The sequence below is a fragment of the Ornithorhynchus anatinus genome, unplaced genomic scaffold, assembly GCF_004115215.2.
Source record: "Ornithorhynchus anatinus isolate Pmale09 unplaced genomic scaffold, mOrnAna1.pri.v4 scaffold_93_arrow_ctg1, whole genome shotgun sequence".
Classification (NCBI taxonomy): Eukaryota; Metazoa; Chordata; class Mammalia; order Monotremata; family Ornithorhynchidae; genus Ornithorhynchus; species Ornithorhynchus anatinus.
The window spans coordinates 2,058,513-2,111,105 of NW_024396943.1; the positions used below are offsets into that span (position 1 = coordinate 2,058,513).

Below are 52,593 nucleotides of genomic sequence, written 5' to 3' on the forward strand. Positions count from 1 at the left end.
TCCTCCATAGTGGGCCCCGACTTTCTGCTCAAGAGGGTGATGGCACAAGAAAGAGCTGCAATAAGAATTAATGTTACCATCATTTGGGCTGCTAATTCAACCCAAAGTCCTTATTGTCTGACTGACCAAGGAAAACCCAATTGTGATAACTGTTCCAAGCACCAAGCCACAACCCTGCCATTTCTCCTAGTAGTAGCAGCAGCCACAGCAGCAGGCAACAGGACCCCTTTTTGAGCTCCCATTTGGTGTGGGGCACTGTATGTACTAAATGCTTGGGAAATATGGATTAACAAAGTGTCACATTCCTTGCTCACAAAGAGCTTACATCCTGATGGAGGAGACAAAGATAAAAAATATTTACAATGGGGTGGGTCAACACATAATTGAGTACATATATATGTGAGAGCTAAGGAGGATGTAAATAAGTGCTAGGGTTGGCTAAGGGGACGTTGTGGTTCAGGGTGTGGGGAAATGAACTGGAGAAAGCTTTTTGGAGGAGGTAGGATTTTAGGAGGGCTTTGAATATGAGGAGAGCTGTTTGAACAAATAAAACCACTTCTACAAATCTCTGCTGAGGCTTGTAAAAAAAAAATTAGTTCAGCAAGTGTTTGGAGCCTGGACTGAATCAGAAATTATAATACTGTAGGAAAAGCTTTGACTCTACCTTCCATGAAACAGATAGGACTGATTAAAAACTTCTAGAAAAAATAGTAAATTAAACAAAGCAATCTTCATGCTCAGAAAAATATCAATCCATTGTATTTATTGAGCACTCACTCTGTGCCCAGCATTGCACTAAGCATTTGGGAAAGTACAATATAACAGAGTTGGTAGACATGGTCCCTGCCCACAAGGAGCTTACAGTCTAGATGGGGAGATGGACATTAAAATTAATTACAGATATGTACTAAGTGCTGTGGGGCCGAGGGTGGGGTGATTAAAGGGTACAAATCCAAGAGAAAGGCATAAAGGACAGCAAAATAAAAATTATCAAAAGAATAATACAGGTTAAAAAAAAATAACTTTTAATGTGCATCAAGGAAACTTGAGTTCAGCAGTGCTACCTTAATAGTATTTTACAGATACAGCACATCCTGAAGGCCATTTCAGTTTCATTCAAACTGTTTTGCTTCTACAGTTTGAAAGTTGCTGAGGTCTGTGTCACTCCACTGTAAATATAGGTATTATTAAAAATGATAAATTGTCTTGTGATTATTTTGATAGCCTCTTGAGCAGCAGCTCCTGTGGGGAAGAAAAATAATATTTTCAAGAAGGAAAATAAATAATACACCTCAACTGATGTGATATATTACAATAATAATGATGATATTTATTAAGCACTCATTTTGTGTCAAGCCGTGGGGTAGACACAAAACAATCAGATAGGACACAGATCCATTCCCACACAGTGCTCACAGACTAAGAGGGAGGGAGAGCATGTATCAACCTCTCTGAACCTTAGTTTTCTCATTTATAAAATGGAGATAAGTAACTTGCTTAAAGTCACACAGCAGCCCTAGAGGAGATCTTGAACACAAATTGCCACCTCGCTTTTGAAGCTCAACAGTTTTCAGTAGTCCCAAACTGTACAGTGTATTTATATCGGCTTACATATTTCATGTTTTCCCCCCTTCAAAGCCCTACTGAAGGCACACGTCCTCCAAAAGGTCTTCCCAGACTAAACCCCCTTTTCCTCAGCTCCCCCTCCCTTCCGCGTCACCTCGACTTGCTCCCTTTGCTCTTCCCTCACTCTCCCCACCCCACAGCACTTATGTATCTATCTATAATTCTATTTATTTATATTGATGCCTGTTTACTTGTTATGATCTGTCTCCCCCCCTCTAGATTGTAAGCCTGTTGTGGGCAGGGATTGTCTCTCTTTATTGCTGTATTGTACTCTCCAAGTGCTGGTACAATGCTCTGCATACAGTAAGCACTCGATAAATACGACTGAATGAATAAATGAATTAATGTTTTTCAAGGGACTGTTTAAATAGGATATAAGCTAATTACTCCAGCCAGAATCAATGGTATTTACTGAACACTTATTATGTGCAGAGCATTGTATTAGGCACTTGGGAACATACATTAGAGTTGGTAGATACCAAAGAGCTTACAATCTAGTGGGAGAGGCAGAAATTAAAGTTAAGTTACAAAGAGAGGAAGCAGCAGAGTATAAGCAGCATGGTCTAGTGACAAGCACAGGCTTGGGAGTCAGAGGACGTGGGCTTAATCCCTGCTCTGCCACTTGTCTGCTGTATGACCTTGGGCAAGTCCCTTCACTTCTCTGTGCTTCAGTTACCTCATCTGTAAAATGGGGATTAAAACTGTGAGCCCCACGTAGGACAAGGACTATGTCCAACCTGATGACCTTGTATCTACCATAGTGCTTATAATAATAATAATGTTGGTATTTGTTAAACGCTTACTATGTACAGAGCACTGTTCTAAGTGCTGGGGGAGATACAGGGTAATCAGGTTGTCCCACATGAGGCTCACAGTCTTAATCCCCACTTTACAGATGAGGTAACTGAGGCACAGAGAAGTTAAGTGACTTGCCCACAGTCACTCAGATGACAAGTGGCAGATCTGGATTCGAACCCATGACCTCTGACTCCCAAGCCCATGCTCTTTCCACTGAGCCACGCTGCTTCTCTAATAATAATGTTGGTATTTGTTAAGTGCTTACTATGTGCAGAGCACTGTTCTAAGCGCTGGGGTAGATACAGGGTAATCAGGTTGTCCCACGTGAGGCTCACAGTCCTAATCCCCATTTTACAGATGAGGTAACTGAGGCCCAGAGAAGTGAAGTGACTTGCCCACAGTCCCACAGCTGACAAGTGGCAGAGTCAGCATTCGAACCCATCACCTCTGACTCCCAAGCCCGGGCTCTTTCCATTTAGCCACGCTTTGTACTCTTAACAGTACTTATACCAGTGCTTAACACAGAGTACGCACTTAATAAATACCATTATCATTATTATGTAAGGCCGTTCTGGGCAGGGAATATGTCTGTTTATTGTTATATTGTACTCTGCCAAGTGCTTAGTATGATGCTCTGCACACAGTAAGCACTCAATACATATGACTGAATAAATATAATTGAATAAGGGCTAGGGGTAGGGTACATAAGAAAGTGATTAAGGGGTACAGACCCAAGTGCAAAGATAACTCAAAAGGGAGAGCAAACTGAGTGAGGAAATGAGGGGTTAATCAGGGAAGGCTTTTTGGAGGAGATGTGATTTTAGTAGGGCTTGGAAGATGGAGAGAGTGGTGCACTGCTGGATATGAAAGGGGACAGAGTTCCAGGCAGGAGGGGTCGACAGCAAGAGAGACGAGATTGTGGTACAGTAAGTAGGTTGTAGCTGGAGGAATGAAATGTGCAGGCTGGGTTGAAGGGAGAGGAGGAGGTTAGGTAGGATGGGAAGAGCTGAGTTTCTGTTTGATTCAGAGGTGGCAGGAAAACTTCCAGACTGACTATCGTTGAAATTCTGCTAGCAAAACTAGATTATCTATCTGGGAGCGGGTACGTTTTATCCTTCAGAAACCAGGTAGACTCAACATCGGAATGGAGTAAAGGAATTCTGAGGAGTAGGAAACTACTCATAAATTCATTCATTCAATCATATTTATTTATTGAACGTTTCCTGTGTGCAAAGCCCACTGAGCCTCTCCTCCTCAGTTCTGGTAACCCTGTACAATACAGTGCCACTGAGCCCTTCAAATAAAAGCAAATACCGGTTCTCTAATAAAAGCAAAGGTCTTCCCCCATTAGACTGTAAGCTCCTGGGCAGCAAGGATCATGCTTTTTACATTTATTTTATCCTCCCCAAGTGTCAGGCCCAGGGCTCTGCACATAGTATGTGCTCAGTAAATACTGATCATGAAGAGAAGGGCTACTTATCACCCCAGATGTTGGATACCAAAGCAATTGATAAAATATTTTTTACACATTTATCTTGTTACTAAAAACAATTTACCGCACTTGTTTCAGGTCCCAAGTTAACTTCTAAATGACTACATCGGGCTCTCTGAACTCTTTAGTCCATTTCCCCATATTCTACCCTTTATTGCCTGAAAATGATGGTTTTGGTTCAATTCTGGTTTGCAGAAAAAAACTCCAAACATTCAGACAGGTTTTTTAGCTGGGGTTTAATTCAACCTTATGCTTCAGAGGACACCTTCCTTTAAAAATGGGAAGGTACCCTACATAACTTTACATGTACAAAAAGCAAAAAGTGTAAAATTTGAGTGGTTTTACTAATGTGACCAAGTTTCGAGCAGATAAAAGCGTAACCATAGTTTTATTCAAGTAAGTTTTAATGAAGAAAATGAATGCAGGAAAATACTGTAAAATTGGGCTATCTTTTTTTTTAAAAAAAACTTCCTATCTGAAGGGTTTAGTAGTTGGTCGGTATCAGATGGACACAATGATCTGCCAATATGGATCTGTACACTGGCAGAATCAAGGCACACTTGCCCAACTGTGTGAGGAAGCGGCTGTGCTCATGCATCCAGCATCGTCTCAAGGAATGACTACACACATGCGTCCTGGGCTGTCAGCCGTGGCGAGCGCTGCGAGTTGCCCTGAGAGCGGGGTCTGTAGGCATGCAGCCCACCTATGCTCCAGGAAAGCTGGGCGGGTCACCCTGGCAACACTACAATGACAAAAATGGGAACACTTGTACCCAAGGCAGCTGGCTGCACCTGCTGGCACCACATGCTTAGCCCACAAAACTCACCTCCCAGGAATGCAGCAATGGAATGAGGCTCAGCAGCTCCATAGCGACAACTGGACAATCAAAAGATTAAAAAAAAAGTTAAATTCTCCATGTGCGCCACACAAGACCCAAATGAATAATCAATCTGTCCACTCAAGGAAATGCTTACAATTCATGGATATACTCATCCTTCACTACGATAGGTAGCTCATACTCCTGGAGAAATCCAATGAGGCAAGACTTCAATTTGCCAATATCCTCTTCGACTTGGTAATTATGCACTCCTAAAAACAAATATATATATATATATATATAAAAGCAGATCTCATTTCCACATCACCAAGCCTTTATTCCCAATGAACAACCTCTTACTATCTGGGCTAAGTGCGCTTAGGAGCCCTTCTGGCTGTCTCAGGGCTAACATACAGAAAGTGGTCTGCCGACAGGAGAATGGGCCTCAATCAATCAATGCTGTTTATTGAGCGCTTACTGTGTGCAGAGCACTGGACTAAGTGCTTGGGAGAGTACAATATGACAGAGTTGGTCAACATGATCCCTGCCCACAAGGCATTTACAGTCTTACAGAGGTGAAAGAAACAACTTGGCCCAGACCACAATAAAGCTGTCTGTGGGGAAAACTCCACCTGGTTCTTTAGCTTGTTGAGGGTCTAGCCCGTTGCTCCACCCCAGCTTCATTTGCAAATGATAAAATATTGGATTCATTATGTGAGCCACAGCTTTGGGCTCTGAGTGAATTTGGAATGGGTCTCTGAAAGGTCCTCCCATAAAGGTCCTGGGACTTCTCAAAATGTATAATAATGTTATTTGTTAAGCCGCTTACTATGTGCAGAGCACTGTTCTAAGCACTGGGGGAGATACAGGGTAATCAGGTTGTCCCATGTGAGGCTCGCAGTCTTCATCCCCATTTTACAGATGAGGTACCTGAGGCACAGAGAAGTGAAGTGACTTGCCCACAGTCACCCAGCTGACAAGTGGCAGAGTCGGGATTCGAACCCATGACCTCTGACTCCCAAGCCCATGTTCTTTCAAAACAATAAGCCATGCTGCTTCTCAGAGATGACGAGGGAGGTCATTCAGGTCAGAAGCAGGATGTGTATGTGAGAAGCAGCGTGGCTTAGTGGAAAGAGCATGGGTTTGGGAGTCAGAGGTCCTGGGTTCTAATCCTGACTCCACCACTTGTCAGCTCTGTGACTTTAGGCAAGTCACTTAACTTCTCTGTGCCTCAGTTACTTCATGTGTAAAATGGGGATTAAGAATGTGAGCCCCATGTGGGACAACCTGATTACCTTGTATCTACCCCAGCACTTAGAATAGTGTTTGGCACATAGTAAGCGCTTAACAAATACCATCATTATTATTATTATTATTATTATGTGGGCGAGGTCAGCGGCCACATAGATGAGATCAAGGTACAGTGATTAGGTTAGCATTAGAGGAGTGAAGTGTGAGGGCCAGGTTGCAGTAGAGTAGCGAAGTGAGGTAGGAGTGGGAAAGGTAATTGACTGCTTTAAAGGCCATGATGAGGGGTTTCTGTTTTATGTGGATGTGAATGGGCAACTGGAGGTTCTTGATTAGTGGGGAAACATGGCCTGAATTTTTCTGTAGAAAAATGATCAGGGCACCAGAGTGAAGTATGGACTGGAGTGGGGAGAGACAGGAGGCAGGAAGGTAAAGCAAGGACATTAATCAAAGTGCGATAAGATAAGTTCTTGGAATAAAATGGTAGCAGTTTGAATGGAGAGGAAAGGGCAGATGTTAGCAATGTTGTGACGGTCAAACCAACAGGATTTAGTAATGGACTATGTGGGTTGAATGAGAAAGAGGAGTCAGGGATAACGCCAAGAAGAGGAAATCAGGATTTAAGGATGGTCTCTTGGAGGAGATGTTCTTCTAATAAGGTTTTGAAGGTGGAGAGAGTAATCATTTGCCTGATATGAAGAGGGAGGATGTTCTAGACCAGTGGCAGGATCTGGTTAAGAGGCCGGTGGCAAGACAGGTGAGATCAAGGAAGAGTGAGTAGGTTGGCATTAGAGGAGCAAAGTGTATGTGCCAGGTTGTAGTAGGAAAGCAAGAAAAGGCAAGGTAAATAAGTGCTTTAAAGCCAATGGTAAGAGTTTGTTTCTCTGGGAATCAGAAGGACCTGGGTTCTAATCCCAACTCCACAACTTGTCTGCTATGTGACCTCAGGCAAGTTAGTCACTTTTTCTGTGCCATAGTTACCTATCTATAAAATGGGGATGATGATGATGATGGTAATTATTAAGCGCTTACTATGTGCCAAGCACTATTCTAGGCGCTGGGGTAGACACGAGGTAATCAAGTTGTCCCAGGTGGGGCTCACAGTTTTAATCCCCATTTTACAGATGAGGTAACTGAGGCATAGAGAAGTTAAGAGACTTGCCCAAAGTCACCCAGCTGACAAGTGGTGGAGCCGAGATTAGAAGCCACGACCTCTGACTCCCAAGCCCGTGCTCTTTCCACTAAGCCGTGCACAATAACCCGTTCTGCTGGTGGTAAAACACACCTATTTCCTTTCCTCCCAGTCCTAAAGTCTGATGAAATCCTGGTAGCCCCACTCTGACCTCCTGCTGAGGAAGGGGGTAGCAGTGATGTTCAACAACACCCTTGGGGTCTGAGCAGCCCCGCTGAGGAAGGCAGGCAGTCGGCTGGTCGGTCGGTCAGTATTTAGGCCAAAATGGCATGGGGCCAGAAAAGAAAAGATACCTGGTCACAGGGTGGAAGAGAGTGTCACTCAACAACACTCACTCAGAGGGATGCAATCGCACCATCAGCAGTGTCATCTCCAAACCCAAAAGACAGCTGTATATGTGTGTGGGTGTGTGTATACATATGTAAATAAATTGTCATGTAAAAAATTCTTAATTCAAATATGCAACAAACATTTACCTGGAAATCGACCATGTTGTTTTTGGAATCTGTCAACAGCTCTGAGCATCAAGTACAGTACTATCTCACTATCTGGATTATCCATGTTGGAAACTGAAATAAGAAAGCATATGCAGATTTCCTTTCAGTAATTTTACCACCATAAACATATCCTAAATGGGAAAATGGGCATTGAGGGTTTGTTCTTAAAAATAAGATGACCTTTTTACACAATCATCATCATCTTCATCAATGACATTTGAGTGCTTACTTTGGGCAGAGCACTCTACTAAGCCACTTGTGAGAGCACAGTACAACAGAGTTAGTAGACACGTTCCTTGCCCACGCAAGTTTACAGTGTAGAGGGGGAGAGAGACACCGAATGCTAATTTATCATCCACTTTATTTCACACTCCAATTACAAAAAAGGAACTTTTCTAACATTAACTGTACTTAAAAAATCTAAATCACTGAAGTACTTAAATGTTGGGAGTAAACTTCATTGACTGACATTCAATCCTGTAATGTCCAATAGCTTTTCAATCAATGTTATTTATTGAGTGCTTACTGTGTGTTCTGGTTCTAAACCCTCTTCTCCCCGCTTTTCCTCTGCTCCTCCCCCTCTCCCATCCCATCAGCACTGTACTCGTCTGCTCAACTGTACATATCTTCATTACCCTATTTATTTTGTTAATGAGATGTACATCACCTTGATTCTATTTATTTGCTATTGTTTTAATGCGATGTTCTTCCCCTTGATTCTATTTATTGCCATTGTTCTTGTCTGTCTCCCCCGATTAGACTGTAAGCCCATCAAAGGGCAGGGACTGTCTCTGTTACCCATTTGTACATTCCAAGTGCTTAGTACAGTGCTCTGCACATAGTAAGCGCTTAATAAATACTATTCATTCATTCAATAGTATTTATTGAGCGCTTACTATGTGCAGAGCACTGTACTAAGCGCTTGGGATGAACAAGTCGGCAACAGATAGAGACAGTCCCTGCCGTTTGACGGGCTTACAGTCTAATCGGGGGAGACGGACAGACAAGAACAATGGCACTAAACAGCGTCAAGGGGAAGAACATCTCGTAAAAACAATGGCAACTAAATAGAATCAAGGCGATGTACAATTCATTAACAATTGTATTCATTAAAAATACTATTGAATGAATGAATGAATAAATACTAAGCTCTTGGGAGAGTATCAATTAATGGCATTTATTGAGTGCCCACTATGTGCAGGGCACTGTACTAAGCACCTGAGAGAGTACAGTGCAACAGAGTTAGCAGATACGTTCTTTGCCCACGAGCCTATAGTTTCTATGGGAAGACAGACATCAATATAAATAAATAATTGGTAATACATAACTTAAAGAATACAGTACACTTAGTAGACATAACCCCTGTCCTTGAGAAGCTTACAATCTAGTGAGGGATTCCAACATTAAAAAGAATTACAGGTAGAAATAGAGTATGAGGACATCAAACAATCAATAATTTATTGAGGCTTTACTTTGCGCAGAGCACTGTACTAAGTGTTTGGAAGAATACAATACAGTTGGTAGACAGAATCCCTGTTCTCCCGGACCTTACTATTTAGAGGGAGAAGACAGACATTAAAATAAATTATATAAAGGGGAAATGGCAGAATGTAAGGGTATACACATAAGTGGGCTGGGGTGAATATCAAGGGCTTATGGGCTACAGACCTGAATGCATAAAGAGAGGTGAGGGTGGGCAAGGTAAATGAGGGCTAAGTCAGGATATGTAGAAAAGTATTGTGGGGGTGGGAAGTGTATCAAAGTGCTTATACATGACACAGAAAGGAGGAAGATTAGATTGTAAACTCCTTGTGGGCAGGGAATGTGTCTATCAACTGTCAAACTATACTCTCTCAAGCACTTAGTACAGTTTTCTGCACATGATAAACACTCAAATACGACTGATGATAGGGTGGGGAGATTAGTCAAGGAAAGCTTCCTCAAGCAGATATGAGTTTTAATGGGCTTTGAAGAGGTGGAGAGTGGCAGCCTGTTGGATATGAAGAGGGAGGGTGTGGATAAGGGGTCGATGGAGGAGAGAGAGGAGATTGAGGCAAAGTATGTAGGTTGGTGTTAGAGGAGTGTGGGCTAGACTGAAGTAGGAGAAGAGCAAGAATAGGTAGTAGGCAGATGGTGAGGGGTTTGTTTGATGTGGAGTTGGATGGGCAACCACTGGAGAATTTTGAAGAATGGGGAGATGTGCACAAAATGATGTTTTTAGAAAAATGATCTTGGTGGCAGAGAGAAGCCTGGACTAGAGTGGGGAGAGGCTAGAGATGGCAGTTAGGTGGCTGATGCAGTAGTTGAGATGGGATATGACAATAATAATAATTGATGATAATTATGGTATTTGTTACATGCTTACTATGTGCCAAGCATTTTATTAAGTGCTGGGGGTAACTGACTGCTTGTGCAGGTTGAATGAGAGAGATGGGTTGAGGATAATGCCATGGTTGCAGATGTGGGAGATAGGTGTGTGTGTGTGGGGGGGGGGAATCCTTAGCCTTAGAGACTGCTGAACAAACATATAGGAGAAAAATGAGCATTTACAGCTTAAAGCACTATTGTCATGAGTTCCAGGAAATTTTGTTTGAGTTTGAGTCCTAATTTTAGAGCCCCTGACTACACATCAAAATTTGGCCTTGGCCAAGGTAAAGAAGGCAACAAAACCCTCAATCCCTTAGGGTGCTGTTGTCCCTAATTTTAGAGTTAACATGAGAACCTGCAATGATTATGTACTTACTAATTTCATCCTTGTTAACAGAGTCTAAGCCGTATTCCTCAGCCAGTGATCTACACCTCACCACTCGAAGAAATGCTGAGTTGCTACCTAAACAGAGGAAAAGAAATTATAGCAGTGGAAGTAATATGGACTGCTGTAGATTTATGACCTGTGTGAGCACGGCACTTTGGAACTGGGGAGACACTGCACCAATGGTTCAATGCTTCATTCTTGGGACGTAAATGGCTCAAAGAGTGATCAGAGTTGAACTCCTTAAGGTCTGGTACTGTAGGGCTGCAAAGAGTCACCTGAAATTGAGATTTATTCTTTATTCTAGAACTTAGGTATAACCGTTCCAATTTGCTTGTATCCGCCCCAGCACTGAGTACAGTGCCTGGCACATAGTAAGCGCTTAATAACTACCATAATTATTACACAGACAATGAAAAATGTTGACTTTACAAATATGAAATAGCGCTAGCATGGCCTAGTGGATAGAGCCCAGGCCTGTGAGTAAGAAGGACTTGGGTTCCAATCCTGGCTCCATCACCTGTCTGCTATGACCTTGGACAAGTCACTGTACTTCTCTGGGCCTTAGTTCCCTCATCTGTAAAACGGGGATGAAAATTATGAGCCCTATGTGTGACAGGGACTGTCCAACCCCATTATTTTGTATCTACCCCAGTGCTTAGAACAGCGTCTGGTACATAGTAAGTGCTTAACAAATACTATCATTATTATTACTATTATTATCTAGAGTTTGATTTATTTGGGGGGAGGCATTGATTATTCTTACGGTATTCATTAAGCACTTACTACATGTTGAGCACTGTTCTAAGCACTGGGGTATATACGAGTTAATCAGTTTGGACACAGTCCCTGTCCCACCCAGGGCTCAAAGTCTAAGGGGGGTGGGGGGAGAAACAGTCATGGAATGACTGTTGAGAAGCAGCATGGCTCAGTGGAAAGAGCCCGGGCTTGGGAGTCAGAGGTCATGGGTTCGAATCCCGGCTCTGCCACTTGGCAGCTGTGTGACTGTGGGCAAGTCACTTAACTTCTCTGTGCCACAGTTACCTCATCTGTAAAATGGAGATTAACTGTGAGCCTCACGTGGGACGACCTGATTACCCTGTATCTACCCCAGCGCTTAGAACAGTACTCTGCACATAGTAAGTGCTTAACAAATACCAACATAAAAAAAATGGAATCTCCATTTTACAGTTGAGGAAACTGAGGCACAGAAAAGTTAAGTGACTTGCCCAAGGTCACACAGCAAGCAATTGGCAGAGCCAGGAATAGAACCCAGGTCCTCTGACTCCCAAGCCCGTATTCCTTCCACTAGGCCATGCTAGTAAGGTTCTCTCAAATCAATGCAAATGCCAATCTAATGCTTCTATACAGCACTAGACAAATGAAAAAAGCACACTATGAAACACTTTAACCTCCTTCTAGTGTCCCAGGCAATACTGGGTGCATATTTGGTAAGAAAAAAAAATTACAGCCAAAGAGACTTACAGAGTAATTTTAATTCTTTCTGTGAAATGGATTCTGGTACCTGCAAAGAGAGAAACATAAGTTTTGTTCGAGGGTAAAAGTGACAAGTTAGTAGAAAATAAAATACCAAACTTGAATGTTGGCGGATTAGCCATTTCCCTGCCAATGATTACACATGCCTAAATTTTATTCATTTACAACCACATGACTTTAGTGAGTATCCAACTGAGGATAGACATATCCCAAACCTGGCAAAAAAACATCTGAAGAGAGGCTGAAATTGTTACAGTGTTCCATTAAATATGTCCAGGGTCCAAAAGCCCTCCTGACAATCTTGCCAACTCTGCTCAACCACATCCTAACTGGCCTCGAAATCTGCCAACACCCACCTTGCCAATGGCCTGAAGCAGCTGGGCAGCATGGTTGCCCACAGCTATGGCATCTTTTTTGGCCTTTTCACGGTACCTGGAAAAGGGGAGAAGGTGAGTTTTAAGTGATGCTCTGAAAAACGAAGACAAAAACCATTTTCATTCTCTCTCTCTCACTCACTCCCTCTCTCACTCCTTACTGCTTGTATGATGTTGAGTAGTTTTTCTGTTAACAGCCCCTCCTTTCTCCTAATCTGGGTCTAAACAGACAACCTGGAGGCTCCCAGCCACGATCAAAGGGCCTGCAAGGAATAGGTGCAGGCAGCTCCCTCCCAAGGGTACTGGCTCCCACTTCCCGGGGGCTAGTTGGTGGGGCTGCAGGTGGAGGTAGGTCAGATCTGGAACATCGAGGAGGATGGAGAATTCACTAGCTGAATGGAGTAGGAGATTGTGAATATCCCAAATTCTGGAGGAAACTAAAGAGTCCACCCTTCAGGAGGGCTGATGGCCACATGCCATCCTCCACTCCTGCTCCTCGGGGAAAAGAGGTCCTGCCCTTCAGAGAAAGAAGGCATTGTCTCTTCTTCCAGAAAAGAAGAAATGAAGACACCCAAAGTCAGAGGCCTGATGACTGCCACTAGTAAGTGGGAGAAATCTGCCCCGCATTGGCTGATTCTTTACTTGCAACTCACTGTGGGATGTGAGGGGATGTCCAAGTTCAATACAGCAAGAGGAGACTGGAAAGACCTAGCAAGCCTGATGGCTACTAGTCCAGGTTTCTGATCCACAGGGAAAAATGCTGCTCAGTCTCCCCCATGTCCCCACTTCCAAGTTTCCTAAGCATCCCCAAGACTGGTTTGATTTAAATGGCTCATAGAGGAAAAGTCCACTGGCAGTGAAACATCTCCTGCACCAACAGGACTTGGCAATACTCCAGGACTCAGGCAGGAGTGAGGTTTACAAAAACCTGCAATGTGATGTGCAAATTCAATTCAGAAACATGCGCCCCAGGTGATGGGATGCCAAAGCAGAAGAGATTCAGGGCTCTGCAGACCGCCACCAGACCCAGAACTTCTCCATGCCAAAGAAAAACCCTCTATGAAGAGAGAAGTAGGCTCAAGCCTCATTACAGGCAAGGACGGAATCCTGTAGAGATGGCAAGAACATTTCAATGTTCTTCTCCACGTGGCTTCTATTACTGAAGACGAAGCCCTGCCAAGCATAAAAAAACCTGGGCTCTTGGCCCAACTATTGAGGAGGTCACCATAGCAGTCAGAGCAAGGTAAAACGGCAAAGCACCAGGACCTGATGACGAACCTGCTGAGATCTCCAGGCAGGGAGGAGGCTCCCTGCTTACACATCTTATAAGCTCTTCCTCAACACAAGAGCCACTAAAGGGAACACCACAAGATCTCAGAGATGCCACCATCATCATTAGGAGGGCTTAGTGGAAAGAGTACAGGCCTGGGAGTCAGAGGACCCGGGTTCCAATCCCAGATGCCCCACTCATCTGCTGTGACCTTAGGCAAATTACTGTGCCTCATCTGTAAAATGGGGACTCAGTATCTGTTCTTCCTCCTACTTAAGACTGTGAGTCCCATGTGGGACAAGGACTAGGTCTGCCCCAATTAATGTACATCTACCCAGCACTGAGTACAACAGTGAGTGCTTAACAAATACTGCAATTATTAATATTTCCAGAAGAACGATAAAAGATGAAATCGCGGCAGCTATCAAGGCATCTCATACTCTCCCCTGCCAGCAAGACCCTTAGCCAGAGGACTCTTGGAGCAGCGTGGCCTACTGGGAAGAACATAGGCCTGGGAGTCAGGAGATTTGGGTTTCAATAATCTCAGCTTCGCCTCTTGCTGGTGGCGTGCCTTAGGCAAGTCACTTTACTTCACTGTGGCTCAGTTTCCTCCTCTGTTAATTGGGGATGAAATACCTGTTCTCCCTCTCTCTCTCTGATTGTGAGTCCTGTGTGTGGGGACAGGGACTGCCTCCAACTTGATTGCACTGCATCTATCCCAGTGCTTAGCACATTTCAAGTGCTTAACAGATACCTCCATCATCATCTTCATTATTTTTATTACTTCTACAACCTTTGGATTGGCTACTGAAAAATATAATGAACTAAATACCCCCAGAATCATCGTGCTATTTCAGATCGCAGTGTGACACTGTGGATATGATCTTTTCAGCTTCTCAGATCCAGGAAAAGTGCAGAGAGAGTAGCCCAAAATCCTCCACAGTGTTTTCAGAGACCTGGCAAAAGCACATGACACCATCAGAGGTTCTGGGCTCCAGAGTTTGCTTAATCAATCTGTCTGACCTGGAAAATTTCATTAAGATTCTGAGGCTCAAAGCCAGCCGGATCAGCATCTGGGGTGCCCTGTCTGATTGATTCCCCACTGCCGATGGTGTAAAACAGGGAGTGGCCACGTCCTCTTCAATTTACTTTATGCAGCCAAGCTGGGAGCTGCAATGAGGGACCAGGATGCAAGGTGTTAGAACTCACTTCCACTCCTCTGGAAGAGCTTCCAATTCAATAGACTTGGCATATCATGCGAGGTGCTAGAGTCAATCATTCAAGAATAGGTGAGTGCAGATGACTGTTCCCAAGAAGACTCATAAATGCCTGTAAACCACTTCCCCAAGTCAGGCAGGGATTACATGCTGATGATAAATAACGTGATGGATTGGCCTGCCCCCAGGAGTCATTCACACAACCAGATATTGATGAAGGCAAAAGAGAGTTAAATGCCGTCATATAATCCTATTTCCTCAGCAGCACTCTAATGAAAGTGATGACGAACAGGGAAGTAGAATATCGAATTAAAGAGACGGGCAAATCTTTTGTGAGACTGTCAAATAGGGTGGGATAGCAGCACGGCACCAGATTCCAGGCAAAACGAAACTTCTACAGAGCTGGAATGCTGTCCAACTTTCTCTGTGGTCATTAGACCTGGGCTCCCCCAAGATGCCACTTCTGCCTCCTTGAGCTGTTCCATCATCGTCACTTATGGGCTACGCTCCATCTCAAATGGCAGGGTATGATCACAAACCTCCAAGTTCTCAAATGAAATAGGGCTCCCAGCATTGAAGCTATGCTCTCTGCAGCCCAGCTGCGTTGGCAGGGACGTATAAGGGGAATGGATGCACTAGGGTACCCAGCAGCTGCTGCATGCTGAGCTGAGATGGGGAAACAGAGCATGGTATTTAAACACTGTAATTAAAGGAGAGCAGAGGAAACATTTTATGGAGATGGTAAAATAAGGCCGCAGGCATCGCTGTGGGTCAGCTGAACACTGGAAGTCAATTGCTGCACACAGTCCAGCCTGACTCACACACTGTCTGTCCAAGACTGGCATTTTTTAAGCCAAAGCTTTAAGGACTGAGAGAAAAGGCAACGAAAGCCAAGATAGCATCAGGAGCTGCAAACATCAAACATGACAGCACACGCAAAAGTCCCGCATTGGCCTTTTTAGTCACTCATGCTCCCACAGGTGAATTTCAAGGTTAGTGCAATTGGTGCATGACAGACCACTACATAGAGAGCTAGCTATAGTCTACATATACCTATATAGATTATCATCCTTATGCTAGTAGTTATATTCTACATAGGCCCCTATAGAATGTAGATAGCTCTATGTATTGCTGCTGGGTACCAAGCACTGAAGTAATAAGCACTTGGGAGTCCAGTAAACAGGAATGACTTGAGAGCTTTGGGAGCTAAGGTGAGAGAGGCCAGATTTCAGGTAGCTGGTTTGCCCATCTTCCCAAGTGAGAGAAAGAGCCCCTGCAGGGCAGACATCTTGGAAATCCAGGCCTAATTGCACAACTGGTACCAAGGAGAATATTTTGGACTCCTTTACAGCCCCATGACCTTCATGAAGAGGACTCCTAAACTGGGACAGAAACCATCTCACAGAGTTGGTGGGGGGGGGTAGGGAGAGATAGAAGATGGTAAAATGCAGGATGACAAGGCCAGGGATGAGAACTCTGGCCTAGGTTTGGCAGGGATGGATTCCAATTAAGCCCAAACCGAAATGGCAGAGGAGGGTGGGGACAGGGGGAAGCTGAGACCCTAGGATGGACTTGGGAAAGTTCTGCATGGACAGACAGGACAATGAAAAACAGAACGGACAATCCTAGGCTATTCCGAAATGTCGGCGCACAAGCATTATGTAAAAGGTGTGAGAAAATCCAATGGAGAAAGTAGTAGACAACAAAGGAATCAGCCGAAGACTACAGCTGAGGTGAAATTAAAACAGTGGACATGGCGAGGAACCGCTCATAATTGGGGGGTGCTTGGCTTCAAGGGAAAAAATTGGGTCAGGTAAATTAAGCAGGGAAATTGTGGGGGGAGAGGAGGCGGTGTCATGGGGAGGGGTATATTGCTGCCTTGCATGCTCAGAGGTCCAGGAAACAGAAGCCAGAGACCGGTGAAAGGGAAAACTGTAAAGAATTAGGGTGATACCAGTGGAGGAGCCTTAATAACCTGCAAACTGAGAGAAGGTGGACAAAGACTTCTTTGGTCAACTCACCAAAGCAGTTTCAGGCCAGGGTTTGTGGCGAGGGAGACCTGGAAAAACAATTTGTGGGCCACAGATTGCATTGAGGACAGCATTTCAGTCCTTCAACTCCCACCCCTCTCATATCCAACAGCGTGTCAACTCTCCCCTCCTTCAAAGCCTTATTGAAGGTACATCTCCTCCAAGCGTCCTTCCCCAACCAAGTCCTCATTTCCTCTACTTCCTATCCCTTCTGCTTTGCCCTTGCACTTGAATTTGTAGCCTTTATTCACCCCACCTTCAGCCCCAAAGCATTTATGCATATATCCAAAATGTAATGTCTGTCTCCCCCTCTAGACTGTAAGCTCCTTGTGGGCAGGGAACATAACTGCCAACTCTGTTATATTCTACTCTCCAAAGCACTTAATACAGTATTCTGCACACGGTAAACACTCAAATAGGATTGATTAGCACAGAAAGCAGGGGAATCAGATATCAACTCTTCTAAATGGGACCGACAGGTAGAAATCATTGAGTGTCCATCTACCCCGCCAGATGGTCAGCTCCTTGAAGGTGGGGATGTCAACCAACTCTGTTGCATTGTATTCTCCCAAACACTTAGTACAGTCCTCTGTACAGAAAAGGCACTCAATAGAGTGCAGTGACTGACATCCAAGAATCTAACAGTGGATGGAAACTCTAGAGGAACAGATCACATAATGGCGACAGTCAAGATACTACAGAAATGGAGAGGTGAAGTCAGCAAGACAAAGGAAACTAACTTTAGGAAAGCCATTTGATCAGACTTAAGGCATTGCTAGGATGTACCCAATGGGCAGAAGGCCTAAGAGGCAAAGGTGTCCAGAAGAGTGAGCTGGGCAGCCTCAGAAACCAACCCTCAGAAACTGAAAACACACCAAGGTGCTCTGAATCCATCTCACTTGATCCTTCCCAAAAATAATCATGTCAACAGTTGACCACACACTTGCAGATGACAGGTTGAAGGGCACACTAGAAGGGTGGGAAAATGGTGCCTAGTGAGCAGCGTTTGCTTAATTACATTTCACCCTCAGACTCTTAAGCAATTGGCAGATACTACTTGTCGAGTTGCTCCTGTTTTGGAGAGCTCACTGAAGACCGTGGTTCCCACCTGAACCAAAGGCAAAAAAACAAAGACTGGCAAACGCAAACCTACCAATAGCTGAACAGATACCCAAAACTGTCAAACAACCAATTTGCAACTGCCTTGAAGAGCCCAGACTCCAAGGAAAACAAGCAACATAGCTGACCAGACTTCCTTGTTGGATTGGAGTGGACAGGCCCTGGAAAGAAGGCAAAACCAACAGAAAGGGTTTTGGACCTTCGCCCCATGAGAGTGTGAGTTCCTTGTGGACAGGGAATATGTCACTTCATACTTCCCAAACACTTAGTACAGAGCACTGCACCAAGCAGGTGTGCAAGAGATTCGACTACAGGCCAGGAAAACAGTGCCTGAACTAATTTACGGCTGGTAGGTGGGAGCACAACTGCTGAGGGCTCAGACTCAAAAAGGAGTGGCGGGTGGTTCGGGCCCAGGAGGCAGGAAGAGGGGCAGACTCAAGTGGCATTTGACCGAGGAGAGCCCGACCAGGCCGAAGCCCCTGCTCTGAGCCTCAAGTGACGGACCTGTGCCTAGGCTGCGTCCTCATCCAGCCCGACAATAATAATAATAATGATGGTATTTGTTAAGTGCTTACTATGTGCCAAGCAGAAAAGGCACCACCTTCCTCCCGGCCCTCGGCAGTTCCCAGGAAGCCCAAGGTGGGAGAAGAGAAAAGCACAGGATGTGCCCCTGCTCTGACTGAAACCCCAGGGTGACCCTGCCTGCAGGTTTGGGAGTCACGGTCTTGGGTCCTGGGGCTGTTGACTCTTGGCTAGCTTTACTGCTGGCCCCGACACAGGTTTTGAGAACCTGAACGCCCATCACCCTCAGCTGCTGACATTTAGGAAGGGAGGAATAAACTGTAATGTGACGTAAGCTGCCTGGGAAAAATGCACAAAGAAATTCAATAGGGACAAGTTCACGGAAGGCCCCAATGGGCAAAAACAATAGCATCAATACAGATTGGGGAAAGACGGGCAAATAGGGCAGAAAGAGACCAGGGTGACAACTACTAGTTGAATGATTCAACAACATAATGCCACTAGAAAAAAAAAAAAAAGCAACGTGATCCAGGATTGAATGTAGGACATACAAGAGCCTGAAGGTCCTCGCTTCGCCCATCCCCCACATCGGTCAAATCTTTGACTTTGTCACTTGTGCAGAAGAACCAACGATGGCACCGATGATCTGCGCCATGCACTCGCCCTCGCTTGTCCCTGCCCAGCATGTTCCTGCTGGTGCACGGAATGGGCGGGCAGGACGGTAGCACCCGGCAATGTGCATACCACGGTTTTGACATACAGGCCTCGTGGGCAGCCAAAGTGACCGCAGTACAGTGCTGTGCTATTAGCGCCATGGCCCAGCAGGTGGTTGCCTTGGTAGCCACCACAGTCTTCGCTGCCCACACTGGCCAGCACATTTTCAGGATTCCTACTGGCCTCTTCCACCCCAATGAACACCAGAGGTAGTTCTTTGATCAGAAGCCTTCAACACTGATGGCCCAATCCCAGTGGACTTCCCTTCCTGTTTCGCCCCACTCTCTGCAGGGAGAAGTGAGTCAGGTTTGGTGAGGCTGGGGGAGGAAGTGCATTTAAAGAATTACCACTACTCTCACAAGAAGGTCTCTCTTTAAATCATTATCTTTGCCCGTGAAACCTTCTTAAATGTCAAATTATCTTTCATAATCAAAATTGTATTTGACTCACCTATCTGCTCGTAGCCATACAGAGCCCCTGAACCTATACCAAAGTGGAATCCACAGTTAGTTCTCCCAGCACGTGTGGTTGCATTGCACATTTTGGCTCGGATGCTGAGAGGAATTAGGGAACGTTCATCCGATAACATGCATCTGCCACGATGGCAACACGATGTGACGTTGGAAGAAACAGTTTGAGAAGGCACATGGCATCGGACGGGGTGGGGGTACTGAAACTTGAGTTTTCCGTAACAAGAGGCTCCTCTGAGTCTGAAGCAACTCTGTGTATTACAAGTAGTAAAAATAGTATTCATTAAGCGCTTACTGTGTGCAAAGCACTGTCCTAGGCACTGGGAAAGAATTCCTGAGCACTTGCTTCATGCTGAGCATGAGAGATGCCCACTCCACAGGGCCCCCAGGGATGATGACCCCCACAGCTGGGTGAGCTGGAGTCCCAGACCTGCTCATCCCAAGTCTCCAATAACACCAGAGAGGTGGCCTAGTGGAAAGACCACGGGCTTTGGGCATCAGAAGATCTGAGTTCTAATTATGGCTCCAACACCTGCTGTGTGGTCTTGGGCAGCCACTTCACTTCTCTGGGCCTCAGTCCCCTCGCCTTCAAAAGGGGATAAAATATCCATTCTCCCTCTCTTTCAGTCTGCAAGCCCATGTAGGAAAGGGACAGTGTCCAATCTGATTATTTTGCATGTACCCCAGTGTTTAACACCGAGTAAGGACTTAGGTAATCCCGTTATCACCATTTCCAGCTGGGGCTGAAAAGGCCCAAAATGGGGGTTGACTTATTAGCTCTTTGAAGCCTCTTCCTCCCCAACCCCCATCCCTAAGATAATAATAATAATGTTGGTATTTGTTAAATGCTTACTATGTGCAAAGCACTGTTCTAAGCGCTGGGGAGATACAAGGTGATCAGGTTGTCGCTCATGGGGCTCACAGTCTTCATCCCCATTTTACAGATGAGGTAACTGAGGACCAGTGAAGTTAAGTGACCTGCCCAAAGTCACACAGCTGACAAGTGGCAAAGCCTGGATTAGAACCCATGACCTCTGATTCCCAAGCCCGGACTCTTTCCACTGAGCCACGCTGCTTCTCTATCTATGATTCTATTTATCTATGTTGATGGTATTGATGCCTACTTGTTTTGTCTCCCCCTCTTAGACTGTGAACCCGTTGTTGAGCAGGGATTGTCTCTATCTGTTGCTGAATTGTACATTTCAAGCACTGCCCTCTTTTCACTCCCACACTCAATATGAAAAGTTTGTGCCTCTGCTGAGCACCAAATGCAGGGATGAATGAAAAGTGCTTCTGGTTTAAGTCACTGAACTTCCAAGCCAAGCATTGTTCTAAGCCCTGGGGTAAATACAAGGTAATCAGGTTGTCCCACGTGGGGCTCACAGTCTTAATCCCCATTTTACAGATGAGGTAACTGAGGCACAGAGAAGTCAAGTGACTTGCCCAAAGTCACCCAGCTAAGTGGCAGAGCCGGGATTAGAACCCACAACCTCTGACTCCCAAGCCTGTGCTCTTTCCACTAAGCCACGCTGCATCAAAAGGGCTACGGAGAACATTGAGGACCCAGGAAAGAGTACGAAAATAACTGAGGTAGTGGCAAGAGGTCCCATGAGGGAATCACAGATAATAATAATAATAATGTTGGTATTTGTTAAGCGCTTACTATGTGCCGAGCACTGTTCTAAGCACTGGGGTAGACACAGGGGAATCAGGTTGTCCCACGCGGGGCTCACAGTCTTAATCCCCATTTTACAGATGAGGGAACTGAGGCACAGAGAGGTTAAGTGACTTGCCCACAGTCACACAGCCGACAAGTGGCAGAGCTGGGATTCGAACTCATGAGCCCTGACTCCAAAGCCCATGCTCTTTCCACTGAGCCACGCTGCTTCTCTCAATTCTCAATTCACAGAGGAATTGAGGTTGTTGAGCCTGGGAAAGAGAAGGTCGAGGGTGAGCTATCTTCAAATCCAATAAAGGTTGTCATGAGACAGAGACTAGTGAGCTGTTCTCCGCATACCCAGAATGAACTTTAAACGAAAGCAGGAAAGAACTTGGATGGACTTACAGCAGAATGTCACATAATAAGCACTTAATAAATACTACTGAATGAATGAATGTCCAATCTGCCAGCTTGGTAGAACCCTGACCCCAGACAAGCGAGAGAGGATATGAAATCTCCCTCAGCACAAAAGTCTTTAAGAAGAGAAGGTACATGCTGCTCTTGAACGGTTCAGTCACTGAACAGCCCAGAGGCCAAAAGCGGCATGAAAGGGCTGCTTGCAGTTTTATCTGCCTCCCCCAATTACAGCGTGAGCTCCTAAGGGGCTGGGAATGTGTGTATGTTGTTTCTCCTGCTCTCTCACATGCACCTAGCACAGTGCTCTGCACACATAAGCACTCAATAAAGCAGCAAAATGGCTTAGTGGGTACAGCACAGGACTGGGAGTCAGAAGGACCCGGATTCTAATTCCAGCTCTGCCACACGTCTGTGTGACCTTGGGCAAGTCACTTAATTTCTCTGGGCCACAGTTCCCTCATCTGTAAAAAATGGGAATGAAGAGTGTGAGTTCAGTGTGGGATGGGGCTGTGTTCAACCTGATTAACTTGTATCTACCCCAATGCTTGGAATAGTGCCTGGCACATAGTAAGCACTTAAGAAATACCATAATAATAATAATAGTATCACTATTATCATCACTGATGGAATAAATGATTGATTGATTCAGCACTCTGCATCAATGTTGTGGAACGATCCACTGCTGCTGGTAAAGTGATCGGGCTCGTGAATTTGAAGAGAAATTATTAGGAAAGGCTCCACAAAGAGAAAATGAATCCTAAAGCTTAGATATTTTTAGTCTATATGCACCCTCACCAAAATACAAACAAAACATGATTTGGATTTGGTGCTACAAAATCTAAAGAGTTACCTGCCCTAAGATAACATTCACATGTAGGATGCAGGAAGTTCTCATCTGTGGCTCCCTCAAAGTGAAACAACTCTCAAGAGGAATCTCACCCCAATAGCTAAGAAAATAGTATATGGACATACATGTGAAGTTTCAAACAACTCCTTTCCTGTCTATTGTCACTGAATCTGCTTTATTCATTAATGCTTGACAACCTGTACTGTCTTTTCTCAAACTACTGCTGAGTCTTTCTTCCTAGAAATGGAGAACACATCCTACATTCTGCTCAGACACTGAGGGAAGAAAGGGCAGGTTATTCTTGTTATTATTGTCCCCTGCCTTGAAAAGGGGGAAATATTCTAGGAGAAGTTAACAGTTCCCATGGCCCCACACAGCTCCAGAACAGTTACTTACACATTTTGCAATTTGATAAATTTGTCAGAATCAGAGGTCATATCAGGAATTGTGCCTCGAACAGGTAAAGTTCCTTGACCTTCTTTAGTCACAAATTCCTTCACAGCTCGAGCTAAAATCCAAAAGGATGGAGTCTATAGGCAAAAATGACAAAAAAAAACAAAACCCCACACCATTAAAATTGACATTCTATTCTGAAACACATGATTTTGGGCAACAATGACTTCAACATAACAAGGTCAGGAAGATTTTGCAATTTTTATTACCTGCTTTGTAATATTTAAGCAATGATCATCATTAAATATGTCTTCAATACTGCTTGGAATCTGTAAAATAAGGGAGAATTCATTTCAATTTCACATGCAAGAATTCTTCTATGTTGAATGTCCTGAATTATTTCCACAAAGATGCAGTCTTGCAAGTATAATACTTTGTACAATCCTAATCTCTTTTATCCTTTTATTCAGAGGTGGGGGTGAGGGATGGGGAGGGGCCCAAAAAAGGAGAAAGTAATTCTACTTCCCCACCTTCCCCAGCACCAACTGGCCTGCAGTAGCTAAACATCGATCATTAGTGGTGTGCCTAAGGTTAAATCATATGTCATCTAATTTTTGCTAGTGAACCTTGAGGAGCTGAGATGAAATAGGAGGTTCATGCAAGATCAATTTTTTGGCCTTTGACAAGCTTCTCCACCTCAGTGACCCCAATTATAAATGCATATTGGTGTCTAGGTCCAGGACTCTCAAACACAACCTAGCAGGAAACACATTACATTCAGGGCTACTGCAACCTGAAGGGAGCTGAATTCATGGATTAGTTTTACTTCAGGAGAGTCCTGTTCACGAGCCAAGATTGTCACTGGCTGTCTAGACCGGAAAATATAATTTGATCCAGTTATCCTGGCAGTGTGCTGCTGCTAATAATAATAATGACAATTATTATTATTATTGTGGTATTGGTTAAGTTCTTACTATATGCCAAGCACTGAACTAAGCCCCGAAGTAGATACAGAATAAGCAGATCAGACACAGTCCCTATCCCACATGGGGCTCATGGTCCATGGGGAAGAGGGAACAGATCATCAATCCCCATTCTATGGATGAGGAAACTGAACTTCACAGAACAGTCACCCAGAGCCACACAGTAAGCAATTGGCAGAGGGGGATTATAACCCAGGACCTCTGGCGCCCAAGCCCATACTCTTTCCACTAGGACACACTGCTTCTCTACAAAGAGTGAGGCTGGACCAGGATCTAGGAACACATATCAAGGACACCACCAAATCCAAAGCACCTTTGCAGGCAGAATCTAGCATCAAGTTTCAATCCAAGGTAGAGAGGCAGTGTCTCTGAGCTTTTCCAATAAATAAATACATAAATACAAATAAATGAAAAGCACAATAAAAAACCCAAGACCTAAATTTGGTATTTAAAACCTTATCGAATTTGTCTTTGTGCTGGCCTGATCAGGCTGTTGGACCTTATTGAATTTGTCTCTGTGCTGGCCTGATCAGGCTGTTGGCGGGGAGGGAGGGAGGCACCCAGCCTGTGCAGACCATTGTATGGACCACCAGGACTGCAGGTCAGCCACACATTATCAGACAGAACAGCAAGAGAAGTGTCATTTTAAAACACAAACACGAGTAATGGTTTGGGGTAAATGGCGATTGAAAATTGGAATTTAGTCTAACATCTGTGACTTCACATTGACTAAGCAACTCCACTGGGACCCAACTCAATGGTGGGAGGGGCTAGAAGCCCTAATATATGGGCTCGAAGATCATGGCATGTGACAATCAAGTCACTGTGGCTTGGAAAGCTAAACTTTTTCAGCCTTGGGTCCCCACCACAGGAAATCCACACAGCCCTCAACCAATTTCTGACTACTTAAAAAACCAGGGTTCTAGCCAGAGCAGCATTTGCCGATGACCAGCCTATAATGAGCCTCCTTAGAACTGGGGTCCAGTCTGAAGACTCCAAATACCTAACAGCAACGAAGAGCCTTGAAAATTCAGTTTTCCTTGGTAAGCTCCTCGTGGGCAAGCAACAGGTCTGCCAACTCGGCTGGAATGTACTCTCATTCATTCAGTAGTATTTATTGAGTGCTTACTATGTGCAGAGCACTGTACTAAGCGCTTGGAATGTACAAATCGGCAACAGACACAGTCCCTGCCCACTGACGGTTTAGTCCAGTGGTCTGCATACAGTAAGTGCTCAATAAATACCACTGACTGACTATAAAATATAATCACTTCTGCTCCATTTTTATTACCTTAGTCGCACCCAATGCTGTGTTCACATTTTTGATAGCTTCTTCAAAGTTTTCTTCATCTTCTGGAATTCCATTTTCATTTCTTAGAATCCCTGTTTGGTACATAAGGAGAGGATTATTTCCTAGTCACCTTTTCTCTTTTCCTCCCATCTTGCATACTTCTAAGTTGATGTTTGAGGATTTTTCTGGGTCCCCTAAATGGAGATAACTAAATGCTCTATGGGGTCATGACACTGGAACTATTTACAGTCAAATTTGTACAAAAGATGATTTGTGGAAAATCATACTTCTTCCCATTGGGTAAGGTCATTAAAAGCTCCAAACTTTTAGGCAACTGTTTTTCTTTGCTTCAAGCCACAGCCCAGGCACAACAAGAAGGGGCTTAAGCACAGCTCTTTCCAATTAGCACCATCTGGGTCTACATATCCCGTGTACATTATTACCTTGTCTGATCAAATCTCTGAAGGCTTCTTTTTCTTTGTAGGTTTTAGGCATCTGGCCATTCTTCTACATGCATTGTTTGAAAGAAAAACCAAACACAAAATTATACAAACTCAAAATACCTCAGAAATCAGAACACAAATCTTCCCAAATTCTACAGCTCATGTAAGTGGCTTCATGGTAAACATGGGCCACTGTTTTTCAATAACCAAGAAATCATGGGATGAAACTGAAAGGATCATTTTTAATATAAGCAGGTCAAGTCTTCTGTCATCTACTCCCACATGTTTCCCCACCATTAGTCCTCAGAATTTACATTCATGCAGGCTCATCATCTCTTCTACTAGTACTTTTTGGGGGCTAATAATAATCATAATAATGATATTTGTTAAGTGCTTACTATGTGCCAAGCACTGTTCTAAGCCCTGGGGTAAATACAAGGTAATCAGGTTGTCCCACGTGGGGCTCACAGTCTTAATCCCCACTTTACAGATGAGGTAACTGAGGCACAGAGAAGTCAAGTGACTTGCCCAAAATCGCACAGCTAAGTGGCAGAGCTGGGATTAGAACTCACAACCTCTGACTTCCAAGCCTGTGCTCTTTCCACTAAGCCACGCTGCTTCTCTAATAATGATTAATGATGAATAATGACTAATAATAATGACTAATAATGATTACAGTAATGATATTTGTTAAGCACTGTACTAAGCTCTGGGGGAAATATAAGGTAGTCCGGTTCAACACAGTCCCTGCCCCAAAGGTTGCTCACAACTTTAAAGAGGTCAGAGAAAAGGAATTTAAATCCCCATTTTACAGTCAAAGAAACCAGAAAAGTGAAGTGAGTTGCACAAGGTCACTGAGCAGGTGGGTGCCAAAGGGGATTAGAACCCAGGTCCTCTGACTACCAGACCTCGATTGTTTTCACAGGGCCACAATGCTTCTCAAAAACCAAAATCCATCTCTTAAAAGGGACCATTGGATGAAAACACCAAAAGCAAAACCCCTTAAAAAAAAGAGAGAGGAAAATCCCATAGAACTTTATAAAATGCTTTCCAGTGAGTGGAAAAATATTACAATCACAAGTACAAAAGGACATACCTCTCTGGTCCACTGGTCAAGATACTTAGCTAAGATCACAATCCAAGGAGTGTGACTATGGTCCTAAAAGCAATGTAATAAACAAGTCATAAAGAAAAGTCCAGTAAAAACAAACAAGTCATTTTTCCCTGGTTCATTTGCATCCTACCCCAAACCTCCAAAATAATGCTAGCTTTCATGTGCATTTTTCTGAGTTCAAAGAGCTTCACAGGTATTTTTAAGAGACCATAGTTTGTGTGTAAAGTAGGTACTGCTAGGCATTTTTATCCCTATTTTCCAAAAGGGCCAATTGAAGTGGAATGGCAGAATGACCGTCCAGAGGGCACGTGTGAATCAGTGAGGAAAACACTAGAACTCTCTCAATTCCAGACACATCTTGGCCCCCCAGTCTAGTGCTCCAACAGCACCTTTCCCATTCCTCCTATAGCCCCTGGTGATCATCATTTGAATTCACATGACTTCCCAAGAGAGAACATGAAAGTTCATAGTATAATAATTACAGTACTTATCAAGTATTTAGTTACTAGGTGATATAACTGCAAAATTCACAAGACCTTGAAGGATAGATTCGAAACATGGAAACTGGGAAACTATGTTCTGTGTCCTATCCCTCACCTCCCCAACCCATCCCTCACTAAGGCTCTCAGTGTCACAATGCGTTTCACTGGGCCCAGGAAAGAGTCTGGAAGGCTCAGAGCAAACCATCAACATTACTGCAAACACAACTCGGGCAAGGTCCCGCTGGTGTCAGGACACACTGAAATTTCCCCTTAACCACTGGTGTCTGAGCCATGCTCACCCACATGGCAAAGAGTTAGAAAAGGGGCCTGACTGTATTTACCTGGGCCCAGTGTGCAAGTGATATTCTCTTCATATTCTCTCTCTCTCTCTCACAAACACACACACTCACACTAATAATAATAATTATGGTATTTGTTCAGTGCTTACTATGTGCCGGGCACTGGACTAAGTGCTGATGTGGAAACAAGCAAATCGGGTTGGACAGTCCCTGTCCCACATGGGGCTCACAGACTTGCTCAGGGTTATAAAGTAGACAAGTGGAGGAGCCAGGATTAGAACCCACGACCGACAGCAGCATCACCTTCAAACTAAACAAGAGTTCTGCTACTACAAAATCCCAGGTGTACTCTATTGCCCCTCTGGCAAACTTCAATGTACTCAACTGATGCAAACCACAGTCTCTCACAGCAAGCCGCCTTCCAGGAAGATTTAGCAATCCATCCCAAAATCCTTTTAAAAAATGATTAGTTTTAGTTTCTCTTAAGAGAGCAAAATAGAATAATAACACCAACCTTTCTATCCATAGAGTCCAAGTCATAAGACTGAATATGTTCTCTTAGCTCGGGAAATGGCTTATCCAGCCTTAGGTCTTCTAACGCGTTGTCTGGATGGGATTCTATTACTGTCAAATCAATACAGTATTTAAACATACAAAACAAGGGAGGAAAAACCTGTATGCACCACTACACCAGAGTGGTTGGCTTCTTAAGAGGATAGTCCTTTATTCCCCCCACATACAGCCTGAAATAAGTATGATCATGAGAAACTAAATCATCTTCTCTTATCATTAAGAATATGTGCATGCCCATAAGCTGTGACTAAACAAAGTTTAAAAACAAACTGCAGTTTAACAAGAGAAGCAACAACAAAATTTTAATTTTTAATCAAAATATTTTTCTGGGACCAAAGCATCTTCCAGGTTACTGTAAGTAAATGCTTACATTCCTAGGGAGCAGTGGTTAAGTTTAACCAAACCCTATAAACCCCAAAGATTTGTGTCAAAAACTCTGTGATGACCCAAAATGATGGCAATTATTAAATGCTTACTATGCACTAGGCATGGGGATACGGGAATACAAGGTTATCAGACACAGTCCCTGTCTCACAAGGGGCTTATATACGGTCTTATCACTATTTTATAGAGGAGGAAACTGAAGCCTAGAGAGGTTCAGTAACTTGTCCAAGGTCACACAGCAGGCTAATGATACAGATGGGACTAGAACCTGAGTCTCCTGACTCCCAGTCCCAAGCTCCCTCCTCCAGGCTATGCTGCTTCCTCAGGGTTTAATGTTGATAATATGGTTAAAAGACCTAAATTCTGGTAAATTCCTAAACATCAGAAAATGAAACTAGAGGAGTTGATTTTGTTTTTTACCTGGATGTTCTTTTATAACAATCCTCATATATCCAATTAGTCCATACGTCCTACAGACTAAAAAGGGGATGCAGGCATTCCACAGAATTTCAGCTAAATGCAGTAATGTACTGTAAAAGAAAACAAAATACGCCAACACTGAAAACCCAACAAATAATGCACGCTATAATGTTTAAGTTATTCATTCAGCTATCTCTAACCTTCCATTCTCTTTTTCCTCCTGACTGTAAATAATTTTGGGTCCATCTGCCCCCATTTACAGTATAACCACCTTGAGGGCAGGGACTGCCTTTTTCCTCTACCGAACTCTCCCAAGCACTCAACAGAGTGGTCTGGGCATAGAAGGTACTAAATGAATACCATTGATTGATTTTCAAAGTCCACTGAGTTCTCTTAGAATGCAGTTCTCCTGACAAACCCCATGATAAGGAAAACTCATGTTACCGCATGTACCGCCTTGACCAGCAACTTGCCCAGGTACACAACTGTTTCTCCTGACAACATATGTCCTATCCAAACATATATACCCCATGAGAAGACTATCCTCCAACTGCCTGATTCATTCAATAGTATTTGAGCGCTATGTGCAGAGCAGTGTACTAGGCGCTTGGAATGTACAAATCAGCAACAGATAGAGACAGTCCCTGCCCATTGGCGGGCTTACAGTCTAATCGGGGGAGACAGACAAAAACAATAGCAATAAATAGAATCAAGGGGATGTACATCTCATTAAAGAGAAGCAGCGTGGCTCAGTGGAAAGAGCATGGGCTTTGGAGTCAGAGGTCATGAGTTCGAATCCCAGCTCTGCCACTTGTCAGCTGTGTGACTGTGGGCAAGTCACTTAACTTCTCTGGGCCTCAGTTACCTCATCTGTAAAATGGGGATTAATATTGTGAGCCCCATGTGGGACAACCTGATTCCCCCGTGTCTCCCCCAGCGCTTAGAACAGTGCTCTGCACATAGTAAGCGCTTAACAAATACCAACATTATTATTATTATTATTAAAACAATAGCAATAAATAGAATTAAGGTGATGTACATCTCATTAACAAAATAAATAGGGTAATAAAAATATATACAATTGAGCGGACGAGCACAGTGCTGAGAGGAGGGGAAGGGTTGGCACTGTACCCAAAACACATAGTGAAAACACACATTACAGGAGACCTATCCATGACTCGAATGAAAGCTGTAATTGCTTCCACTAAACAAGGCCAGAATAATGTCCGCTCAATCAATCAATGGTGTATATTGACCGCTTACTCTGTGAAGACCACTGTACTAAGTGCTCGGAAGAGCAAATTGACATGGTCCTTGCCCTCAATGAGCTTCCAATCTAGTGGGAGAGATGGACATGAGAATGAATTGAAGGTAGCGGAAGCAATGAGTACAAGGATCTGTACATAAGTACTGCAGGAGTGGAGGTGGAGAGTAAGTACAAAGGGAGTAAAGACTCAAGAACATAGGTGACACAGTAGGGAGGGAAATAAGAGATTAGTCAAGGAAGACTTTCTGGAAGAGAAAGGCTTTTAGTAGGGCTCTGCCGGATGTCAAGGGTGAGGGCGTTCCAAGCAGGAGAAAAGGTTCCAGGCAGTGAAATGCTCTACTATTGAAAAAAGGCAACAGACTCAGAGATGGGAAGAAGCCACGTAGCCCAAGGGTAGACTGGGACAGTAAAAAGACAAACAGTGGCTTTTGGAAGGGGCTCTGGGCAATGTCTGTCTGGTTTCCTTGAACAAATCCTTCCCCTTTCCCTGGCTGTCACCATCAAGGACTTAGTGGCCATTCACAGGGCAGTTTATGACACACAGTATTGTGAAAATTTACCTTTCTGAAAGCTGAGTTGCAACCACAATGTTAAAACTACAGAAAAATGCAGGATCGTTGTCCAGAAGTTTTTCTGGGCTCTAAACAAAAGAGGGGAAAAAATTTCATTTCATATTCACATTTAGAAAAAGAGTTTTAAATGATTCTAGGGAAAACACAGCATTGCAGATAACCTAAAGTATAGTTAATTCATATAAATGACCCCCCTCAGGATTAAAATGCAAAATCCTAGAATTTATAACTCCAACAATTCCCCACTGCACAAATTTCCAAGTTTCAACTCTGCATGCCTAGAGTGATCTAGACAGCTTTGGAAATGGATAACTGGTAGACTTCGGAGCTGGTGCTATTCAAAGGGGTGTGTACCTCTTCCACAAAATTTCCGGAGACATCACTATTTAACTCTTGCAACAGTTCCATGACTGCCTGAGCCCGATTCTGTTTTGAAACATATAAAGCATCTGAGTTAGACAATATCCAGTTACAATGCTAATAATTTTAAATGCCATTTTCCTGCTTTATTCATCTTATTTGCAGTTTGCCTCCTGTAGAAACTCAGTCCTCCTCCTCCATTTCCCATCTCAGTGGAGGCCCCTACCATCCTCCCCATTCTAGGTTCTCAGAACCTTGGTGTAATCTACTCCTCACTATCTTTCAATTTTCATATTTGGCTTGTGCTAAATCCTGCCAGTTTTTCCTCCACGATATTTCTTGCCCGCCCACCTCCCCACCCAAATGGCCACCACCCTGGTCCCAGGTGCTCATTATCTCCTGACTACAGACTTCTCACTGGCAGTTCTCCCTGATTCTGCCTTCTCCCCATTTCAGTCTCTACTACACTATCCCATGTGGATCAATTTTCTAAATTGTCTTTGGCATGTGCTTCTCCATACTTCAAGTTATCCATCTCTCTCTGCATCAACCAGAAACTCTGGACCACTGGCTTCAAAGCTGTCCACCAGCAGATCTACTCTCATCACCTGCTCCTCCCACTTCACACTTTCTACATCTCAATGGGCCTCACTCTTGCCTCACCACATTCAACCCCGGGCTCACACTCTTCTCCATGCCTTGGACTCTCTCCTCCTCCAAATCCACCAGACCACAACTCTACCCAGCTTCAAAAACCCTCCTGCAATCCCACCTCCTCCTGGTGGGATTAAAGTCCACCACCCAAAATGATGTCATCTAAAAATCTACTTTCTATGTACACATGTACATAGAGGTATCCTTAGGACTCATGTATATGTCAATCTACATGGTCTACATTTATTCATTCAGTTATTCCTTAATCTATCTCTTCTTATTCTTGCTACTCTAGTTGCATCTTTACCTTTCTTTTGGCTCCCACTCATTGTAACCAATTTCTCTCTCTGGCTTCCCCATTATATTGTAAGCTCCTTGGGGACCTGGACCAAGCGTTTTACCTTTATTGTATTAGCCCAGGCTCTCAGTACAGTAGTCAACTCTATTGGGGCTCAGCAAACACTACTGAATGATATTCTTATGAGGCAACCCTTCCCCTATGAAGTTATTAATATGTCATTATGGAGCTGGGATCATCTCTCTTTAAATCCACATTTCAAACTGGCAATTGACCCAGTCATAGTATAAAAATTTAGAAACCTCTGCCACCACTGAGGGAACATACAGTGTATTTTAAAAAACAAATCTCCAAAACCCTACCAAGAGGTAATATGGAAATTTTTTGATTTTCAAATCTCTTTGCCCTCATTAATTTATAAATGTGCTGTGATTCCATTTTCTTCCTTTCAAACTAGTCCAAAGGTCCTAGAGAGTCAAAGGGTTTCAAACAATAGAAAATAGATAACTGGATATCACACTGATCAAAGACTGATATCTTACCTTGCCAATACTGCTTCTTTGAAGAAAAAAACTAAAGATGACAGATAAAGACAAACAATTAACCCCAAGAAGTTTCACTGTGGTACAAAATACAGTATATGTACTTGACAATTTAACTTTCACAAGGAAGGGATGGGAATCTTATCCCGAAACTACATATAATGGTAAGCCGACTGCCTCGGCCTCTTTTGAAGCAGCAGCAAGAGTGCTCGGGTCTCCTCAGATGTGCCCTGCAGGATCCCACTGACCCATGGGAGTGGACTGGACCCCACCGAGAGAAGACATGCTAATTAGTTCAGCATTTTCTTGAGGAAAATACCACCCTGAGGCTGTATTCTGCCAAACAGGATATGGGGTTGAAAGCAGGGTGATAGAGAAAAAGGGAAAGAGAGGGAAAGAGGTGACAGAAAAAAAGAGAGGAAAGCTGACCCAATAAATGTACAGACCCACAGAAATAGGTAAATGGGAATGCAAAGATAGACAGTGAGACAAAAAAAGGGCCCAAACAGATAAAAGGAACAAAACATATAGAACTAGGAGGACAGAAGAAAAGGAAGATAAGAGAAGGAAACAAGAGGAATGGGACATTAGTAAGAGGGGAAGAAGGGCAACAGTAAAAGAGAATTATGTGATTCATGTCTAAAACCAAACTTTTTACCTTTCCACCCAAACCCTGTCCTCCCCCAGACTTTTCCATTACCATGCACAACAACCCTTTCCGTCTCATAAGCCCGTAACCATGGTATTATCCCTCTCATTTAACCCGCACATTCAGTCTGTCACCAGATCCTGTCAGCAATACTTTAACATCTCTAAAATTCACCCCTTCCTCTCCACCCAAACTGCTAACACATTGATCCAAGCACTTACATCCCATCTTGACTACTGCAATGGCCTCTTCATTGACCTCCCTGCCTCCTGTCTCTCCCCTCTCCAGTCCCTACTTTGTTTTCCTGCCTGAATCATTGTTCTTAAAAAAAACAACTATTGTGGGCAGGGATTTTTCTCTAGTTGTTGCTGAATCGTACTTTCCAAGAGCTAAGTACAGTGCTCTGCTCACAGTAAGCGCTCAATAAATATGATTGAATGAACTCAGTCCACATCTCCCTCTCCTCAAAAACCTTCAATGGTTGTCCATCCACCTCAGCATCAATAAAAACTCCTTACTGTTGGCTTTAAAGCATTCATTTGGCTCTACCCCTATTTTCCTCCCTGATCTACTATGATCCAACACATAACACTTTGCTCTTCTAACACCAAGTCCCTCACTGAACCTCGATCTTCTCACTGCTAACCCCTTGCCCACGTCCTCCCTTTGACTTGGAGTTCCCTTCCCCTGCACATCTGACAGACCACCTCTCCCAATTTTCAAAGTCCTCCTAAAATTACATCTCTTCCAAGAGGCATACCCTAAGCCCTCACTTCTGCATCACCTATACATCTGGGTGTGTACCCCTTAAATCACTATGATAGTCATCCCTACCCTAGCCCCACAGCATTTATGGATATACTCTTCTACAACTTATTTTAATGTCTGTCTCCCTGCCAACCTAGTCCCTAAGCTCCTTGTGAGCACAGATTGTGTCTATCTATTGCATTGTACTCCCTCAAGTGCTTAGTAGAGTGCTCTGCACACAGTAAGCTTTCAATAAATACCACTGATTGATTGACTTCCTTTACTCCAGACGAGAGTGTGGATTTCTGCTGGTTCTTAAAGGAAGAAATTGCATTCCAAATTGAAACTTTTCCTTCATATTCCATCAATGGTATTTACTGAACACTTAGTGTGTGCACAGCAGGCTACTATGCACTTGGGAGGTAACAATACAACAAAGTTGGAAAACACATTGGCTGCCCGTAAGGGGCTTGCAGTCTAGTGGGAGAGACAGAAAACGAAATAAATTACAGCTAGGGGAAGCAACACAGTATGAAGAAATGGACACAAGTGTTTTGGGGATGGGGTGAGTACCAAAGTGTTTAAGATGTATGGATACAAGTGTTTGTGTGACACAGAAAAGAGGGAGAATAGGGTGGGGAAATTAGAGGTTAGTCAGTGCAAGCTTCCTGGAGGAGGTATAATTTTAGTAGGGCTTTGAAGATGAGGAGAGTGGTGGTCTGTCAGATGTGAAGGGGGAAGGAGTTCCAAGCAGGAGGGAGGGCATGAACAAAGGACCAATGGCAAAGGAGATGAGATTGAGACACAGTCAGCAGGTTGGTTATAGAGGAGTGAAGTGAATGAGCTGGGTTGTAGTGAAAGGATAGTGAATAAGGATAGCTAGTAGGGAAAGAGCTCAGACAAGAATTGCTTTGAAGCATTGATAGGTTGATTGTTTGGCAGAGGGAGAGCTGTTTTACTGGAGCAGATCCTCAAAACTAAATTATCCACCACATATGTTGGATATTAAAGTGGACTGGGCTCTAGCGGCCTTTGACTTGGCCCTTATGAAACAATTGATGCTTGTAAAAGCTTTCCTACCATTCCCCAATCTTATCTCCCAGAAATGAAGTTTAGATTTTCTTAGCAATTCAGCCAAGGCTGAAATCTACTGACCTTGAAAGCATCATGCAAAGCCATTTTTAAAACTCCAAGTTTCTTCAGATCTATACACACATCTAATTGTTTATCATTTACTAGACATTTTCACAACTGCCAAGATTTGGGATATCAGTGAAATTTAAATCTGAAACAAACATGTCTCTAAATATGTATTGCTTGGAAAAAATGAAACCTACTTATTTCCAACATCCTCTCCGCTGACTTGATTTCCATCAATAATTGTGTATGAGCCAATACCTTGGAGACAAAACAAGAGATGTCAAAACCATATACTTCTAATTTGAAATCTAAAACTAACCACATATAAAACTCACAACACACATTACCTGGCAAGATCAAGTTTTTAAGAATCTCCGTTCCTGTTGCTGTTGCATTTATCAGGCACACATGAGCAGATTCCAAAGCCTCTTGTCCATGATCACCCCACAACCTGTAAAAGAAGTAACAAGTAATAGTGGTGTAGTGGATAGAGCATGGGCCTGGCAGTCAGAAGATAGTGGGTGCTAATTCCTGGCTCCACCACTTGTCTGCTGTGAGACCTTGGGCAAGTCACTTTACTTCTCTGTGCTTCAGTTACCTCATCTGTAAAATGAGAATTGAGACTGTGAGCCCCAGGTGGGACAGGGACTGTGCCTAACCTGATTTGTTTTGTATACACCCCAGTGCTAAGTACAGTTCCTGGAACACAGTAAGCACTTAAATACCACAATTATTATTATTATCAAGCATCTACTGTGTGTACTAAGTGCTTGAGAGACAAAATAGGAGAAGACATAATACATGTCCTTTAAGTCCTTACAACTTAATGGCAGACAGACAGTAAAAAAACAGTTAGGAAGAAGAGGAGATTGGAAAGATGACTATTAAGATGAGTAAGTGCTTAAACTGCAGAGTACCTAAGGCAACAGGTACAAAAGTTCTTTGGGAGATTCTGAGCACATAAGTGCCGAGAAGATAGGTGAAAGGATATGACTAGGGAGAAGACCAATTCAGTAAGGAATGACCCCTGTAGCAGGCAGGATCTCAGGAGGGCTTTGAAGATGGGAAGAGCTGTGAACTAGTAGTTCTGACAGGGAAGGGGGAGAGTTCCAGGAAGGTGGAAGGGCATTCACACAGGTCAGAAGCAGGAGGAACACACTTTCAACAACTGAAAAAGCATCATAAGGTAAGCATAATTTAGGGAGCACACCCACTACTATTGATGGTATTTAATAAATGTTTACTCCATGCCAGGCACTGTGCTAAGAGCTGGGCTAGATACAAGATAATCAGATGAGACAGTCCTTGCCCCACACATGGCTCACAGTCTAAGAGAGAGGGAAAGCAAGGATCTTATCCCCATTTTACAGATGAGGAAATGGAGGCCCAGAGGTAAGTAATTTGCCAAAGGTCATCAAGAAGGTCAGCAGAGGAAAACGCACTAGAACCTTGGCTTCACTCACCACATCTCTCCTACAACCCAGTCTGCACACTTACCTCATCTGTCAAATGGGGATGAAGACTGTGAGCCCTATGTGGGACAATGTGATTACCTTGTACCTACCCCAGTGCTTAGAACAGTGCTTGGCACAAAGTTAGCACTTAACAAATACCAACATTATTATTATTACTGTTATTATTATTATTCTATCCTTTCCTGGTTCTCCTCATTTCTCTGGCCATTCATTCTCAGTCTCCTCTGTGGGCTTCTCCTCTGCTTCCCGCCCACTATGGGGGTCCCTAAAGGTTCAGTTCTGGGCCCCCTTCTATTCTCCATTTACACCCACTCCTTTGGAGAACTTATTCACTCCCATGGCTTCAACTACCACCTCTACGCAGATGATCCCCAAATCTATATCTCCAGCCCTGATCTCTTTCCTTTCTCCAGCCTTGCATCTCCTCCTGTCTTCAAGACACCTCTACTTGGATGTCTTCCCATCGCCTCAAACTTAACATGTCCAAAACAGAGTTCCTTATCTTCCCACACCAACCTTGTCCTCCCCCTGACCTTCCCATCACTGTATTCATTCATTCATTCATTCAATAGTATTTATTGAGCGCTTACTATGTGCAGAGCACTGTACTAAGCGCTTGGGATGAACAAGTCGGCAACAGATAGAGACAGTCCCTGCCGTTTGACGGGCTTACAGTCTAATCGGGGGAGACGGACAGACAAGAACAATGGCAATAAATAGAGTCGAGGGGAAGAACATCTCGTAAAAACAATGGCAACTAAATAGAATCAAGGCGATGTACAATTCATTAACAAAATAAATAGGGTAATGAAAATATATACAGTTGAGCGGACGAGTACAGTGCTGTGGGGATGGGAAGGGAGAGGTGGAGGAGCAGAGGGAAAAGGGGAAAAAGGGGGTTTAGCTGCGGAGAGGTACCACCTGTAGACGGCACCACCTCCTTCCTGTCTCATAAACCCATCTATACTCACTCCCTTGGTGAACTCATTCACTCCCATGGCTTCAACTATCCTCTCTACGCAGATGACACCCAAATCTACATCTCCTCCCCTGTTTTCTCCCCCTTCCTCCAGGCTCGTATCTCCTCCTGCCTTCAGAACATCTCCACCTGAAAGTCTGCCCACCACCTAAAACTAAGCATGTCCAAGATGCAGCTCCTTATCTTCCCTCCCAAAGCCTGCCCTCTCCCTGACTTCACTGTCACTGTGGATGGCACGAACATCCTTCCTGTCTCACAGGCCCGCAACCTTGGTGTCATCCTAGACTAAGCTCTCTCATTCACTCCACACATCCAAACCATCACCAAAACCTGCCAGTCTCACCTTCACAATATCGCTAAGATCCGCCCTTTTCTCTCCATCCAAACTGCTACCTTGCTGGTACAAGCTCTCATAATATCTGACTGGTTTATTGCATCAGCCTCCTCTCTGATCTCCCATCCTCCTGTCTCTTCCCACTCCAGCCTATTCTTCATTCCGCTGCCTGGATTATCTTTTTACAGAAACACTCTGGGCATGTCACTCCCCTCCTCAAAAACCTCCAGTGGTTGCCCATCAACCTTCGCATAAAACAAAAACTCCTCACTATTGGCTTCAAAGCTCTCCATCACCTGGCTCCCTCCTACCTCACCTCCCTTCTCTCCTTCTACAGCCCATCCCATACACTCCACTCCTCTGCCACTCACCTCCTCACAGTCCCTGTCCTGACGTCGACCCCTGGCCCGTGTCCTACCACTGACCTGGAATGCCCTCCCTCCTCACATCCAAACTGACTCTCTTGCCCTCTTCAAAGCCCTCCTGAGAGCTCACCTCCTCCAGGAGGCCTTCCCGGACTGAGCCCCCCTTTCCCTCTGCTCCCCCTCTCCTTCCCCTCCCCTCAGCACTGTGCTCATTTGTATATATTATTTATTACCCTATTTTGTTAATAAGGTGTATATCTCCTTACTTCTATTTATCTTGATGATGCTGTTTTGTTTTTGCTTTGTTCTGTTTTGCTTTGCTGTCTCCCCCGTTTAGACTGTGAGCCCGTCACTGGGCAGGGATTGTCTCTATCTGTTGCCGAACTGTACATTCCAAGCGCTTAGTACAGTGCTCTGCACATAGTAAGCGCTCAATAAATACTATTGAATAGAATAGAATTCCCCGATCCCAGCCTCACAGCACTTATGTATACATCTGTAATTTTATTTATTTGTATTGATTTGTCTCCCTCCATCAGACTGTGAGTTCACTGTGGGCAGAGAATGTCACTGTTAATTGTTACATTGTACTTTCCCAAACGCTTAGTACAATGCTCTGCACACAGTAAGCATTTAATAAATAATAATAATAATATTGGTATTTGTTAAGCGCTTACTATGTGCACGCCACTGTTCTAAGCGCTGGGGTAGATACAGGGTAATCAGGTTGTCCCACATGAGGCTCACAGTTAATCCCCATTTTACAGATGAGGTAACTGAGGCACAGAGAAGTGAAGTGACTTGCCCACAGTCACACAGCTGACAAGTGGCAGAGCCGGGAGTCGAACCCATGACCTCTGACTCCGAAGCCCAGGCTCTTTCCACTGAGCCACGCTGCTTCAGGTTGAATGAATAAATGGTGCTAACTTTCTCACTGTGCCTCGATCTTGCCTGGCTCGCCCAGCTCACATCCTGCCTCTGGCCTGGAACGCCCTCCCTCCTCTAATCCTTCAAAGCCCTACTGAAGGCATATCTAATCTAAGAGGCCTTCCCAGACTAAGCCCCACTTTTCCTCATCTCCCACTCCCTTCTGAGTCACCCTGACTTTGCTCTCTGCCGCCCACCCCCCATAGCCCCATAGCACTTATGTACATATCTGTAATTTTATTTGTCTTGATGTCTGTCTCCCCTACTCTAGACTGTAAGCCTGTTGTGGGCAGGGAATGTGATTGTTTATTGCTGTACTGCACTCTCCCAAGTACTTAGTAGTGCTCTGTAAATAGCAAGCATTCAGTAACTATGACTGAGTGAATGAATGAACCCAGGTGCCCTGACTCACCATCCCATGCTTTTTCCACCATACCACACTGCCTCTCCTCAGTAACATGTCACAGGAAGCTAATCATCAACTGTTGTAGCATAAGGGCTTGCCACAGGCTGGCAGGGAGAGGGAAAGATGGAGGAGGAAAGGGGAAGGAGGCAGAGCCATGGAGCAGGAAAGGTGGCAAGGGCAATGGTCAGAACTAGTTGGCCATGGAGAACTTGGGAGAGGTGAGGTAGGAGGAGTGGCAAGACACCTGACTGAGATGAAGCCAGGTCTGCCAGTCACTGCTCCCAGAAACTTCCCAGTGCCAGTCCTCTTCCCGTTCACCTGCTGTTTATCAGAGTGATGGCCAACATGGCAAGCTAAAATGGATCACAGTGCAGTCTGGTACAACCTCACCCTCAAGGAACAACACACTAAGCTTTCCATACTCCTGGTCACACTTGCATCCCGAGCACCTTCTCCTGATGCTCCTTTCCTGCACCGCAGGACTAATGAGCAACTCCTAGTGTGAGGAAAAGACACAGGAAGAATACATGCCTCTTTCATCACATTACATCCTGACGGGCTACTCTCTCACACCAGCTAGTTTGGCAACCTCTAGGAATGAACATTTTTATAGGGGTAGTGGGCCAGGGGCAATCAAATAGTAGCATTTACTAAGCACCTAATGGGTGCAAAGCATTTTGGAGAGTCCCTCAAGGAGTTCACAATCCTCTTCTCAACTTTCCTATCATTGCTGACAACATTACTATCCTCCCTGCCTCACAAGCCTGCAACCTTGGCATTAACCTCAACTGCTCTCTCCCACTCCAATAGCATATCCAGTCAGCCATCAAATCCTGTCAGGTCCAATAAAATCAATTATACTTATCAAGCACTTACTATGTGCAGAGTATTGTATTAAGCGCTTGGGAGAGAACATTATTACAGAGTTGGTAGACACAGTCCCTGCCTAAAATGAGTTTAGAGTCTAGAAAGGGATACAGAAATTAATATAAATCAGCTACAGATATGTATATAGGTGCTGTGAGGCTGAGGGAGGGGTGAATAAAGGGTGCAAATCCAAGTGCAAAGGTGACACAGAAGGGAGTGGGAGAAGAGAAAATGAGGGCTTAATTGGGGAAGGCCTCTTGGAGATGATGTACTTTTAATAAGGCTTTGAAGGTGGCGAGAGAGATCGTCTGTCAGGGAGAGAGTTCCAGGCCAGAGACAGGACATGGGTGAGGAGTCGGTGGCGAGACAGACGAGATCGAGGTACAATGAGTAGGTTGGCATTAGAGGAGCGAAGAGTGTGGGCTGGGTTGTAATAGGAAATCACAGAGGAAAAGTAGGAGGGGGCAAGATAATTGAGTAGTTTAAAGACAATGGTTCCACCTTCACATCTCTAGAATCCACCCCTTCCTCTCCATTCATTGCTATAGTGCCGGTCCAAGTACTTACCATAACCCACCTCGAATGCTGCATCAGTGTTCTTGCGGACATCCCTCTATCTCCAGCCTCTTTCCTCTCTAATCCATACTTCGCTCTGATGCCCAGATCATTTTTCTAAAAAAACTGTTCTGCACCCTTCCCCCCACTCCTCAAAATCTCCCAGTAATTGTCCATCCAACTCTGCAAACAGAAACTCCTCTCCAGTGCCTTTAAAGGCACTCAAACAAATCTCTCTCCCTCCTACCTAACCTCTCACTCCTCTCGCACTACAACCCTAACCACACACTTTGCTTCTCTAACATCAATTTACAGTGCCTCAATCTCTTCTCCCTCGCCATCAACCTGTTGCTCACATCCTCCCTCCTATATCAATTAATCAATGTTACTTAATGAGCATGTACTCTATGCAAAGCATTGTACTAAGGGCTTGGGATAATACACTCTAATAGAGTTGGTAGACACAATCTCTGCCCACAAGAAGCTTACAGTCAATTGATAGTACTTATTGAGCACTTACTGTGGGCAGAGCACTGAAACAAGTGTTTGGGGAAAGTACAATGTAACAGAGTTGATATGTTTCCTGTACACAGCGAGTTTCTAGTCTGGGGGAAGGCAGACATTAAAATAAATTACAGATGGGGAAATGGCAGGGTAAAAGGATATGTACATAAGCGCTGTGGAGCTGAGGGTGGGAAGGATATCAAGAGCTTAAAGGGTAAAAATCATATAAGTAGCATGGCTCAGTGGAAAGAGCCCGGGCCGGGGATCAGAGGTCATGGGTTCGAATCCCAACTCTGCCCCTTGGCAGCTGTGTGACTGTGGGCAAGTCACTTCACTTCTCTGGGCCTCAGTTCCCTCATCTGTAAAACGGGGATGAAGACTGTGAGCCTCACGTGGGACAACCTGATTACCCTGTATCTCCCCCAGTGCTTAGAACAGTGCTCTGCACATAGTAAGCACTTAACAAATACCAACATTATGTCTGACGACCAACTCTCCCTATTTTCAGAGGTCTAATAAAATCTTATTTCCTCTAGGAAGCCTTGCCTGACTAATCTCTCACCTCACTCCCCTATTCTCCCTCTCGTTCATTCATTCATTCGTATTTATTGAGTGCTGTGTGCAGAGCACTGTACTAAGCGCTTGGAATGTACAATTCAGCAACAGATAGACAATCCCTGCCCAACAGGTTCACAGTCTAAAAGAGGGAGACAGACAGCAAAGCGAAACAAGTAGTCAGGCATCAATACCATCAAAATAAATAGAATCATAGATACACATAATTAATAGAGTAATAAATAATATGTACAACATACGCAAGTGCTGTGGGGAGGGGTAGGGGGTAGAGCAGAGGGAGGGAGGAGGGGGAATGGGGAGGGGAGGAGGGGCAGAGGGAAAGAGAGGGCTCAGTCGGAAGGCCTCCTCTCTCTGAGAGGTTACTCTCATCTAAGTAACCTATATCTGTACCCCTAAATCCTTTGATATTCACCCCTCCTACACCACAGTTATCTGTACCTGTCCTCTAGCTGAAGTTTCCTTTAATACTTGCCTCCCTCACTGGAGTGTACACTCTTTGAGGGTAGGGATCATGTCTACCAATTCTACTGTGCTCTCCCAAGCACTTAACAGTGTTCCGTACACAGTAAGCACTCAAAAAATAACTGATTAATTATCTAATGGAGAGAAGAGGCAAAAAAAATTACAAATAATGGGAGGAGGAAAACGAATGAGGACGGGCAAGGATACGACAAGAAGTTGCAGGAGAGGCAGTGTAGGGTAATGGAAAGAGCACAGGTCAGGAAGTCACGGGACCTGATTTCTAATTCCAGCTTTGCCACTTGCCTGCTCTGTGACATGGTCAAATCACATTCCTCAGTTTTCTCGTGTAAAATAGGGATTAAATATCTGTTCTCCCTGTGAGTCCAGACAGAAACTGTATCCAACCAGATTATCTTGTATCTACCTCAGGATTTAGTTCAGGGTTTGGCATGCGGTGAGCACCCTCTAGACTATTAAGCTCATTATGGACAGAGAATGTGTTCATTTATTGTTTTATTGTACTCTCCCAAGTTCTTTGGGGGAAAGCAGCTGGCTTAGTGGTAGATTATGGGAAGTGACCAAGTCAGGATTAAAACCCAGGTGGCCTAGGAAACAATACGGGTCTGGGAATCAGAGCACCTGGGTTCCAATCCCAGCTTCACCACTTGTCTGCTGTGTGATCCTGGGCAAGTCACTTAACTTCTCGACTGTGAGTTCGTTATGGACAGAGAATGTGTCTTCCAACTCTTTTATATCATACTCTCCTAAGCACTTCATACAGTGTTCTGCACACAGTAAGCATTTAATAAATACGATTGATTGAGGATAGTGCCTCTTATCTTGTATCTACCTCAGGGTTTAGTTCAATGTTTGGCACCTGGTGAGCACCCTCTAGGCTATTAAGCTCACTGTGGACAGGGAATGTTTATTGTTTTACTGCACTCTCCCAAGTGCTTAGGTGGAAGGTGGAAAGTAGCATGGCTTAGTGGTAGAGCACGGCCCAGGAGTCGAAAGGTCATGGGCTCTAATGCCGGCTCCACCACTTTGCTGTGTGACCTTGGGCTAATGACTTTGCCTCTCTGTGCCTGTTACCTCATCTGTAAAATGGGGATTGAGACGGTGAGCCCCATGTGGGACAGGGATTGTGTCCAACCCAATTTGCCTGAATCAACCCCAGTGTTTAGTAGAGTGCCGGGCACATAATAATAAAGTACTTGTTAAGTGCTTACTATGTGCCAAGCAGTGTTCTAAGCACTGGGGTAGATACAAGGTAGGACACAGTCCCTGCCCCATATTGGGCTCACACTCTTAATCCTCCCTTTTTTTAAGTGGATGAGGTAACAGGCCCAGAGGAATAAGTGACTTGCCCAAGGTCATACAGCAGACAAGTGGTGGAGCTGGGATCAAAGCCCATGACTTTTTGACTCCCAAGGCCTTGCTCTAGCCACTACACCACGCTGCTTCTCACAGTGAGCGCTTAACTACCACAATTACTATCGTTAATACAGTACTCTGCACACAGTAAGCGCTCAATAAATACGATTAAATGAACTTAAATATCACGAATCTTTTTATAATGATCACGTCAGGATGAAATACCAAGAATAACTATTTTCTAGTTTCACAAATCGAGTACTTTAATATTCGAAAGTACAAAAACATAGGATAATGCCCAGGCTAGGGGCAAGGGTCCCGCGGGACCTTCGAGACCCCATCCCAACAGAAAGGGGTTTGGAGGGAAGGCCCGCGCCTTCCTGCCCACCACCTCCAATCCAAAATAGATGGGGACAGGAGTAGCCTTTGTGATTGGGGGGGGAGAGGGGGAACGCCAGCCATTCGGGGATGGCGGGGGGGGGGGGGGGTCTACGGCCGCGGAGGGAGCAGTGGAAGTGAAACCTTTTGGGGAAAGAGGGGCCCACAGACTGTGACCATGGAGGGGGGATGCGGCCGAAGGGGAACGCGGAGCCCGGCGGCTCGGGGGCGGCCCGGAAATCCGGGGACAGGGAGAAGGCCTCCCAAAGGAGCCGAGAGTCGCTCCACCGGCCTGGCGGAGAGACCATTTCCTTCGCCTCGCTCCTGGCAGGGAAGGCCGAGGGCGCTGGGAACGGGCAGCCTCCCTCGGCTCTTGTTGGAGGCGAGGGCCTGGCTGGTGGCGCTCCTCAGGGCCTCCTGGCGCCCTCCTCGAGCGCGCGCCCCATCGCCCCGCGCTCCCGGAACGGGAGCCTGGGGTCGAAGCCTCCCCTGCCCGGCTCACCTCAGCTGCCTGTCGTACTTCTGCTCTCGCGGCAGCTTGTCGGACTGCGCCATCATCCCCGCTGTAGAGGAGCCGGCGCCCCGCCCCACCGGCAAAGTAAACCTGGCCCGCTCGTCGGCTGGCCGCACTTTCGACATAACAGCTGGGGCTGTTGTAACCGGAGGAGCCGCCGCCGCCGCCGCCACCACCACCAGCACCAGCTTTCCTTATTCCTGGCCGTGTAGCGGGGGCGTCCTGCAAACCGAGGACTAGGAGGGTCCCGCCGCCAGAGGTCCCACCCGCCCCGCCCTTTCCGGGCTCATCTCGGCGGAGCGGCATCACTTCCGGCCCGTCGGGGGAATCGGGGCTGTCGGCCTGGGGGCCCGGCGACCGTGACAATCAAGCCATCCGCCCATGATGTTTATTGAATGCCTACTCTGTGCCGGGCATGGGTTTAAGCACTTGGGAGAGTGCAATAGAACAGAATTAGCAGACACGTTCCCTGCCCACAAGGAGTTTACTTACAGTCTAGAGGGGAAACTCTGTTTCCGGGGGAAGTCTCCATTCCTGGAAATCTTGAAGGAATAATGACAACAATAATTATAATAATAATATTGGTATTTGTTAAGCTCTTACTATGTGCAGAGCACTGTTCTAAGCGCTGGGGGAGATACAGGGGAATCAGGTCGTCCCACGTGAGACTCACAGTTAATCCCCATTTTACAGATGAGGTAACTGAGGCACAGAGAAGTTAAGTGACTTGCCCACAGTCAAACAGCTGACAAGTGGCAGAGCTGGGAGTCGAACCCATGACCTCTGACTCCGAAGCCCAGGCTCTTTCCACTGAGCCGGTATTTGTTAAGCGCTTACTATGTGCCAACCACTGTTCTGAGCACTGAGGTAGGTACAGGGTAATCAGGTTGTCCCACGAGGAACTCACAGTCTTAATCCCCACTTTACAGATGAGGTAACTGAGGCACAGAAAAGTTAAACGACTTGCCCAAGGTCACACAGCACTCAAGTGACAGAGCTGGGTTTAGAACCCACGTCCTCCGACTCCCACGCCTCTGCTCTTTCCATTGAACCACGCTGCTGGGGTAGATACAAGCTCATCAAGTTGGACACAGTCTCTGTCCCACATGGGGCTGAGGGTCTTAATCCTCATTTTACAGATGAGGAAACTGAGGCAGAGAGAAGCAGAGTGACTAGCCCAAGGACACACAGCAGGCAGGCAGCAGATCCAGGATCAGGACCCAGGTCCTTCTGACTCCCAGGCCCATGCTCTGTCCATTAGGCCACACTTCCCAGCTCCACCACTTGACTGCTCTTAGTACAGTGCCTGGCACATAGTAGGTGCTTAACAAACACCACAATTATTATTATTATTATTAGGTCTTCTGACTCCTGGGCCCGGGCTCCGATACCTGGTTTCCCTCCCTGTTAGACTTGAGCCCCATGTGGGACGGGGACTAAGTCTGCCTTGATGGTCTTGTAACTAACCTAGCCTAAGAACAGTGCTTGGCACGTGGTAAGCACTTAATAATAATAATAATAATGTTGGTAGTTGTTAAGCGATTACTATGTGCCAAGCACTGTTCTAAGCGCTGGGGTAGATACAGGGTAATCAGGTTGTCCCACGTGAGGCTCACAGTCTTAATCCCCATTTTACAGATGAGGTAACTGAGGTACTGAGAAGTCAAGTGACTTAATAATAATAATAATAATGTTGGTATTTGTTAAGCGCTTACTATGTGCAGAGCACTGTTCTAAGCGCTGGGGTAGGTACAGGGTAATCAGGTTGTCCCACGTGAGGCTCACAGTTAATCCCCATTTTACAGATGAGGTAACTGAGGCACAGAGAAGTGAAGTGACTTGCCCACAGTCACCCAGCTGACAAGAGGCAGAGTTGGGATTCGAACCCATGACCTCTGACTCCTAAGCCCGGGCTTTTTCCACTGACCCACGCTGCTTCTCTAACAGATATTATTGCTGTTATTATTATTATTACTGTTATTATTGCTATTGTTATTACTAAGGGTCTGTCCAACTCTAGTAGGGATAGTAGGATTCTTTTACTCCTGTACCAGAATGTCTCTACCAACTCTGCTGTATTGTAGTCTCCCAAGCACTTAGTACAGTGCTCTACACACAGTAAGCTCTCAATAAATATGATTGATTGGTCTAGCAGAATTGCTGTTAGATGATACCCCAGACATGTTTTCATGTATGCACACAAATGTACACACCTTCTCACAGATGCACAGGAAAGTTCACACATAGTTATACCTACCACACTTACCCACACAAGGGATGGAAGGAAATTCCTGGGTGTGAGGAAGTCCTGAATAGGGAAAATCTGGCAGGAAAGGAAGGCCTGGCAGGGGGCAGAGATAGTGAGTGAATTCCTGGGCTTGAGCCAGGCTTTTAGCCCCCAGGCCTTCCCTAGCTGGACTCTTCTGGCTTCCAAATGATTCTCCCCTTCCTTCCACAACACCTTCCTTGGAGGTGGGGAAGAATTCCTAGACAGCCTTCAGAGTTGAACAATTACTTTCCACTCTTCCCAATCCCCTGCACTCTTCTCCCTGCCTCTCTCACCTCCTCAGTCTTCCTAGAACAAATAATGACAGTCTACCTTTTCTGCTCTGCTGTTGGTCCAGTGGAAAGAGCCCAACTCTAGGAGTCAGGAGGCCTGGGTTCTAGTTCTGCCTGCTGGGGCTGGGTGGTTAAGGACCTAGAGTGTTCTTTTAGGTGGACAGGTCCAGCAGGAAACTTGGAAAATAGTTGGCTAACCCAGGTGGCCAAGACTGCAGTGGCTACCAAGGCAACTGCCTTCCGAGTCATGGTGCTCCAGCACAGTATCAGCAGAAGTGTGAGTTTGATTACAGCACATAATGTTAGAAGTGGCATATGCAGGTGCAGCGAGATGCGGGCAGCATTGCACACTGAGTGCCTGGGACAGAGACCTTCCCGAAGATGACAAGATCTCTACTCAGGGTCCTCAGCCTGACCAAGTCATCAGCCATCACCTTCCCACCAGGATTATAGGACATTTCATTCCCGATCTGCTGCAGCCAAGAAGTGGCCTTTTACTTCATCTTCCCTCTTTCCCTGCAGTCAGATCAGGGTGTGGCTGCCTAATCACCAGGTGACAGAGGTCCAGGTTCATATGTTTTATATTTCATTCATTCAATAGTATTTATTGAGCACTTACTATGTGCAGAGCACTGTACTAAGTGCTTGGAATGGACAATTCAGCAACAGATAGAGATAATAGAGACAAGCCCTGCGCAGTGACTGGCTTACAGTCTAGTCAGGGGAGACAGACATTTCAGTGGCTCCTGTCTCCACACCTGCTACTGATGCCTGTTTACTTGTTTTGATGTCTGTCTCCCTCCTTGTAGACTGTGAGCCTGTTGTGGGCAGGGATTGTCTCTATTTGTTGCTGAACTGTACTTCCCAAACGCTAAGTACATTGCTCTGCACACAGTAGGCGCTCAATAAATATGATTGAATGAATGAATCCTCAGCCTCTGCTTTCTTTACGTTCACACCACCCCAGGCTGTTCACTCCTATTCATTGGCCTTTTCACTCCCAAGGACCCAAGGACAATTCAACCATCTCCTCAGGGTTCCTCTAAACACTGGACTCTTCACTCTCAAAGACCCAAGGACAATTCAATCAGCTCTACGCTGAGAAGCATCGTGGCTTAGTGACTCCCACGGGCCTGGGAGTCAGAAGGTCATGGCTTCTAATTCCGCCACTGTCACTTATCTGCTGTGTGACCTTGGGCAAATCACTTAACTTCTCTGTCCTCAGTTACCTCATCTGTAAAATCGGGATCGAGACTGTGTGACAGAGGAGCTGTGTCCAACCCGATTTGTTTGTGTCCACTCCACTGCTTAGTACAGTGCCTGGCACATAGTAAGTGCTTAACAAATACCATAATAATTATTATTATAATTATCTCCTCAGGGTTCTCCTGAACACTGGCCTCGTTGCTCTCAAGGTCCCAAGGTCAATCCCCCAGTCCATCCCAGTCCTCTCCTCCCACCACACCTCTTCTGCCCCCTCTGCTGCCCAATCCTTCCCCACCCCGTGCGCCGCCCCATCCCTGTAATCCTGCCCCAGCGCCACCCCTCATCCCCCAACCCCCACGCTGGGCCCCATCAACTCACTCCCAACCAAACATTCCCTACCCCTTGCCCCCCACCCCACCCCCACCACCATAGAGCTTCAGCTAAGTGTGTCCTGTGAAACCCTCATTCCATCATGGGGCTTCTTCCCTTCAACCTTGATCTATTCCTGACTCAGTCACTCATTCTCCTCACCATCACTGAAACCTGCCTCTCCCCAGGCGACAGGGTCTCCCCTACTGCTCTCTTCAGATGGGGCCTCATTCTCTCCCATTTCCCCCAGACTCACTGGCAAAGGAGACGGTCATGGCTTCCTTCCACGGCCCAAAGCCGCTTTCGCACCATTCCACCTCTCCCACTCCTTTTTTCCCCTTCCTTTGAAGCCCATATAATCCGCCTCTACTGCCCACTCCAGGTTCTAGTAACTGTCATCTACCTCCCACCAGGTCAGATCAGGGTGTGACTGCCTAACCTACAGGTGGCAAACCATTTTGATCTTTTTCTCATATTTCTTCTCTCTTTCTCCACCCCTAGATTGATCCTTGGGGAGGTCAACATCCACATAGATGTTCCCGATGAACCTTCTGCTGACTGTCTTCTATCACTCCTCAACTCTGTTGACCTCCCGCTCCACCCTTCTTCTCCCACTCACTAACGTGGACACACACTCAATCTCATCATCTCTAACCACTACCTCAGTCACAGTCTCTACCTCACCGGCTCTGAAATTCCTCTGTCCGACCTTAACCTCCTCACTTGCCTCCTCTCCCACACACTTCTTCCCATAAATCTGTACTATTCCTCCTGAAAAACCTCTGATCTTTTGACCCCATCCAGTTTTCTCTATTCATCATGTCCTTCAGGTGGCCTTCCCAAACTGCCCCTCCCCATTCTCCCTACTCCCTCTGCTCTACCCCCTTCCCCTCCCCACAGCACTTGTGTATATTTGTATATATCATTTATTACTCTATTTCATTAATGATAATAATAACAGTGGTATTTGTTAAGCGTTTACTATGTGCAAAGCACTGTTCTAAGAGCTGGGGGGATACAAGGTGATCAGGTTGTCCACGTGGGGTTTACAGTCTTAATCCCCACTTTACAGGTGAGGTACCTGACACATAGAGAATTTAAGTGGCTTGTCCAAAGTCACACAGCAGACAAGTGGTGGAGTCGAGATTAGAACCCACATCCTCTGACTACCAAGCCTGGGCTCTTTCCACTGAGCCATGCTGCTTCTCTATCTACGATTCTATTTATCTATTTTGATGCTATTGATGCCTGACTACTTGTTTTGTCTTTCTACCTCCCCCTTTTAAACTGTGAGCCCGTTGTTGGGCAGGAATTGTCTCTATCTGTTGCTGAATTGTACATTCCAAGTGCTTAGTACAGTGCTGTGCACACAGTAAGCGCTCAATAAATACGATTGAATGAAATTGAATTTAGCCTCCATACCCAAACTACCTTCCTTGATGACCAAATTGACACTCTCACCCCCACCCTCTTTACTGAACTCAATTCACTCGCTCCCCTAATCCCTTTGTCAATCTCGTACCACTAACCCACAGCCCTGGATCACCTGCACTGTCTGCCTCCTTCACTCTTATGCACAAGCCACAGAGCGCTGCTGGCAGCAACCTAGATAACAGGCCGACATCACTACATGTTTATCCTTGAACCGGTTTAAATCTGCCCACTCCTCTGCCTGGGAAAATTATTTCTCCACCCTTATGGACACCCATGCCTATCACCTTCACCAGTTGTTCCAGACTTTAACATCCCTCCTCAAACTCCCTCTGCTCCCCATTCCTTGCCCCCAGTGACTTGGCCCCCCTAATTTTATTAAGAAAATTAACACTATCAGGTGTAAACTCCCTAAAATCTCCCCTGCCCCTCCCCAGTCCCTCTCCCCTTCTACCCCTTCTTCATCTCTCATATCTTTCCCAGATATGAGATCCAGATCTCTAGAGGAGATCTGCCTTCTCCAAAATCTACCCCTCCACCTGCACATCTGACTGCACTCCTTTGCACCTTATCAAAACTCTTGACCCCTACCTTTTTCCCTCCCTTAACAGCCATCTTCAACTGTTGGCTCTCCAATGGCTTCTTCCCCACTGGTTTCAAGCATGCCCCATGATTCCCCTCCCTTGACCCCACGGCTCCATCCAGTTATCCCCCATATCCTTTCTACCCTTCTCTCGAAACTCCTTGATCGAGTTGTCTACACCTGCTGTCTCAAAATCCTCTCCTCCAATTCTCCCCTGGAATCCCTCCAATCTGGCTTCCATCCCCCTTCGCTCCACAGAAACCGCCCTCTTAAAGGTCACCAATGATCGCCTTCTTGCCCAATCCAAGGCCTCTACTCCTATCCTAATCATCCTCAGCCTCTCAAGCAGCCCTCGACAAAATGGACCACCCCCTTCTCCTGGAAACAAACCTGGAAACTGCTTCTCCTGGAACCATCCAAACTGCTATCAAATCAATATCATTTAACCTATCCCACCTTGATTACTGTATTATCCTTGCTAACGTCTCAGCCTCCTATCTCTCCCCACTCCAGTCAATACTGAACTCTGCTGCCCAGAACATTTTTCTACAAAAGCTTTCAGGCCACGTTACCCCACTCCTTAGGAACTCCAGTGGTTGCCCACCCACCTCCACAGCAAACAAAAACTCCTCACCATTGACCTGAAAGCACTCCATCACCTTGCCCCCTCCTACCTCACCTCGCTTCTCTTATTCTACAACCCGGCCCGCACACTTCTTTCCTCAAATGCCATCCTTCTCACAGTTCCTCGATGTCGTCTGTCTCACCGCCACCCCCTTGCCCATGTCCTGCCTCTGGGCCTGGAACTCACTCCCTCTTCAAATCCGACAGGCAATTACTCTCGCCCCCTTCAAAGCCTTACTGAAGCCACCTCTCCTCCAAAAGGCCATTCCTGACAAAGCCCTCCTTTCCTCTTCTCCCATTTCCATCTGAGTCATGCTGACCTCCTCCCTTTATTCACCCCCTCCCAGTCCCACAGCACTTATGTACATATCTGCAATTTATTTATCTATATTAATGTCTTTCTCCCCTCTGGACTGTAAACTTGTTGTGGGCAGGAAATGTGTCCACTTATAAGAATAATGATATTGTTAAGCGTTTACTAGTGACAAGCACTGTTCTAAGAGCCGGGGTCGATACCAAGGTAATCAGGGTGTCCCACTTAGAGCTCACAGTCTTCATTCCCATTTTACAGATGAGGTAACTGAGGCACAGAGAAACTGAAGTGACTTGCCCAAAGTCCATATATCTGACAAGTGACAGAGGCAGGATTAGGATTTTTAATTCTCTTCTCAGGTCCCCTGTTCTTCCCCCTCCCCATCCCTCAACCCCCAACGATCTGGCCACCTACTTCATCACAAAAATTAACACAATCAGTCTGAGGTCCCCCAAGTCACCCCTCCCCTTCTGCTTCCCCCCACCCCAACCCTCTCCCCTACTTTCCCATCCTTCCCTGCCAGTATCCTCAGAGGAGATATCCTCCTCCTCGCCAGGAGCCACCCCCGTCCACAGTCCTTCGGACCCCATTCCCGCTCACCTTATAAAAACCATCTCCCCTT

The 52,593-nt window shown here is 45.3% G+C and overlaps 1 protein-coding gene across 2 annotated transcripts; it reads right to left on the bottom strand.

Annotated features, from left to right (window-relative positions):
- Window positions 1–1,002: 1,002 nt before the first annotated feature.
- On the bottom strand, window positions 1,003–45,115 carry NAE1 (NEDD8 activating enzyme E1 subunit 1). Of its 2 annotated transcripts, XM_029057393.2 has the most exons (21): window positions 44,875–45,115; window positions 35,518–35,621; window positions 35,368–35,428; window positions 32,635–32,665; window positions 31,135–31,206; window positions 30,769–30,848; window positions 28,942–29,051; window positions 28,079–28,188; window positions 26,766–26,828; window positions 25,670–25,733; window positions 25,227–25,318; window positions 23,222–23,281; window positions 22,956–23,089; window positions 19,616–19,648; window positions 12,276–12,351; window positions 11,908–11,947; window positions 10,414–10,500; window positions 7,650–7,742; window positions 4,891–5,005; window positions 4,743–4,792; window positions 1,003–1,242 (listed from the first exon to the last, which is right to left on the bottom strand). In XM_029057393.2, exons 1-21 carry the CDS (start codon window positions 45,009–45,011, stop codon window positions 1,133–1,135), a joined length of 1,722 nt encoding a protein of 573 aa, XP_028913226.1. In that variant the 5' UTR covers window positions 45,012–45,115; the 3' UTR covers window positions 1,003–1,132. The 2 variants fall into 2 exon arrangements, with proteins under 2 accessions (XP_028913226.1, XP_028913228.1); XM_029057395.2 differs by lacking the exon at window positions 19,616–19,648 and having other exon boundaries at window positions 44,875–45,112.
- Window positions 45,116–52,593: the final 7,478 nt, after the last annotated feature.

Coding starts and splice junctions, on each gene's coding strand:
- NAE1 (XM_029057393.2), bottom strand. CDS start 45,011: ATGTCGAAAGTGCGGCCAGCCGACGAGCGGGCCAGGTTTACTTTGCCG. Junction 28,189..28,941: donor TGTTATAAAAGAACATCCAG/GTAAAAAACAAA, acceptor TTGATTTGACAG/TAATAGAATCCCATCCAGAC. Junction 11,948..12,275: donor TGCTTCAGGCCATTGGCAAG/GTGGGTGTTGGC, acceptor CTCTCTTTGCAG/GTACCAGAATCCATTTCACA.